At 45.2% G+C, this 72,089-nt stretch overlaps 3 protein-coding genes across 5 annotated transcripts; 1 reads left to right on the plus strand and 2 right to left on the minus strand.

Moving 5' to 3' along the window:
• Nucleotides 1-25,700: 25,700 nt before the first annotated feature.
• On the minus strand, nt 25,701-26,813 carry LOC125541167 (1-Cys peroxiredoxin PER1). The gene is made up of 3 exons (XM_048704631.1): nt 26,604-26,813; nt 26,353-26,501; nt 25,701-26,255 (listed from the first exon to the last, which is right to left on the minus strand). Exons 1-3 carry the CDS (start codon nt 26,719-26,721, stop codon nt 25,866-25,868), a joined length of 657 nt encoding a protein of 218 aa, XP_048560588.1. The 5' UTR covers nt 26,722-26,813; the 3' UTR covers nt 25,701-25,865.
• Nucleotides 26,814-30,581: 3,768 nt separating this feature from the next.
• Nucleotides 30,582-32,814, minus strand: LOC125536055. The gene has a single exon (XM_048699150.1). The coding sequence runs from the start codon at nt 32,684-32,686 to the stop codon at nt 30,731-30,733; it is 1,956 nt and encodes a 651-aa protein (XP_048555107.1). The 5' UTR covers nt 32,687-32,814; the 3' UTR covers nt 30,582-30,730.
• A 6,445-nt stretch (nt 32,815-39,259) lies between these two features.
• On the plus strand, nt 39,260-51,974 carry LOC125536056 (kinesin-like protein KIN-12E). 3 transcript variants are annotated; one of them, XM_048699151.1, is made up of 33 exons: nt 39,260-39,743; nt 40,289-40,444; nt 40,533-40,616; nt 40,692-40,811; nt 40,890-41,003; nt 41,129-41,221; nt 41,334-41,494; nt 41,569-41,643; nt 42,049-42,136; nt 42,217-42,275; nt 42,368-42,431; nt 42,510-42,575; nt 42,652-42,795; nt 42,897-43,001; nt 43,128-43,363; nt 43,468-43,537; nt 43,619-43,675; nt 43,906-43,985; nt 44,462-44,519; nt 44,614-44,670; nt 44,754-45,794; nt 46,789-48,681; nt 48,756-48,863; nt 49,168-49,319; nt 49,406-49,493; nt 49,606-49,680; nt 49,769-50,005; nt 50,530-50,628; nt 50,725-50,799; nt 50,897-50,955; nt 51,082-51,193; nt 51,278-51,361; nt 51,447-51,974. In XM_048699151.1, exons 1-33 carry the CDS (start codon nt 39,336-39,338, stop codon nt 51,600-51,602), a joined length of 6,474 nt encoding a protein of 2,157 aa, XP_048555108.1. In that variant the 5' UTR covers nt 39,260-39,335; the 3' UTR covers nt 51,603-51,974. The 3 variants fall into 3 exon arrangements, with proteins under 3 accessions (XP_048555108.1, XP_048555109.1, XP_048555110.1); XM_048699152.1 differs by having other exon boundaries at nt 46,918-48,681; XM_048699153.1 differs by lacking the exons at nt 39,260-39,743; nt 40,289-40,444; nt 40,533-40,616; ... (1 more) ...; nt 40,890-41,003; nt 41,129-41,221 and having other exon boundaries at nt 41,426-41,494; nt 41,573-41,643.
• The last annotated feature ends 20,115 nt before the right edge of the window (nt 51,975-72,089 follow it).

A 72,089-nucleotide genomic window follows, 5' to 3' on the forward strand; every position in this document is an offset into this window, starting at 1 on the left:
ATTTGATTTACCTCCCTTACTATTGTACTCATTCTAGTCTTTCCTTGGGTTTGAACTGTAACATTTTGTTTTGAGACATTTCTAATGAAAGTTGCTTGCACAAAAATTTGGAGATACTAATAGTTCTTCAAATATTTTTCCTTTCATTCTTTTATTTATGAATGCGACAGAAGGGCCCATTATTTAAAAAAGAACATCATAAGCCCCTTCCTTTTCTAGTGCATTACTCATTTGAAAACAGAAAAGAAAATGATTTTTTAATTAAATCAAAAGGAAACTATCTGGACAATCCAACACAAATACAAGACAAATGGGAAAAAATAGTTTTTTCCATGAGGTCCGGTAGTAATCGCAAGCCTAGAACACATAAAATCCCAAACTAGTAACGAGGAAAATTCTTCAACAATGCACTACCCTCCTCTATCACTTCCATTCAAGGCTTAACTTTCTTTGAAGCTCAGTTGTAAACATAAGTAGTACAGCAAAATTAGATACTAGTATTGATGTAGGGTGGAACCCTAGATGGCCGATCTTTCACGAAAGGAACGGATCCCTACGAGGAACACGAAGAACATGGGGGGGGGGGGGAAACGAGGGGAAATACAAAAGAAACACTCAACCAACAAGAAATAGATCACACATGTGCTAGATCCTCGAAACACAAAGAGATACACGATGATCCAAGGTCAACAACGGACGATACACGGTAACCGGTTCTTCTCCGTGAGGAGGTCTTGATGGGGCCACCCAAGAGGGGGTCTTGAATCCAAGGGGATCTTCTCCGTAGAGGGGCCGCGGTCTCTCTCGTGGAGTAGATCCGTAATGGATGAGCGTAGCTCTATCTCTCAAATGAGCTATCACAACGCTAAACCTAACTAGGAGGGGGTGGAGGAGTATATATAGTCTAGGCGAATGAAAGGGTAAGTGGCTTCGGCCCAACACACGGGCGGGCGCACAGGCGTCGGACGTCCGACAGGTACCGGACGTCCGGTGGCTCGCGAGGGTCCGGTCGTCCGGTGCATGTCGGACGTCCGGCGTTTTGGCTCTGGAAAGGTGGTGTCGGACATCCGGTCGGCGTCGGTCGTCCGGGCGCTGGAGAGTGTCGGACGTCCGGTGTCTGGCAGTCGTCCGGGCGCTGGGAGTCGTCGGACGTCCGGTGGCTCCGGTCGTCCGTAGATTCGGCTCGGGTCCTCAGGGGCCGGACGTCCGGGCTGGGCCGGTCGTCCGGTGGCTGTAGCTTCGCGCAGCTTCTTCTCTCGGTCCTTGTACTTGGCGTCCTCGCTAGCTGTTCCGTTGGATGTGGTGACTTCGTGGCTTTCCTCCAAGTACCTGATCATGCATAGAACACACGTTGGAGGTAGCAGCCATATCTCACATGTAGAAAGTGATGGTTCGGAGAGGAGCGAGTTCACCTTGTGTCCAATGGCGTATGTTCGAGGTCTCGTCATATGTCCACTTGGGGTTTGGAGAGTGGTCGGAGTGTACATGGGGATGAACGTGGGATGCTCCGCATCATCTCCCCTCCCTTGGGAAAGATCCGACCTTGGATCGTGATCCTCATCACCATGGAAATGGTTGTCGTAGACGGACTTGTAGTTGGAAGAAGTGGAAGACATGCCGCAATCCAAGTAGTCCAAGGTGTCGCCGGAGTGATAGACATGCAAAAAGAGCAAACACAAGCAACACTCGGAAATACAATGATTAGCGCACACAAAGTGTCCATCATGTAAGAATGAGTTCGTGCAACAAGATTGATCATGACAAGGTGCATGAAGCTTATCCAAAAGATATGGAAATGTATGCACAACATTCATGGTAGCAAAAGCAAGAATATGATGAATGCAACCACGGTGCAAAATGATGTCATAGTGAGACGGTTTATCAAAAGCATGAATATGGCAATGGATGTTCAATATGATGTGATCATGCAATTGATGGTAGGCAATAAGATCATGATGTAAGAATATGCCATCAAGGTATATCACAACAAATTTGCTAAGGAAATGCACAAGTTCATATATCATGGATGACATGGGAATACAAGATGCAACAAGGCAATCGTAATGGGAGTCAATCCATGAATGAGATGCAAATTTTCCATGTGTGTAAGATGTCCAATGAGCATGACAAGTGTGAGCACAATCAACAAATATGGAGGTGTTGGTGTACCAATGCTCGATGTCGTGGCATGAGTGGAGGTTCGAAGGTGCATCCAATAAGCGCTCCTCAACTTGAAGGTCCATGGGTTCCATCTCCAATGCCGGTCCTCCATCCAATAGATGTAACATGTAGACAAGAAGAAGGAAACAACAATGAAAGAGTGACCCATCCAATATGCGTATTTGAGGATGGCTCAAAGGGAAGGAGTTCACCTTTAGGAGATTATCGCAAACGTTGGTGTTGCACATCGTGTATGCCATCACATGACCAAATTGTGTCATGACAGTATCGCCTTGTGAATCCTTCAACATGAAAGAACATGAAAAACACTCGGAAAAACAAATGAGGTTAGCGGAAAACCTATCATTCGTGCGGTAAAATACCCAACAAGTGGATGCATCATGCTCATCATAATGAAGGACAAGGGAGCAGTTCATAGTACGGAGGCATATGATGTGAGAACAACCAAATAGAATAGGCGCAAGCAAGCAAGCATGCATCACAAGTAATGTGTTCAAGTCTCCAAGATCAATAAGCATAATTGGAGGCAAGCGACAATGAACAAGATGTATCATGTGAGAGGCATGAACATATATGTCATCAACCCAAGAAAGCAAGTAAGAATGGAACATGGGTGGTGCGACAAAGCAAGCAATCATGTGAATCAAGGCAAGCAAGCTAGTAGTGCGAAGATGCAACGTACTAGAAGGAATCATGTCAAGTATGTCATGTGTGCAAATAGTGGTCATGAATAGTGCACAAGACATATCACAAGCATGAAGGCAAGATATGAGGAAAATAGCATCAATAGCATGAGGCACATGATAAACATGGCAATAGCAACAAAGATCTTCACCAAGCATGCAAATACACATAGGAGTAGCATAATGATGAATCATGGGTAGATGCAAGCAAGGGTCACAATTGCATGGCAAAGGCATAGGAGTAAAAATAACATGCAAAGTGAACACGGGAAAATGAGCATAAGGTGACAAGTGGTAAATAGCCCATATCCGTGTGAGAGACAAGTAAAAGAGATGCGCGTAGTCCTTGCGCAAAAGGAATGGTGGGAATGAAAGTCCCGGGGATCCCAAGTCATCATTGCTCTCAAGAGCTCGTTTCGTCAACTCTTGGGATTGAGAGGTTGACGAGTATACGTGAGTACCTACACAAAACAAGGACAAAAGGAAAATTGTGTGTGCGTGGTAGATGTACACATCATCCATCATGATGCGCACGTGCTTGTGTTGGTTAGCACAAAATATCCAATGCTCAAATAAATGAGATGCGTGATATAGAAACATGTCATCCATCATGAGAGGTTTGTTATTATGTATAGCATAATGGAGACTCAAATTGTGTAATGCATCACAAGAAATATGTAGAGCATTGTTGTTCATGGAATGCATATGGTGCAAGCAATTATGGGAATCATGCAATGTATGGAATGCATCAAAATCTCCTAATACGCATGAGGAAACTATGGGGGTCTGCTCATGGGCATGAGTAGCAACATCGCATGGAGAATATTGACAACATCCAAAACAATGCATATTTGGAACAATGTGATCATGGCATGGTATAGTAGATGAATTGCGCAAATCATGTAAAGGAAGCATGGCAATATCATCACAAGAGAAGCAAAAGCCAATGTCCATCATCTCGTCATCTATGCCATAAGTGCAAATGGGATGTATTTGAATGGGGCATGCATAGTTACTATGTTGAGATTGGAATAATGCAATATGGGATATCTCACTCATAGCATATGACAAGGTTAATGGATTGTCAAACATGATGTGACCAATAGAATTTTCACATGATATCCTATGGAGCATAGCATCACAACTAGGCAAATCAACATGCTCATCATCATATTTATCATAAATAGGTGAGTCATGACATGAAGAAGTCGACTAGCATGAAGCATGGGAATAGGTGTGTCAACATCATGCAAACAATCATTCACAAAATAGTCCACTAGTGGGACAAGAGAAGTACCATCACCTATGTTACCTTTGGAGCGTCGCTCATGTGTTGTAGGTGAGGTGTTGAAAATCGTCTCGTTGTCATCTTCATCTTGATGGAACCATGTGGGGGGTGCATCATCATCCACCATGGCCATCATTATCTCCATTGGAGGTATGGACTCGTCGAGGGTAGGCATGTCGTCAAGTAGGAGACCTAGCACCAAAGAAGAAAACACACTAGGAGTAGAGGTTAAGTCGTTAGAAATCAAAGTGGCCTCACATGTCGTGTCAACTACCTCGCTCACTAAGTGTTGTGGCTCACTCACTCCCTCTCGGATGCTCTCACTCATATGGTTGGTGGAGTCACTCAAATGGTTCTCAACCTCACATAGGATGTGTGGCATGCTCTCAAGTGTGGGGCTAGTGGTGGTCACACTCATCCTCTCATAGGAAATGCTCTCAATGTCACGTGTGGTGGAGTCACTCATGTCACTCATGTGGTGGTGGCTCTCCTCACATGGCAATTGGGGCATCTCGTCACATGTCGTTGTCGGAGAGATGTTGGTGCAAATGTCTCCATGCTCAATCATGTCGTGGTCGTAGCCGTGGATGAAGGCCGAAGATGGCACATCATCACTCTCCTTTAAGACCAAAGAGAAGGTCTCATGAGCGGTCTCGTAGCTTGACTCGGAGTATGAGTCCAATATGGGCGCCGTCTTCATGTTGTTGAAGAGGTTCGTGCTCGTCGCTGTGGTCGAAGGGGATGGCCCTTGCTCGACCTTCTTGTCGCCGTCTTGTTGTTGGAGGTGAAGGAAATATGCCCTAGAGGCAATAATAAAGTTATTATTTATTTCCTTATATCATGATAAATGTTTATTATTCATGCTAGAATTGTATTAACCGGAAACATAATACATGTGTGAATACATAGACAAACAGAGTGTCACTAGTATGCCTCTACTTGACTAGCTCGTTAATCAAAGATGGTTATGTTTCCTAACCATGGACAAAGAGTTGTTATTTGATTAACGGGATCACATCATTAGTTGAATGATCTGATTGACATGACCCATTCCATTAGCTTAGCACCCGATCGTTTAGTATGTTGCTATTGCTTTCTTATGACTTATACATGTTCCTATGACTATGAGATTATGCAACTCCCGTTTGCTGGAGGAACACTTTGTGTGCTACCAAACATCACAACGTAACTGGGTGATTATAAAGGAGCTCTACAGGTGTCTCCAATGGTAGATGTTGGGTTGGCGTATTTCGAGAATAGGATTTGTCACTCCGATTGTCGGAGAGGTATCTTTGGGCCCTCTCGGTAATGCACATCACATAAGCCTTGCAAGCATTGCAACTAATGAGTTAGTTGCGGGATGATGTATTACGGAACGAGTAAAGAGACTTGCCGGTAATGAGATTGAACTAGGTATTGGATACCGACGATCGAATCTCGGGCAAGTAACATACCGATGACAAAGGGAACAACGTATGTTGTTATGCGGTCTGGCCGATAAAGATCTTCGTTGAATATGTAGGAGCCAATATGGGCATCCAGGTCCCGCTATTGGTTATTGACCGGAGATGTGTCTCAGTCATGTCTACATTATTCTTGAACCGTAGGGTCCGCACGCTTAACGTTACGATGACAGTTATTATGAGTTTATGCATTTTGATGTACCGAAGTTAGTTCGGAGTCCCGGATGTGATCACGGACATGACGAGGAGTCTCAAAATGGTTGAAACATAAAGATTGATATATTGGAAGCCTATATTTGGACATCGGAAGTGTTCCGGGTGAAATCGGGATTTTACCGGAGTACCGGGAGGTTACCGGAACCCCCCCGGAGCCATATGGGCCTTAATGGGCTTTAGTGGAAAGGAGAAAGGGGCAGTCCAAGGTGGCCGCGCGCCTCCCCCCTCCCCTAGTCCTATTAGGACTAGGAGAGGTGGCCGGCCCCCATCTCTCTCTTTCCCCCTCGGGGAATCCTAGTCCAACTAGGATTGGGGGGGAGTCCTACTCCCGGTAGGAGTAGGACTCCTCCTGCGCCCTCCTCCTGGCCGGCGGCTCCCTCCCCCTTGGCTCCTTTATATACGGAGGCAGGGGGTACCTCTATACACACAAGTTGATCCACGTGATCGTTCCTTAGCCGTGTGCGGTGCCCCCTGCCACCATATTCCACCTCGGTCATATCGTTGTAGTGCTTAGGCGAAGCCCTGCGTCGGTAGAACATCAAGATCGTCACCACGCCATCGTGCTGACGGAACTCCTCCCCGACGCTTTGCTGGATCGGAGCCCGGAGATCGTCATTGAGATGTACGTGTGCTAAGAACTCGGAGGTGCCGGAGTAACGGTGCTTGGATCGGTTGGATCGGGAAGACGTACGACTACTTACTCTACGTTGTGTTAATGCTTCCGCAGTCGGTCTGCGTGGGTACGTAGACAACACTCTCCCCTCTCGTTGCTGTGCATCACCATGATCTTGCGTGTGCGTAGGAAAAATTTTGAAATTATTACGAAACCCAACAGGAGGCCCAAATGATGTGGCACCTCGTAGCTCGTCTCCATGACCGAAGGGAATTTCCCATGCTCGGCCATCTTCCTTGGGGGGCTTCCGAAGATGGAAGTGTCGCCCTCGCTTGTAGGTGGTCGCCTTGGACTTGATGAAGTCAATGTAGGCGTACTCGTGGGAAGTAGGCGAAGATGCCGTACGTCCAAAGGCGAAGATGCCTTGATAGCACTTGGCGAAGATGCCGAAGTGGTTGTTGTAGCCGTAGCATGCTCTTGGTGGTGCTTGTCTCGCGGTCTTCTCTTGTGGTCATGAAGTTTGGACTTGGCGTGAAGTAGGGCTTGTTGGGACTTGTAGGTAGGCGCATCTCGAGCATCTTCATGTTGATGGTGGCGTTGTCGCACTTGAGCTCGTAGTAGATGTCGTTCGTCGTCGTCGTACACATGTTGCTTGGAGGTGACATGCCCTTCATGACGAGGTGGATCACGAGCGTGATGGTGGTCGCCATGGAGTTGTGGACGTGGACGACTGGCGCTTGTGCCGCTTGGGCGCTCCGAAGAGGATCGATGTGCTTGCCGCCGCCTTGAAGATGACGAAGGGGAAGTAGACTTGATCAAGGCTCTAATCTCCTCCATCCTTGCATCTTGCTCCTCTTTATGTGTGGAAAGCTTCTTGTCGATGTACTCCCTTTTCCTCGCTTCGGAGTGGCGAATGTCAATGGAGAGGTTCTCGATGCGCTCTCGCAATCTTGATTGCGTGCCTTGCATTTGTCGTTGTAGATCGAAAATTGACGCTTTGGTGATGTAGTTGTTCACACCGTTGTTGTTGTGGAAGACCGGAGATGAAATGCCTTGCCTATCCATCACAAGATTCGAGCCAATATGAGTGAAGAAAGAGAAGAACGAATACCAAATGTACCTTGACCGAAGTTGAAAGTGGATCAATGATCACTCCAATGTAGACAAGGAAATAGCACAATTGGTACCAATTCTTGTCGGTTTCTCACACCTACACAAGTAAGGCTTATGGTGGAGCTCGGTGAGGATAGTGGCACAAAAATTTGATGTAAAATGTTAGCAAGAGTCAATAATGTTGAAAGAGATTCACAAATTCGCAAGTGTAACAAGTAGACCAATAGCAATATGTGGCACACGGAAACACACACACGGATAGATAAATGGGGTCGTGCAACCAAGGATGAGCACAAAATGTGGAATCCACGGAAAACGCTCGTGTTGCACAACTCAAGAGAGACGCTAGCACGATTGCTCTATAGGCGGATACGACACTTGTGCACAACCTATAAGATGCAAAATGGATAAACTTTCTATCCCAAGTATGCTATGTATGTATGGTTCCCGGTGTTTGATCCAAGATGATCTTATATGACAATGTGGTATGATGCTATGGCACTTGCTTACAAGCTCTTTGTTCACTCTTTTTCTTTGCTTAAAAGCTTTATTCTCTTTTTTTGTATGGCCACTTTTGCACAATGCACAAACCAAGATAGCTATTGTGTACATGCGGGAACAAACTTGAGGCACACGAGATGATATGATGATACCAATATGATATGGTATGTATGCAATGTATGGTGTACATCACTAATGTGCACAAGTAACGTTGCCGGCAATACGCAAATGGCTAGTCTCGATAGGTAAGTGACGCAAAATGGGCTAGGGGTTATCAATGCAATGGCAAGGGAATATACAATGGAGGGATACCACGATACCAAGATGATATGGAGGTTACCGTCCGTGTCGATGATGAGTGGCGGTGATCTTGATGGAGATACCAAGATGATGGAGACTCGTCCCTAAGTAGCCGAAACACCTTAGGAAACGGAAAAACCACAACTAAAAATCTCAAGGACGAAAGTCAAATGGTGGTAGCGGGAAATGGTGGTGTTGCACTAGGCAACGCGGAAGTGGAGGTTATGGTGGTGGACTATATACGGTGTCGGAGTTGAAAGCACGGTCCCTAAGTAGCCGAAACACCTTAGGAGACACAACTCACAACACAACCAAAATTGGGTTAAGTTGGGGTGGCGGAAGTGTTGGGGAACGTAGTAATTTCAAAAAAATTCCTATGCACACGCAAGATCATGGTGATGCATAGCAACGAGATGGGAGAGTGTTGTCTACGTACCCTCGTAGACCGAAGCGGAAGCGTTGATGCAACGTAGAGGAAGTAGTCGTACGTCTTCCCGGTCTAACCGATCCAAGCACCGTTACTCCGGCACCTCCGAGTTCTTGGCACACGTTCAGCTCGACGATGCTCCCCGGGCTCCGATCCAGCAAAGCATCGGGGAGGAGTTCCGTCAGCACGACGGCGTGGTGACGATCTTGATGTTCAACTGTCGCAGGGCTTCGCCTAAGCACCGCTACAATATGACCGAGGTGGAATATGGTGGAGGGGGGCACCGCACACGGCTAAGGAACGATCGCGAAGATCAACTTGTGTGTCTATGGGGTGCCCCCTACCCCCGTATATAAAGGAGTGGAGGAGGGGAGGGCCAGCCCTCTCTATGGTGCGCCTAGGGGAGTCCTACTCCCACCGGGAGTAGGATTCCCCCTTTCCTAGTCCAACTAGGAGTCCTTCCAAGTATTAGGAGTAGGAGACAAGGAAAGGGAAGGGATAAGGGAAGGAAGGAGGGGGCGCAGCCCCTCCCCCTAGTCCAATTCGGACTAGGCCTTGGGAGGGCGCGCGGCCTGCCCTAGGCAGCCCCTCTCTCTTTCCCGTATGGCCCAATAAGGCCCAATACTTCTCCCGGCGAATTCCCGTAACTCTCCGGTACTCCGAAAAATACCCGAATCACTCGGAACCTTTCCGAAGTCCGAATATAGTCGTCCAATATATCGATCTTTACGTCTCGACCATTTCGAGACTCCTCGTCATGTCACCGATCTCATCCGGGACTCCGAACTCCTTCGGTACATCAAAACTCATAAACTCATAATATAACTGTCATCGAAACCTTAAGCGTGCGGACCCTACGGTTCGAGAACAATGTAGACATGACCGAGACACGTCTCCGGTCAATAACCAATAGCGGGACCTGGATGCCCATATTGGCTCCTACATATTCTACGAAGATCTTTATCGGACAGACCGCATAACAACATACGTTGTTCCCTTTGTCATCGGTATGTTACTTGCCTGAGATTCGATCGTCGGTATCCAATACCTAGTTCAATCTCGTTACCGGCAAGTATCTTTACTCGTTCCGTAATACATCATCCCGCAACTAACTCATTAGTTGCAATGCTTGCAAGGATTAAGTGATGTGCATTACCGAGAGGGCCCAGAGATACCTCTCCGACATTCGGAGTGACAAACCCTAATCTCGAAATACGCCAACCCAACATGTACCTTTGGAGACACCACCTGTAGAGCTCCTTTATAATCACCCAGTTACGTTGTGACGTTTGGTAGCACACAAAGTGTTCTTCCGGCAAACGGGAGTTGCATAATCTCATAGTCATAGGAACATGTATAAGTCATGAAGAAAGCAATAGCAACATACTAAACGATCGGGTGCTAAGCTAATGGAATGGGTCATGTCAATCAGATCATTCACCTAATGATGTGATCCCGTTAATCAAATAACAACTCTTTGTCATGGTTAGGAAACATAACCATCTTTGATTAACGAGCTAGTCAAGTAGAGGCATACTAGTGACACTCTGTTTGTCTATGTATTCACACATGTATTATGTTTCCGGTTAATACAATTCTAGCATGAATAATAAACATTTATCATATAAGGAAATAAATAAATAATAACTTTATTATTGCCTCTAGGGCATATTTCCTTCAGTCTCCCACTTGCACTAGAGTCAATAATCTAGATCACATCGCCATGTGATTTATTCACATCTTTATGTGATTGGTTCACATATCCATGTGACTAAGACCCAAAAGGTTTACTAGATTCAATAATCTAGTTCACATCGCTATGTGATTAAGACCCAAAAAGTGATCATGTTTTTCTTGTGAGAGAAGTTTAGTCAACGGGTCTGCCACATTCAGATCCGCATGTATTTTGCAAATTTCTATGTCAACAATGCTCTGCATGGAGCTACTCTAGCTAATTGCTCCCACTTTCAATATGTATCCAGATTGAGACTTAGAGTCATCTGGATAAGTGTCAAAACTTGCATCGACGTAACCCTTTACGACGAACCTTTTGTCACCTCCGTAATCGAGAAACATATCCTTATTCCAGTAAGGATAATTTTGACCGCTGTCCATTGATCTACTCCTAGATCACTATTGTACTCCCTCTCTTAACACAGTGTATGGTAGACAATAGATCTGGTACACAGCATGGCATACTTTATAGAACCTATGACTGAGGCATAGGGAATGACTTTCATTCTCTTTCTATCTTCTGCCATGGTCGGGCTTTGAGTCTTACTCAACTTCACACCTTGTAACACAGGCAAGAAACTTTTTCTTTGACTGTTCCATTTTGAACTACTTCAAAATCTTGTCAAGGTATGTACTCATTGAAAAAACTTATCAAGTGTCTTGATCTATCTCTATAGATCTTGATACTCAATATGTAAGCAGCTTCACCGAGGTCTTTCTTTGAAAAACTCCTTTCAAACACTCCTTTATGCTTTGCAGAATAATTCTACATTATTTCTGATCAACAATATGTCATTCACATATACTTATCAGAAATGTTGTAGTGCTCCCACTCACTTTCTTGTAAATACAGACTTCACCGCAAGTCTGTATAAAACTATATGCTTTGATCAACTTATCAAAGCGTATATTCCAACTCCGAAATGCTTGCACCAGTCCATAAATGGATCGCTGGAGCTTGCATATTTTGTTAGCACCTTTAGGATTGACAAAACCATCTTGTTGCATCACATACAACTCTTCTTTAATAAATCCATTAAGGAATGCAGTTTTGTTTATCCATTTGCCAGATTTCATAAAATGCGGCAATTGCTAACATGATTCGGACAGACTTAAGCATAGATACGAGTGAGAAACTCTCATTGTAGTCAACACCTTGAACTTGTCGAAAACCTTTTGCGACAATTCTAGCTTTGTAGATAGTAACACTACTATCCGTGTCCGTCTTCCTCTTGAAGATCCATTTATTATCAATGGCTTGTCGATCCTCGGGCAAGTCCACCAAAGTCCACACTTTGTTCTCATACATGGATCCTATCTCAGATTTCATGGCCTCAAGTCATTTATCGGAATCTGGGCTCATCATCGCTTCCTCATAGTTCATAGGTTCGTCATGGTCAAGTAACATGACCTCCAGAATAGGATTACCGTACCACTCTGGTGCGGATCTCACTCTGGTTTACCTACGAGATTCGGTAGTAACTTGATCTGAAGTTACATGATCATCATCATTAGCTTCCTCACTAATTGGTGTGGTAGTCACAGGAACAGATTTCTGTGATGAACTATTTTCCAATAAGGGAGAAGGTACAATTACCTTGTCAAGTTTTCTACTTTCCTCCCACTCACTTCTTTCGAAAGAAACTCCTTCTCTAGAAAGGATCCATTCTTAGCAACGAATGGCTTGCCTTCGGATCTGTGATAGAAGGTGTACCCAACTGTCTCCTTTGGGTATCCTATGAAGACATATTTCTCCGATTTGAGTTTGAGCTTATCGAGATGAAACTTTTTCACATAAGCATCGCAACTCCAAACTTTAAAAAACGACAGCTTAGGTTTCTTGCCAAACCATAGTTCACACGGTGTCGTCTCAACGGATTTAGATGGTGCCCTATTTAATGTGAATGCAGCTGTCTCTAATGCATAACCCCAAAACGATAGTGGTAGATCAGTAAGAGACATCATAGATCGCACTATATCTAATAAAGTACGGTTATGACGTTCGGACACACCATTACACTATGGTGTTCCAGGTGGCGTGAGTAGTGAAACTATTTCACATTGTTTTAATTGAAGGCCAAACTCGCAACTCAAATATTTTACCTCTGCGATCATATCGTAGAAACTTTTATTTTCTTGTCACGATGATTTTCCACTTCACTCTGAAATTCTTTGAACTGTTCAAATGTTTCAGACTTATGTTTCATCAAGTAGATATCCCCATATCTGCTCAAATCATCTGTGAAGGTCAGAAAATAATGATACCTACTGCAAGCCTTAATATTCATCGGACCACATACATCAGTATGTATGATTTCCAACAAATCTGTTGCTTGCTTCATTGTTCCGGAGAACGGCGTTTTAGTCATCTTGCCCATAAGGCATGGTTCGCAAGCATCAAGTGATTCATAATCAAGTGATTCCAAAAGCCCATCAGCATGGAGTTTCTTCATGCGCTTTACACCAATATGACTTAAACGGCAGTGCCACAAATAAGTTGCACTATCATTATTAACTTTGCATCTTTTGGTTTCAATATTATGAATATGTGTATCACTACGCTCGAGATCCAACGAACTTGTTTCATTGGGTGTATGACCATCGAAGGTTTTATTCATGTAAACAGAACAACAATTATTCTCTGACTTTAATGAATAATCGTATTGCAATAAACATGATCAAATCATATTCATGCTCAACGCAAAAACCAAATAATACTTATTTAGGTTCAACACTAATCCCGAAAGTATAGGGGAGTGTGCGATGATGATCATATCAATCTTGAAACTACTTCCAACACACATCATCACTTCACCCTTAACTAGTCTCTGTTTATTCTGCAACTCCTGTTTCGAGTTACTACTCTTAGCAACTGATCCAGTATCAAATACTGAGGGTTTGCTATAAACACTAGTAAAGTACACATCAATAACATGTATATCAAATATACTTTTGTTCACTTTGCCATCCTTCTTATCCGCCAAATACTTGGGGCAGTTCTGCTTCCCGTGACCAGTCCCTTTGCAGTAGAAGCACATAGTCTCAGGCTTAGGACCAGACTTGGGCTTCTTCACTTGAGCAGCAACTTGCTTGCTGTTCTTCTTGAAGTTTCCCCTTCTTCCCTTTGCCCTTTTCTTGAAACTAGTGGTCTTGTTAACCATCAACACTTGATGTTTTTCTTGATTTCTACCTTCGTCGATTTCAGCATCACGAAGAGCTTGGGAATTGTTTCCGTTATCCCTTGCATATTATAGTTCATCACGAAGTTCTACTAACTTGGTGATGGTGACTAGAGAATTCTGTCAATCACTATTTTATCTGGAAGATTAACTCCCACTTGATTCAAGTGATTGTAGTACCCAGACAATCTGAGCACATGCTCACTGCTTGAGCTATTCTCCTCCATCTTTTAGCTATAGAACTTGTTGGAGACTTCATATTTCTCAACTCGGGTATTTGCTTGAAATATTAACTTCAACTCCTGGAACATCTCATATGGTCCATGACGTTCAAAACGTCTTTGAAGTCCCGATTCTAAGCCGTTAAGCATGGTGCACTAAACTATCAAGTAGTCATCATATTGAGCTAGCCAAACGTTCATAATGTCTGCTTCTGCTCCTGCAATAGGTCTGTCACCTAGCGGTGCATCAAGGACATAATTCTTCTGTGCAGCAATGAGGATAAATCTCAGATCACGGATCCAATCCGCATCATTGCTACTAACATCTTTCAACACAATTTTTCTCTAGGAACATATCAAAATAAACATATGAAAGCAACAACGCGAGCTATTGATCTACAACATAGATATGCTAATACTACCAGGACTAAGTTCATGATAAATTAAAGTTCAATTAATCATATTACTTAAGAACTCCCACTTAGATAGACATCCCTCTAATCCTCTAAGTGATCACGTGATCCAAATCAACTAAACCATAACCGATCATCACATGAAATGGAGTAGCTTTCAATGGTGAACATCACTATGTTGATCATATCTACTATATGATTCATGCTCGACCTTTTGGTCTCAGTGTTCCGAGGCCATATCTGCATATGCTAGGCTCGTCAAGTTTAACCTGAGTATTCTGCGTGTGCAAAACTGGCTTGCACCCGTTGTAGATGGATGTAGAGCTTATCACACCCGATCATCACGTGGTGTCTGGGCACGACGAACTTTGGCAACGGTGCATACTCAGGGAGAACACTTTTATCTTGAAATTTAGTGAGGAATCATCTTATAATGCTACCGTCAATCAAAGCAAGATAAGATGCATAAAAGATAAACATCACATGCAATCAAAATATGTGACATGATATGGCTATCATCATCTTGTGCCTTTGATCTCCATCTCCAAAGCATCGTCATGATTTCCATCGTCACCGGCATGACACCATGATCTCCATCATCTTGATCTATATCAATATGTCGTCACATGGTCGTCTCGCCAACTATTGCTCTTGCAACTATTGCTAGCGCATAGCGATAAAGTAAAGCAATTATTTGGCGCTTGCATCTTATGCAATAAAGAGACAACCATAAGGCTTTTGCCAGTTGCCGATAACTTCAACAAAACATGATCATCTCATACAACAACTTATATCTCATCACATTTTGACCATATCACATCACAACATGCCCTGCAAAAACAAGTTAGACGTCCTCTACTTTGTTGTTGCAAGTTTTACGTGGCTGCTATGGGCTTAAGCAAGAACCAATCTTACCTACGCATCAAAACCACAACGATAGTTTGTCAAGTTGGTGTTGTTTTAACCTTCGCAAGGACCGGGCGTAGCCACACTCGGTTCAACTAAAGTTGGAGAAACTGACACCCGCCAGCCACCTGTGTGCAAAGCACGGCGGTAGAACCAGTCTCGCGTAAGCGTACGCGTAATGTCGGTCCGGGCCGCTTCATCCTACAATACCGCCGAACCAAAGTATGACATGCTGGTAAGCAGTATGACTTATATCGCCCACAACTCACTTGTGTTCTACTCGTGCATATAACATCAAACCATAAAAACCTAGGCTCGGATGCCACTGTTGGGGAACGTAGTAATTTCAAAAAAATTCCTACGCACACGCAAGAACATGATGATGCATAGCAACGAGATGGGAGAGTGTTGTCTACGTACCCTCGTAGACCGAAGCGGAAGCGTTGATGCAACGTAGAGGAAGTAGTCGTACGTCTTCCTGGTCTAACCGATCCAAGCACCGTTACTCCAGCACCTTCGAGTTCTTGGCACACGTTCAGCTCGATGACGCTCCCCGGACTCCGATCCAGCAAAGCATCGGGGAGGAGTTCCGTCAGCACGACGGCGTGGTGACGATCTTGATGTTTAACTGTCGCAGGGCTTCGCCTAAGCACCGCTACAATATGACCGAGGTGGAATATGGTGGAGGGGGGCACCGCACACGGCTAAGGAACGATCGCGAAGATCAACTTGTGTGTCTATGGGGTGCCCCCTACCCCCGTATATAAAGGAGTGGAGGAGGGGAGGGCCGGCCCTCTCTATGGCGCGCCCTAGGGGAGTCCTACTCCCACCGGGAGTAGGATTCCCCCTTTCCTAGTCCAACTAAGAGTCCTTCCAAGTATTAGGAGTAGGAGACAAGGAAAGGGAAGGGAGAAGGGAAGGAAGGAGGAGGCGCAGCCCCTCCCCCTAGTCCAATTCGGACTAGACCTTGGGGGGGCGCACGGCCTGCCCTAGGCAGCCCCTCTCTCTTTCCCGTATGGCCCAATAAGGCCCAATACTTCTCCCGGCGAATTCCCGTAACTCTCCGGTACTCCGAAAAATACCCGAATCACTCGGAACCTTTCTGAAGTCCGAATATAGTCGTCCAATATATCGATCTTTACGTCTCGACCATTTCGAGATTCCTTGTCATGTCCCCGATCTCATCCGGGACTCCGAACTCCTTCGGTACATCAAAACTCATAAACTCATAATATAACTGTCATCGAAACCTTAAGCGTGCGGACCCTACGGTTCGAGAACAATGTAGACATGACCGAGACACGTCTCCGGTCAATAACCAATAGCAGGACCTGGATGCCCATATTGGCTCCTACATATTCTACGAAGATCTTTATCGGACAGACCGCATAACAACATACGTTGTTCCCTTTGTCATCAGTATGTTACTTGCCTGAGATTCGATCGTCGGTATCCAATACCTAGTTCAATCTCGTTACCGGCAAGTCTCTTTACTCGTTCCGTAATACATCATCCCGCAACTAACTTATTAGTTGCAATGCTTGCAAGGCTTAAGTGATGTGCATTACCGAGAGGGCCCAGAGATACCTCTCCAACATTCGGAGTGACAAATCCTAATCTCGAAATACGCCAACCCAACATGTACCTTTGGAGACACCTGTAGAGCTCCTTTATAATCACCCAGTTACGTTGTGATGTTTGGTAGCACACAAAGTGTTCCTTCGGCAATCGGGAGTTGCATAATCTCATAGTCATAGGAACATGTATAAGTCATGAAGAAAGCAATAGCAACATACTAAATGATCGGGTGCTAAGCTAATGGAATGGGTCATGTCAATCAGATCATTCAACTAATGATGTGATCCCGTTAATCAAATAACAACTCTTTGTCCATGGTTAGGAAACATAACCATCTTTGATTAACGAGCTAGTCAAGTAGAGGCTGTGACGCCCGGATAATTAAGCTATAGTGATGCCCGCTAATGATGCCACGTCACCTCGGTTACTGTGGATAAACTCACGTTAGTTCGAAACCTAGTCTGAATTTCAAATGTAAAATAAAGGCAAACAATAAAAGTTTTCAAATATTAAAACTAAATGTTCGGGTGGATACAAATAAATCATCGATAATTATGATGGAGAAACCACATTTTTATAAAAGGTTTAAATGCACTTAAGTAGCTAAAACAGTAGGTAAAACAATTAAACAAATGCGTTTTGGATTTTATAAAATACTATACTATTTTGTTCAGGGATAAAACCTTTTGTGGTAGTAGTTATAATTGTAACTCTATTTTAGGTAGGGTTTCACTTTTTGTAAAACTATAAAATATAAAACAGTAAAAGAAAGATAAATAAAAAGTGAAGAAACAAACTAAATAAAAAAAGAAATGAAATGAAAAAAAAAGAAAGAAAGAAAAAGAGAGAGAACCCCAGGCCCAACTGGGCCATGTCCCAGCCAGGGCGGCCCAGCTCCCCTTGGCCCAACCGGCCTCCCTTATCCACCCATAGCAGGAAACCCTAACCCCCGAGTCTCCCCACTTCCCCCACGACCTCCCCCCTTCTGGATCGCGCCCCCGCGCGCCTCGACCCAGTCGGCTCGCCTTTGCGCCCCATCCCTGAACTCCCCGTCGCCGGAGCCCTTCCCCAGCCGGCTCCTCGCCATCCACGCCGCGTTCGTCGCTGCTCCCCGTGGCCCCGGCGAGCACGGTCGTGCCCGTGGACTGCGCCTTTGCCCCGCACCTTCTTCGCGCGCTCGGGCCGCGCCTGCAGCACCACCGGTCGTTGCCATCATCGACATGCCCCGCCGAAGCTCGCCACCACCCCTCGTGTCGCGGCGTCCTCCTCGTCACCCCGTGCTGAGGCCGTCGACCCCGCGCCACAACCCCTCAAGCCCTCTGCTCTGCCTCGCGCCAGCCAGCCCGTCCGGCCACTGGACCTCGACGGCAGGGTTCCTCCGGCCTTCCCAAGCTCTCTTCTGCAACGATGTGAGCATCCGGCTCCCCCTGGCCTCTTCCCTCTCTTCCACGTCCCCCGTAGACGCCTGGCCGACGAGGCCGTGCCTCTGCCGCTGCTCGCCGCCGACATGGTGGTCGATTTCGACCCTCCTCGCGCCTACGGTTTGTCCCAGTGAGTGCGCGGCGAGGCCCTCGACCGGTCTGTGCCAACCGCCGCTCCAACGGTCGCCGGAGGCGAGTGCACGATCGTTGCCATTGCGCTCCACCTCGTCGTCGTTTCCCTGCTGATGTGGAACATCATTAACCCCAAATCACCCCCTGGTGCCACTGACCTATGGGCCCACTAGCTAATTAGATTAGTTCATAGCTAAATAAGTCTGTTAAATAACGGTTCAATTAAAATATGACACCGACAGTGGGGTCCCACCTAGCTAATTAATTTAGCTAACTAATTTAGATGGTCCCCCACCGGTCAGACTTGACTAGTCAGCGTTGACCTAGTCAACTGCTGACTGGACCCTCTGGCCCACATGTCAGCCTCTGCTGATAGGCTGGTTGACCAAGTCAACTGGGCCCACTGTCAGCCTTTGTACTGAATAGCTGGGTACAATTCTGGGCACCCCTAGCATTTTATTCTTTTAATTTCGAATTAAATTAAATCCAGAGATTAAAAAAACATTTAAAACTTTGAAAATTAATATAAAATAATCCGTAACTTGGATGAAAATACTTTCTACATGAAAGTTGCTCAGAACGTTGAGACGAATCCAGATACGCAGCCCGTTCGTCCGCCACGCATCCCTAGCATAGCGAACACGCAACTTTCCCCCTCCGGTTCATCTGTCCGAAAACGCAAAACACCGGGGATATTTTCCCGGATGTTTCCCCCCCTTCACCGGTATCACCTCGTACCGCGTCAGGTCACCCATAGCACAGCGTAATGCCGCATTTTGCTTTTTGTTACATTGATTGCTCTGTTATTTATTGTGTTCCCCCTCCGTTACTTCTTTCCGGTAGACCCCGAGACTGCCGGAGACCCCCAGTACGACTACGGAGTTGACGACCCCTCTCTCTTGCCAGAGCAACCAGGCAAGCCCCCCCCTTGATCACCAGATATCGCCTACTCTTCTCTATACTACTTGCATTAGAGTAGTGTAGCATGTTACTGCTTTCCGTTAATCCTATTCTGATGCATAGCCTATCATTGTTGTTACAACTGTTGATACCTTAACTACAATCCTAAATGCTTAGTTTAGGATGCTAGTGTTCCATCAGTGGCCCTACACTCTTGTCCGTCTGCCATGCTATACTACTGGGCCGTGATCACTTCGGGAGGTGATCATGGGCATATACTATATACTTTACACTGTTACATTACCGGTGATACTGTTTGGAGATGGGGGGGCTGAAGGGGCAGGTGGCTCCATCCCGGTAGAGGTGGGCCTGGGTTCCCGACGGCCCCCGACTGTTACTTTGTGGCAGAGCGACAGGGCAGGTTGAGACCACCTAGGAGAGAGGTGGGCCTGGCCCTGGTCGGTGTTCGCGGATACTTAACACGTTTAACGAGATCTTGGTATTTGATCTGAGTCTGGCTATTGGCCTATACGCACTAACCATCTACGCGGGGACAGTTATGGGCACTCGACGCCGTGGTATCAGCCGAAGCCTTCGTGACGTCAGCGACTGAGTGGCGCGCGCCGGATTGGACCGTAAGCCTGCTCTTGTATTAAGGGGGCTAGTTCTGCTTCCGACCGTGTACGCAACGTGCAGGTGTGCAATGGGCGATGGGCCCAAACCCCTGCGCCATAGGATTTAGACCGGCGTGCTGACCTCTCTGTTGTGCCTAGGTAGGGCTGCGACGTGTTGATCTTCCGAGGCCGGGCATGACCCAGGAAAGTGTGTCCGTCCAAATGGGATCGAGCGTGTTGGGATATGTGGTGCACCCCTGCAGGGAAGTTAATCTATTCGAATAGCCATGATCTTCGGTAACAGGACGACTTGGAGTTGTACCTTGACCTTATGACAACTAGAACCGGATACTTAATAAAACACACCCTTCCAAGTGCCAGATACAACCGGTGATCGCTCTCTCACAGGGCGACGAGGGGAGGATTATCGGTTAGGATTATGCTATACGATGCTACTCGGAGGTCTTCAGTCTACTCTCTTCTACATGCTGCAAGACGAGGCTGCCAGAAGCGTAGTCTTCGAAAGGACTAGCTATCCCCCCTTATCCCGGCTTTCTGCAGTTCAGTCCACATATAATAGCCTTATTCCAGTTGATACCAATGCATACATATGCAGTGTAGCTCCTTGCTTGCGAGTACTTTGGATGAGTACTCACGGTTGCTTTCTCCCTCTTTTCCCCCTATCCCTTCTACCTGGTTGTCGCAACCAGATGTTGGAGCCCAGGAGCCAGACGCCACCTTCGACGACGACTCCTACTACACCGGAGGTGCCTACTACTACGTGCTGCCCGCTGACGACGACCAGGAGTAGTTTAGGAGGATCCCAGGCAGGAGGCCTGCGCCTCTTTCGATCTGTTTCCCCGTTTGTGCTAGCCTCCTTAAGGCAAACTTGTTTAACTTATGTCTGTACTCAGATATTGTTGCTTCCGCTGACTCTTGTGCCTTCGAGCATTTGTATTCGAGCCTTCGAGGCCCCTGACTTGTAATATAAAGCTTGTATTATTTTAATTTGTGTCTAGAGTTGTGTTGCGATATCTTCCCGTGAGTTCTTGATCTTGGTCGTACACATTTGCGTGCATGATTAGTGTACGGTCAAATCAGGGGCGTCACAGAGGCATACTAGTGACACTCTGTTTGTCTATGTATTCACACATGTATTATGTTTCCGGTTAATACAATTCTAGCATGAATAATAAACATTTATCATGATATAAGGAAATAAATAATAACTTTATTATTGCCTCTAGGGCATATTTCCTTCAGTCTCCCACTTGCACTAGAGTCAATAATCTAGATCACATCGCCATGTGATTTAACATCAATAGTTCACATCTTTATGTGATTGGTTCACATCTCCATGTGACTAACACCCAAAAGGTTTACTAGATTGAATAATCTAGTTCACAGGAAGTGTATAGTGGTCAAGCCTACGCGGAAGTGGTGGTGGTGGTTGAAGAAGAAGCAACCGTCCCTAAGTAGTCTAGACACCTTAGGAGACTCAAATCACTCCTTAAGCAACCACTAATGCGATGGGGAACAAAATTGGTTAGGTTGCGAAAGTCGGTGGTGGTGTAGCGGATGATGTGGTGGAAGGCCTAGGCAAACTTGCCAACTTTCAGAAAATTTGATGGAGTCAAAAGATGTTGGTGGTATTTTTGTGGGAAGGAGGATGTCAAGAGCTTCAAAACGAGCTAAAGAACGTCAAAATCAGAGTTCGGATGAATTAGTTATGGCCGAAACAAAAATCAGCCGAAGTCAGTTTTTACAGGTAGCGGACGTCCGGAAATGGACGGATGTCCGGTCGCCGGACGTCCGGTCGGGTTGGAAATCCGGTGATTCTGCTCGGGTTAGGGGTTTCGGTCGTCCGGTGGTTCCTGCGGCTCCGGACGTCCGGTAAAGTGACGGTCGTCCGGTGGTCGGGGTCAACGCGAGATTTCAGATCCGGGACGCGATTTTGGGCGGAATTTGGGGATTTTGGGGTCAAAATTGATGAGATTTCGTGGATGGAAAGTGGGGATAATTGGGGAAATGCTAGATCCACTCGAAACCAAGCAAATCCATGGATCAAAATCAACAAAACTTCATCATACCAACAAATCACAAAAAAAATTGGGGCTATTTTTGGTGGGGATTTTTGAATTTAGGACGAAATCAAGCAAAAGAAGGCTACAAAATGGTGAGGGAGGCTCCGAAATCGTGATCAACGTGGCTCATAATACCAAGATGATGTAGGGTGGAACCCTAGATGGCCGATCTTTCACGAAAGGAGCGGATCCCTACGAGGAACACGAAGAACACGGGGGGGGGGGGTGGACGAGGGGAAATACAAGAGAAACACTCAACCAGCAAGAAATAGATCACACATGTGCTAGATCCTCGAAACACAAAGAGATACACGATGATCCAAGGTTAACAACGGACGATACACGGTAACCGGTTCTTCTCCGTGAGGAGGTCTTGATGGGGCCACCCAAGAGGGGGTCTTGAATCCAAGGGGATCTTTTCCGTAGAGGGGCCGCGGTCTCTCTCGTGGAGTAGATCCGTAATGGATGAGCGTAGCTCTATCTCTCAAATGAGCTATCACAACGCTAAACCTAACTAGGAGGAGGTGGAGGAGTATATATAGTCTAGGCGAATGAAAGGGTAAGTGGCTTCGGCCCAACACACGGGCGGGCGCACAGGCGTCGGACGTCCGACAGGTACCGGACGTCCGGTGGCTCGCGAGGGTCCGGTCGTCCGGCGTTTTGGCTCTGGAAAGGTTGTGTCGGACGTCCGGTCGGCGTCGGTCGTCCGGGCGCTGGAGAGTGTCGGACGTCCGGTGTCTGGCGGTCGTCCGGGCGCTGGGAGTCGTCGGACGTCCGGTGGCTCTGGTCGTCCGTAGATTCGGCTCGGGTCCTTAGGGGACGGACGTCCGGGCTGGGCCGGTCGTCCGGTGGCTGTAGCTTCGCGCAGCTTCTTCTCTCGGTCCTTGTACTTGGCGTCCTCGCTAGCTGTTCCGTTGGATGTGGTGACTTCGTGGCTTTCCTCCAAGTACATGATCATGCATAGAACACACGTTGGAGGTAGCAGCCATATCTCACATGTAGAAAGTGATGGTTCGGAGAGGAGCGAGTTCACCTTGTGTCCAATGACGTATGTTCGAGGTCTCGTCATATGTCCACTTGGGGTTTGGAGAGTAGTCGGAGTGTACATGAGGATGAACGTGGGATGCTCCGCATCAAGTATCGAGAGCACAAGTGGCTGAAAATTTTAGATATTTTTGTCATGTTTACTCATCGTTAAAATAAACTTAACATGGATAAAAAGTTGTGAATATAAAAAGGCGGAAGTACAAATGCGCAAAGAAAGTGCAGTTGCACAAATATGGGAAATTATAAAAAATGCAAAAAATAAAAAATAAATAACAAATGCAATGAAAACAAATAGAAATATGAAAATACAGTACCAACTAGAAGGAAGTAAACTCCATCCAAGCAAGAATCGATGAAACTCTCTATAGGTAGAAACTTTTGTGGATGCAACGCTCAAGAATGGGTTGACTTGGGGAAGGAGATAAAAATACCAGCCTCATAGGAAGGCTTTGGGCCATGCAAAAAGGAACAAAACTCTGAGGCTTGGAAAGATCGGTGGCTCCCTCACATAAAACATTGGGGAAATGAAAAACACCAATATGTCCTTTACAGGGAAGCTCTTTGAGAAAGATAATTAGGTGGGCCTAGGGGAGGTGCTACAACTTATCCATTCAACCAGTACCAAGAATATGAACGAGGTTCTGTTGAAAAAAAATACACCGATGAGGAAATCGAAAATGCTCTTTTTTCAAATCGACCCTTTAAAACCTCCGGGGTCTAATTGTTTTCCAGTTCAATTCCTTCAGAGACATTAGGGGTGATCAAAGCAGTTAAGCAACGTTTCTAGTGATGGCTGCATTCCTGATGATATAAATGATACTATTGTTTCTTTTTCTGAAACGGAGGCAAAAACTTTGCCTCATGTATTCGTTAAAGAGAGAATAGAATTTTTTTTACAACACACACCCTTTACGCGACATGGCAATTACTCTCGCAAAATAAAAGATCCTAACTTCTTTGTCCCGGTGGTGACCCAAAGGCTTTGCCTCGACCACAATGAAGTTGAGCAGAATTGGCGGAGGAGCGCTCTTATGCCGAAATACTCTTGCGTTTCTCTCGTTCCTGATTACCCATGACACGAGCATGAGTGTATGCGCGTGTATATGAGCGCTTGCGTCTGTACTGTGTTAAAAAAAGATATTGAAGAAATGAAAAACACCAATATGTCCTTTATAGGGAAGCTCTTCAAGAAAGATAATTAGATGGACCCAGGGGAGATGCTACAACTTATCCATCCAACCAGTACCAAGAATATGAACGAGGTTTTGTTGAAAAAAAATAGCAATGAGGAAATCAGAAATGCTCTTTTTTAAATCGACCCTTTAAAACCTCCGCGATCTAATGGTTTTCCAGTTCAATTCCTTCAGAGACATTAGGGAATCATGAAGGATGAGATGACCAAAGCAGTTAACCAGTTTTTCTAATGATGGATGCATTCCTGATGATATAAATGATACTATTGTTTCTTTGACCCCCAAACCACCTGAAGCAGATGAGTTAAAAAAAACCTTTAGACATATTCCTTTATGGATGTCTTGTATGAAACTAGTTTTTTAACACCGCCTCATATATTAATTAATCAAAAGAGTTGTTACAATCATTCATTACAAAAACATCATTAACAAGTATGCCATTTCATTTACTATCTCCGTTTTAGTTTATAAGTCCTGCGCGTATATCTAAGTTGCCCATCATACTTGTCAAAACTAAATTTTGAAATTGAATGGGCCACCACATTGAACGATCCGTTAATCCTGAATATTATTATCTGTTTTGAACAGTTTACATTCTTCTTCGCTTTTCTTTATTTTGTTTTAGATTTTCAATTGTTTTCTTTGTTTTTCGCTCGGTTTCCAGTGTTTCCACTCTTTTGTATTTCTTTGATTTTTCTAATTTTTCGTTGTTTCACTTTGACTTTTTTTTGTTCCTTCCCTTGATCTCTTCATTTTTCTTTGGTTTTTCTTTGCTTTGCTTACATGTTAATATATTTTTTATGTGTACATTTAAGGTATATTTTACTCTGTCTGGCTGCGGTTTTCTTTATTTCCCCCCTCATTATCTTTGTTTCTTTACCTGTTTCTACGGCTTTTATGTCCTTTACTTTTTCAAGGTTTTCTTCTTTTTTTGGATTTTGTTTTAACCATTTTTTCTTTTTAATTGTTTTCTTCGGTTTTCTTTGTTTCTTGCTCGGTTTTCTTTGCTTTCACTTTTTTGCATTTGTTTTCTTCAGGGTTCTCTTTGTTTCACTTTGATTTTTCTTTATTCCTTTCTTTACTTTTTTCATTTTTCTTGATTTTTCTCCGCTTTCCTTTTGTTCTTTGTCGGTTTTCATCTTTTTTTTCTTCTTTTATAACATTCTTATATCTCTGCGAACTGTGATCCCAATTGTCAGCTCAACCAGTGACCGGCACGGGCGCTACATGGGAGCATATAACCACGTGCCTGTCTTTGTGCCTTAACTTTTTTTCCCCCCTGTTTTGATGCTACAGTCAAGTTTCCATGGAGGCACGTCAGATGAGCCGGTTTGCACATTTGCCTTAGCCCGCATTCAGGCCACGACACGAGCAGGCGGCACGGCAGCGTGGATTCGCAGCAGCCGTGCTGATACGTGCCGCCGTCCATCAAGAACACTGCAAAGCGGTTCTCCAAACATGATGACACCAAGCGACCAACACACACATGGATATACCGGCGATCGAACACATGAAAGTGGCAAAGTCACAGTACACATACATAGCCCAGCGACGCTGGTAGATTTACAGAAGAAACACGACACATACCACCACAAAAGCACGCACGCACCACGACGACACAGACCGCCACAAGTAACCGAGCTAGCACGGACGCACGCCTAGACCTTGGTGAAGCGGAGGTAGCCCTTCTTGGAGGGCAGGTCGGCGGTCTCAAACCCCTGGGGAAACATCTTCTTGGCCTCGTCGTCGGAGACGCCGGGCGCGATCACCACGCACTCCCCGGGCTTCCAGTTGGCCGGGGTGGCCACCTTGTGCTTGGCCGCCGTCAGCAGCGAGTCCACGGCGCGCACCACCTCGTCCATGTTCCGCCCCGTGCACGACGGGTACAGGAAGCTCAGCTTCACCACCTTGTCCGGCCCCACGATGTGCAGGGTGCGGGACGGCAGCTGCCCCTCGCCGTCCTTCTCGTCCGGGTCCACCATGTTGAGCTGCTTGATGGCCGACCGGTCCGGGTCCGCCATGATCGGGTACGTCACCTTGCTCCCAGGCTGCGCGCGCGAGAGCAGAGAAATTATCCCACCATGCATGGCTAGTCAGCAACCAAGAATTTTTCAGATCGGGATCGATCACAGATTATGGGCGAACCTTGTAGGCCTCGATGTCCTTGGTCCACTCCTTGTGGGACTGCACGTCGTCGCAGGAGATGCCGAGCAGCTTCACGCCCCGCTTCTCGAACTCCTTGGCGTAGTTGGCCATGGCCGCCAGCTCCGTCGTGCACACCGGGGTGAAATCGCCTGAACAGTAGCACACAAGCACAGACAATCAATCAGCACCAGAACACAACTTCACTGGGATTACGATCGAGCAGGCCGTGAAGGCAAGGCATGTACACGTACCGGGGTGCGAGAAGAGGATGACGTAGCCGTTGCCGACGTAGTCGTGGATGCGGATCTTGCCGTGGGTGGAGTCCAGCTCCAGGTTGGGGACGGTGTCGCCGATGGTGAGGCCCGGCATGATGGATGAGAGACACTGAAAGCTAGCTACTGCGTAGTTCTTTGCTGCTGCTGCGAACGGCGCTCGAGGGATGCCGGCGAGGACGCACCGGGGAGCTGCTTTTATAGGAGCGGTCGGCCGGCGAGGGTGTGTGTAGAAGTGGCAGCAAGGCGCGTTGCATGAGGGCCACGTAGTTGGCCTCGTGGCAGCCCGCCGGGCGGCCTTGTTCAATGCGCTTGACCTGCCCACAGACGCGCACCGTCTAGCGGGGCAGTGGATATGCCATGTGGCCAAGTCATTCCCAGAAGCTCACTGCCACCTGTGCGAGCGGCGGCGTCTTTCGTGAGCCTTTTTTTTCTCTTGAGAAGAACATCGTTCGTGAGCTGAATAATAGATTGCGGCCTACCATGGCTGTGGGCTCTGTGTTAAGGGGCTGTTCGTCCACCAGCTCCCTGGATTTTAGGAAGTACCGATTCACTCACTTCACAGATTTGAATTAAAACTTCGTCAGCTCCGGGAGCGGTAGCGTGCAGCAAAGGGACTCCAAACAGTCCTAAGTCTAACAGACAACCTCTCTGAACAAAAGTTATGCATCCTTTGCACATACGTGAAGCCTAACCAAACATGACAATCAACTATAATTATAAACCTATGCTTTTTTAGATTATAGCTAATGCAGTGAACTTTTATTCGTCCCTATAAACATTATGGTGATTCAATAAAGCTTCATGAGATTGTCTAAAAGAAAATGCAGAGATGGCAAACTATATCTTACTTATAACTAGCTAGGCCAGTCCAGTTTTTGTCTTTTTTTTTGTTTGCTGGGTTTCGATCGAGACACTTGTGGTTTTGTTCAGTTGTACTGGTTTAGGGTCGGTTTTCATGTTTTTTGCGCTTTTTATTTTTATATTTTATTTGTTTGCACTCATTTTTCTATGCTTTCCTGTTTCCTTTGTTTTTTATCAAGTTTTTTCATTTCTTCCTCGGTTTTTATTGGTTTTTTTCTTTTCTTTCTTTTTGAACCGGTTTACTTTGTTTCTTTCCTTGTTTTTACTGAATTTTTTTCTTTTTTTCTGTCAATTTTTGATTGGTTTTCCATCTCTAACACATGTCTACTTTTGCAGTATAGAATATACATTTTTAGCGGACACGAGAACTATTTCTAATACACATTGAACATCTTCTAAATACATGATGTGCATTTTTATTTTAATGTGTGATTTCAAACACTTATTAAACCTAGACAACAATTTTCAAATACACGTTGAACATATTTTTAGTGAAAATAAACATTTTTTAAAACTACCTGAAAATTTTTAACATTGCACAAATATTTTTTATTAAATTATGGAATTTTCCAAAAACATGTGACTACTTATTTTAAATGTCACATACATTTTTCATGACAATAAACATGTTCTTAAACTATGCAGAGTTATTTTTGCATTTTATAAATATTTTTATGTACACATTGAACATTTTTTCCAATACATGATTATTCTTTTCAAACATATTTTAATGCCAAATTGTTTTTCATACATATTATACATTTTATATATTTTATATATACACATTTAACATTTTTCAAATACATGGCCAATTTTTTTTTGAAAACTTATATTTTTATGTCTACTTTTTTCCATACACATTGTGCATTTTTTTATACAGCAGGATCATTCTTTATATACACATTTAACATTTTTAAATAAATGATTAAGTTTTTAAAACATATATTTTTTTGTCTACTTTTTCCATACACATTGTACATTTTTTGTATAAATGAAAAATATTCTTATATACATGTTTAGCATTTTTCAAATAAATGATTAACATTTTTTTCATATATATGTTTTGATGTCTAAATGTAAGCAAAAGTAAAAAAATGTGAAAAAATACCAAAAAAAAGGTGTGTTGAATGTATGTGGTTCGTGATGGGTCGGCACATTCTAGCGTGTGCTCAACTGTCCTGTGTCAAACGAGACATAGACGCGCCTATGCAGAGACACCAATCAGCCAGTAAGCACTTTTCAAGAAAAATTGACAACACACTATGCATTGTCCATATCGTCACATTTATGTTTCTCAAAGTAAAATATAAAGCACTTACGTAAATGGCAAAACATATTGGTTTTGCAACAAAACCGAACGATGCCAATGACATTGGTTCTCTATCATGCAAGTGGCATCGCTATTCCTGACGATAGCAGTTGCGTGTTGCGTGTGGTACTAGTACTATGCACGCTCTACTATCTCTATGACGTGTGGGCCCTAGGGAATGCACTGCATGGTTGGTGAATCATCGCACATCCGTTATTCCCATTTTCTCTCCTAGTCTCCTCACTCACCAATTCAATCCAGGGGGATGTTCGAGTTCGAATTATGCGCCCACTTGCCCCATTTCCTTTGCATGTCTCGCAGTCCTGCCCACAACAGTTGAAGTCGACTTGGTTTGAATCGCGGCGAGTTATCACTGAGCTTGCAACCCCCCCCCCCCCCGGCGCGCTTTCTGTTTTTCTCATCGACGGCGGTACCTTTTCCATATGCTCGTCAACTAGAGGCGACGGTTGTTTGCGTGGCGAGTCGATGAGGCTGCATTATTTTCCTCCCTGCTCTCTATTTCGTGCTCGTCATCGTTTTTGGGGGGGAAGGAGGTCGCGCGGTGCTCACAGTCGGGTGGATCTGTTTGTGGGAATCGTGTTTGTTAGTTGTATTGCGTTTTATAGTGTTTGATTCATCACGAGTCGCTAGTTGTATTCATGGTTTTTGCAATCTGCGGATTTGGATACCTTTGTGTTGCTACCGTGGATCATCGTTATCATAGTTGTCTTTTGTGTGTTTTATTGCTAGATTGTCATCACCATGATTAGAATGGTGCTGGACTGAATTTGGCTGATACATGCACTCTCTATTCATGCCCTTGAGTTGTTGCCATGGAATGGTTAGTTCATTTTGGACATTTTTTTGCTCACATCATGTGCAGTAATTTATCCACTGCCAGCTTTTTCCATAGCTCTTGATCTGTAAGTATCAACCTTATTGCATCTTAGTACTCAGGTCTGTAGCCTGCCAATTTGTAGACCATTTTTGTCAGTTGAATTTTCGCTCAAACAGTGCTAAATGTCCTAATATTTTTAGCATGATAGTTTTAAATTGCTTTTTTCATCATGTTTATTGTGTCTACCATAGCGAGGTCAGTAAGATATGGGGTTTATTTTTCATCATTGTTAGTTATTCAATAGTCTCTCAATAGTTTGTTCATGTCAAAAATTTAATTATTGATTTTATAGTGAGCGCGCCTCATAGCAGTTCTTTTTTTGTTTGGTTGCCCTGTGTTGAGGATGTGTTCCTAAAATTTTATTTTTCCATGGCCAATGGTCTGTACTTTGCATAGTTATCATCACTATTAAGTAGGAGTATAAATTATCTTCTCTATTGTATGTAAACTACCAGTGAATTATTACCAAATCGACTGACTGATTTGTGGTTGAATCACGCGGACGCGCGTTGACCTGTCCAAATTTGGGCCGGTCGACCAGCGCGTAGCGCTGCCCTGTGCCGTCATCATTCAGGTAGAAGGACATACGTGGCAAAAATCACAATTTTGACCTATGAACGAAAAAATTCACAAAGTGAATTGTCTTTGAAAAAATTTCATTTCACTAATCCTTTCGTGTAGCGCCCGACAACCGGACGTCACACTACACTGTGCAGCGCCTGACTAATAAGCGCTACACGCCTGACCAACGTCGGGCATTACATGAAAGGGTCAGCGGAGCGAAAAAAATTTCAAAGACAGTTCATTTTGTGAATATTAAATCTGCGGATTTTGCCGACATACGTCCAGCCTTGTCACAGACTCTACTTTATCTGACAACAGATAGTCACACAAGCATTTGATTTTATTACTTAGCAACAACACAAAACGTCTGACAACACCATCAACATTCCAATTAAGCACATGATCATTCGCCCCATTTATTATCGACCGAAGCCACTCGAAACCGCCGTGGCTGCACCCATCAATCGCCCCTCACACGTCGCAGGACAGCCACAGCGGCTCGTCGAACTCGCCCAGCGAGTCGTCCGCGGCGGGGGCGCCCAGCGACGGCGACTCCACGCCCAGCGCCGGGCCCCACGTCGGCGTGCCGTTCTCGTAGGCGTTGCAGGTGAGCCTGCGCACACCGGAGCCGTCCAGCCGGCACACGTACAGGTCGCCGTACGGCTGGAACTGGTTCGGCCCGGAGACGGGCTCGGCCACCACGCCGCCGAGGTTCGCCGTGAAGAGCAGCCACTCGCCGTCCGGGCTGAAGCACACGTGGTTGATCCGCTCCCTGTCCGCCTCCGCGCTCCCCGGCGGCCCGGCCACGTGCACCCGCCGCAGCCCCGTCCCGTCCGGCCGCACCAGGTAGATGCTGAACACGGCGGCGTTGCCCGGCTCGTGCCGGTTGGAGGAGAACGCGATCAGCTCCCCGTCCGGCGACCAGCTCGGCATCGTGTCGATCCACTCGCCGTCCGTGACCCGCCGTATCGTCTCCTCCCCGCGCGCCGCGTCCACGATGTAGAGGTTCTTGTGGCCCGACCGGCCCGACCGGAACACCACCCACCGCCCGCACGGCGACACCGCCGGGAACGCGTCGTTGCCGGCCTCCGGCCGGGTCAGCTCCTTCACGGCCACGTCGACGTCGCCGCGGTCGTCGGTGAGCTCGCTCGGGTCGAACTCGATGCGCGAAACCCGGACCGTCGCTTTCGGGGTCTCGAAGATGGGGCCAGCGGAGGTGAACACCACCCCGCTCTCGCTGGGGCTCCACGAGGTGTAGAACAGGTTGGGCTGCTTGGCGAGCACCCATCGCTTGGAGCCATCGGCGCGGAGGATCGTCACGCCGGGGGACTTGAAGAAGTCGCCGTTGAGGGCCAAGTACTTCGCGTCCGGCGAGAAGGACGGGAAGGAGCCGTGCACGCGGAGCATGCGGACGGAGCTCACCGGGCTGCGCACCGGCTGCCGGTAGGGGATCAGCGAGTCGCCCGGCGCGCCTGCGCCGCGGAAGCGGTGGTACCCGAGGCGCGCGCCGGACGGCGAGAAGAAGGGGTTGTAGTGGTGCAGCTCCGGGTTGAGCAGCGACGTTACAGAGGTGAATTGCTCCGTCTCGAGGTCGAACAGCTCGATGTGGCGCTGCGCCCGCCCCTTCCGCCGCGTCGCCACGGCGATCCAACGGCCCGCGGCGGCAGGGGTGAAGCAGTGCACGCCCGGCGGCGTCACGCGCGTCTCGGCGCCGCAGGGCTCGAGGGTCTCCGGCGAGATGTCCACCCGGAAGACGCTCCACCAGCCGTCATCGGCGACGCGGTGGAAGAACACCGTGCCCTCCCCATGCCAGGTCGGCCAGCCGCCCCGAGCAGAGAGGACCACGCGGCGCGCGGGGTCGGCGGCACGGAAGACGGCGACCTCCGTCTCGAGCTCGTGGAAGTCGAACGCCCACGGCCTCTCGCCGTACGAGGCGACGGCGAGGAGCTCGCCGGACGCGGACACGGCGGGGCTCATGTCCGCCACGCCCTGCGGCGTCACCCGCACCGTCTCCTCGCTGCCCAGGTCCGTCGCGTACACCGCCGCCCAGCTCCTGAACCACCCATCCGGCTTCTCGTGCGCGGAGACGAAGTACAGCCGGCCGGCCCTCACGGTGGGGCGGTCGTGGAACAGGCTCCCCTCGACGGCCGGCAGCGGCACGGCGCGGTCGGACCCGGGGCGGCACAGGAAGAGGCCCGCCGAGCCGGTGCGCTCGGACACGAACGCCACCTCCTCGCCGCCCTCATCCGCGAACTGGGCGTTGAAGTTGAGGGAGACGCCGTCCGTGTGGCGGCGCTCAGCCAGCCCCTCGGCGGACGCGCTCTCCGGAGTCTGCGGGGCGGCGACGGAGAAGACGTCGAAGCCGAAGCTGGTGACCCCGACGGAGGCGAAGACGATCGTGCCGGTGGGCTCGCGGCCGGGCTCCATGATCGTTGATCGGTGTGACGGCGTGTGACTGGTTGGGTCGAGCCTTGCTGCTGGTGCTTGTCGCTTGTGGCTTGTCGGTGTGTGTGTGTGTGATCGAGGTGTGTGACTGGGTGGAGCGTGGCGGTATTTGTAGGTTCGGAAGAGACTTATCTGCGGGAAGTTGGCTTGTCGGATCACTCTGCTGTCCACTCCGTGACTGCAGCGTGCACGTGGCGGGTGTGAACGGGCGCATCACAAACGGAATCTGTGGAGCACGTAGGCGGTACACAAGTCCATCACGCTCCAGTTCCTGCCGTACCCGCCCTGCACGGTACCACTATTTCCGATGCACACTATTTTTGTAAGTTGCTTGCAACGCAAAAAGGTTATTTTTTTTCTTGCCAAAACTCAGCTTCACTTTATTGATTAATTAGTGTTCATACGGATAAAATTTAAATCAAAGGTTCGAGAAGCCATACTTTACGTAAAAGGTTAGCTAAGAGCATCTACAGCCGGGCGGCCCAAACCGGTCTCAAACATCCAGCCGGGCGGACCAGTCACAAAAAATCAACCTAACCGGGCGTCTCGAACCTGCCTCAAACGCCCGGATTGTCCGGCGCCTCTCATATTCAACCCAAATGTAGGGCGGATATGGGGCGGCCCGGGCTCGCCCAGGCGCGTCAGCCTAACAAGCCCGGCCCACCACCAATCCCACCGATGTTCCAAAAAAAACCCAGTCCGACTTCATGCTCAGAACCCTATAGCTCACTCGCTCTCCTTTCTCACTCTGTCCTCTCCCTTCTCCGCTTTCGATACAATCCAGCGACCATGTCAAGCTCCGGCAGCCACTCTGACTCCGCCGTGGATGCCGACAAGGAGTTGGCCCGTCGCATTGCCTTGGGAACCAGCGATGGTCCTTCTCGGCCCGCGCGCTACTCCGCGAGGGCTGCGCAGTCCGCGCCTCCCCCCGCCCCCCCCCCCCCCCCCCCCCCCCCCCCCCCCCCCCCCCCCGGCTGCTTCTCCCCCACGTGGGCAACGATGGTTACTTGTGCCCACCCTGCCAGTCCGAACACGCACACCGAAATTGAAGGCACGCGCCACCACAAGAGGCAGCGGGAAAGGGAGAGGCAGTCAGCGGAGCTCGATGAGGACGAGCTGCTCCTCGTTTGGGTCTACCACCGGTCGCTTACGACCGCGGAGACGGACGCTCGACAGATTCGTCGGAAGAACGCCAAGGAACTCCAGATTTCCATTGAGCAGTCCGAGCGCGAGGCGAAGGAAGCGGCGGCGGAGGCGGCTCGGCTCGCGAAGCTCAAGCGGCAGCAGAACAGGGCCGTCCGACGGCTCAAAGGGCCCATCATCCTCTTCGACACCTCCGACGACCACCACCACCACGACTCCTCGTCCGACAACTTGGACGATCTGCCACGAGCCGCCGACGACTAGAAGGGGAAAGGGCCGGCGAGAAAGTGGTGAATGTTAGTAATCTCCCTAGTTAATTTCTAATTATTTATGTCTCTAGTTAGAACATGTCCGTCGTATGGGGATTATGTCAACTTTGAGTAGCTTTTGAAGATCCGTTTGTGATCTTTTGGTGATCGAAATGTGCATATCTAGCTCCGTTTCATAGTCCGTGCGATGTCTACGTCAATTCATCATCACGTTGCATGGGTAGTATGGAGTATGAACGTAGGGCATCGGATATGAGAAGCATAGATGTGAAGGACACATATTGAGTTGTGCCCGATCATTGCCCACGTGTTCACGGTTGTTTGAGGGGCTGAATTTGCCATGTCCGGTTATAGATGTTTTAAGTGTATATTTTGAAGGAGGGAGTCCCCGGCTATTAAAAAGGGAGTTTCATGGGATAGGAATCAATCTGACACCTAACAAAAAATGTAGTTTTATTTCTTTTGTGCTGGTACCCCGGAGTATTGTGCAGGACGAGTAAAGCCCAAGCAGAAAGAGCGTGACCAGCTGAGTGCACCTGACGTGGAAAGTGGGCAAGGTTCAGTGTTGGGCCCTTTGCTCAATAAAATAAAATAAAATAAAATCAGTGTTGGACCAGGTGTGGACGCAGATGGATGATTAACAGGGTAGTCAGATGCGAGTTTTGGTCAACAACAAACACACTGTCAAGAAACTTACTTGGCTGTTTTGGCTTTGCTAGCTAGGTAAAGAATGTGCAGATCTTAGCGTCAGTCCGAGTGGATCATTGGTGCTGTTATCCAGGCTTTGGTTAGGTGTGAACACGAATGTGTTGGTGGAATGGTTGGAAGATCCCAGTTGTGGTCAAAGAATGATTGTCCCACGTGGAATGCTCGGTTGTTTCATTGGATCGATATAAGTTTGCGGAAGGGAATTAGAGCATCTACAACGGCCGTGGAGTATCTAGTGTGCTCATATGCGCCCTAATGAGCAGTAATTTTTGTTAGAAAAAATCTACAAGTTCTGAGTTTTTTTGGTGCACGTTTTGACAAATGTTCTCAGTGCTTCATACCGAAATAATATCCTTGGAAGTCGTGGTAAAAAAACACTCCAAAAATGCTATTTTCAAAAGCATTTTGGAGTGTTGTTTTTATTTTTTGCCATGACTTGCACGACAAATGTTCTTGATGCCAGGCCTTTGGAATCCTCATATCCTTCCAAAGGCATGTATGTCCGGCCTTTCGACACTGCGCCCGGTCGAGTGGTTTGTTTTGGAATCTCTGTCGGGCCTTTCAATGTTGTGGATGCATGTTCTCTCTGATAGATAGGGCTCTCCCCTGGCTTGTGAATTGTCAGTTGGTGATTGAGAGGGTGAATTGACTATATATTTATTTTTCTCATGTTCCAAACGGGTTGATAGAAAACCCGACCGAGTCTCCCACAATAGATGGTCTGAACCTCCATCGGGATCAAATGAGCAGAAGGAAGCCATCACGCGCGTGGTTTGGGGGCCCGGGCCACTTGTCAGTATTGCTGGCCCGTGCCAGGCTGGTTAACTCGTGTCGGCTGGCTGTGTGCGAGGGCACGACTCGTTGTGGGGCCAAACCATGCATGTTTTCTGAACACTGCAATTGACCTTTGTTTGGCATTCTTATCTAGGTGGTTCAAGTATCTAACAAACCAATGACTCCCACCCATCTGATCACCGCATCATTCAACTTTTTTTTTATATTAGTGGCGTAAATAAAAAGCATCAGGTTCAGGTCAAAGACGATGGTCGTGTCAATTGCGCAACCTTTGCTTCCCTGATAGAAGTGCGATGTGAAGCAGACGACATTCAATCAACAGAGAATTCACAACTCACTCCGCCAGACCCCGCCTAATAGAACACAAGAAAGAAAAAAGGCTCAACGTTCACATTGCTTTTCTATCAATGATTGTCGAGGCAAATAGAAACGCAATATGAACACAATCATTTGCAAACAGTTGAGGAAATGATCCTTCAAATAGTTTGCTTAGCTTCCATGTTGTAGTTACAAGCAAAAGAAGTCCAACATTCACGTTGTGTTTTCTATCAATGATTGTCGAGGCAAATAGAAACGCAGTACGAACATAATCATTTGCAAATAGTTGACGAAATAATCTTTCAAATAGTTTGCTTAGCTCCCGCGCTGTAGTTGCTCTTAGCGTCACTTGGCGCAAGGGGTCATCTAGATTGATCACGTCATGATTTGCGAGCTGCAGTTGGTCAAGTTCATAATTGACCAACCTGGTAAATCCTTAGCCAGTCATTATGTCTATGTAAAGTGGTATGATAAGTGGCATATTTTTAGTGGCCAACTGATATGTATTATCATTTGTTGGTAATTCAAGTGGCAAAATATGTAGTCAAAATAAATATGTGAAAGTGTTATGATAATATGTAAAATGATATAAATTTTCGGGTAAAATGGTATCGTGGTTCATGGAGACCAACTGCAACACAGAGCACACCAATAACGACAGTCAGCCAAAACGTGGCGTACCTTTTGCAGTGTTTGGCCGGCCTCTCTTGCCAGATTCCGAGTCCAGGATGCCTGTCTTGCATGAGCCAAGTGCAGATGTTGTATTCGCGTGCGGTGGATTCAATCATGTTTTCAGACACCCCACGTGTGTTTAGTCGCCATTGCCGAATGGTACGCCTTGAAATGTGTCGGAAAACGTAGTAGAAAACAAAAAAATTCGCCCTACGAACACCCAGAAACAATATGAAGACGCATAATGGGTGTGATCAACGATCTTACCGACTCCGGGAGTGCAGCGGAAGTAGATGAGTCGGTGTAGATCGTACTTGAAGTCCCTCGAACGTCGATGACGATCCCGCGAATCGCCCACAAACGATCCCTCAAATGGAAGACCAAAAGCACGGCCTCTCCACTTGATTGCAAGCATACGGTCTTCACGATCCAGCAACGTTTTGTCGTCCAGAGCTAATCATCGCCGAAGAATTAGAGGGAGGAGATTAGAACCACACGAGCTTCTAATTTAAACTCTTAAACTATGAATAATGGAAATATAATAATGCAATATTATTGCCTCTACGGCATATTTCTAACATAATGTTATTCTACCTTTTAGAATGCACCAAGGGTACGACCAGAGAACACTTGTGTTGTATGGCGAAGGTTGCACAAGACATTCTTCAGGATCTCTACGACCCCAAACATTCTTCGGGAGTACCTTGCACAATAAAGCAAACCATGTGCTGAATGCGGTCGTGGAATTTACCCGACAAGCAAACAAATCGATTGTAATGACAGTAAATAATCGACCATAATGACCCGAACCATTGCGATCGTGCACCTCACCCAAAAGCACACGAACTAGAGGAGAGCCTGATTAGCAAGAACATCCAACCGCGACGTCCAAAGGCCTGAAAGAAATTCCAAACTACACTATCCAGGCATGCGCAATGTCCAAAGGTCGAGCAGACAGGCAAAAGCACCCTGTCTGGACATACTGCAACGTTTAAAGAAAGTGGTATGATAATATGTAAAATGATATAAATTTCTAGGCAAAGTCTAGGAAGTTCATGGAGGCGGGGCATATTTCATCTCTATCTCATTGGTATTGACGACTTTACTGAGTTAGTTTTGGAAATCCAGGAAGACATTCCAAAGCATCCCGTCCGGCTAGACTACCAGATCAGAATATCTAGCGCACCCAAACACAACGGCGGAAGAACAAATCAGTATCGTGTGCGCAAGGCACAGGCTACACACCGGGATACCAGCCGTCCTCTGAGAGGGATAGCCGAGTGAGATCCATGAATGTCTGACCCCACATTCATCACATGGATGTGCCCGACATAACCGGACACAACAACCGGCCAGCAAACCAAATGTGCGTACCAGGAATAGATGAAGTTTGAGTTTTATGGTCCCCAACCCCGTTGGAAGGCTTGCAGTCCATTCACGGTAAACATTCCTGAAATAGTTAAGAAGAACATTTGTTATATTAGTTGTTTCTCTTCTTGGCTACAACTGGTCTTTGCGCTTATGACTGTAGTTGGTCTCTTCACACGGTTCACTTAGCTTCCATTTTATGTTTCAAATAGTTCATTTAACTTCCAAGTCATAGTTGGTTAGCTGGTCTTCTCAAATAGTTCTCTTGACTTCCGTTTTATATTTCATATAGTTCGCTTAGCTTCTAGGCTGCAGTTGGTTCCTGCATCAATTGGTGCAACGGGTCATCTAGTATGAGTATATGAAGTGAACACATTCAAAAGCATTAGACTCGTGGTCCGGAAGCAATAGAGTAGAAACATGCAAATGTGAGGTAGTGGTGCTAAAGTACATGACAACATGATGGAAAAATTTGGTCATCCCAACAAAAATATACATTTGTGTAGAAGTTGTAGACGTAGACAAAACAACGCTAGAATGAGCCGCTCGAGAAAAGGCGAATCTTGAGGCTTTAAATCGCGGGGTTAGGAAGTTAGATGTACTAAAGTATTTCTCATCTAGATGTACATTAACAAATCCGAGGGCACATACAAAGATTTTTCTATAGGATACCATTCCTTTGAAATTCTTGTAAAATTCCTTTGTACCAAAGCAAATCGGAATGTAAGTGTTAGAACTTGAAAGCTGATTGAGTAATCTTTTGTCTTGGAATGTACTTAAAGTTTTAATCATAAATCTATACAGAAAAATATTGGATGCTACAGGAACACCTAAGCTCAGGTGCTCCGGCAACTATCCGGCTGTTGGATATGAGATCCAAAGGCCATACGAGGATACACTCAACCTGGATGGGAAAATATCTAGTGCTCGCAGGCTTGGGGTGCTCCCGGTCTCCTCAAGTTTATTTCATTGTCTGTGGTCTTTGGATCTCAGATCCAACGGCTGCGAAGCTCCTCGAGCACAGGAAGGTGCTCTCGTAGCCTACACAAGGAAAACTACTTTCCTAATTATTGATCAGTTCTTAATTTAATGACAGGAGCGGCCGAAAGGCTCAGCAGTCAAATGATGACTCACCAGTTGCTCAGTCAGACTCAGATCCATCCACCCCTGGCCTCCTCGCAACGCAACCCCAGTTCAAAATTTGAAATCGAGCGGAGAACCCCCAAACAGCACAGCAGCAAGACCCCGTTGGCCATTACTAGTCTCCGCTACCACCCCGCTCCCCCCTCACTCCCCTCCACCCGAGCTGAGCTCCACGCCACCTCCCTCCGCCTCCCGCTCCACCCCCACCCTCCGCCATGTCCGCCCCCGGCGGCGGCGGCGGCGGCCGGCGCCCCTCCGCGTCCCGCTCCTCCCGCCGCGCCGCGCCGGAGCCCAACGAGAACGACGACCTGGCGGCCGCGCCCTCCTCGTCCTCCCCCTCGGCGGCCGCCCCGCCCTTCTCGCTGCCCCCGCGGTCGCCCCTCGCGGCCATCGCCGACCCGGGCAGGAACCCGCGGTCCGCGCCGGGGACGCCCAAGTCGCTGGCGAGCACCCCCAGGGCCTGCGCGCCGGCGTCTGGGGCCAGGGATCGGAGCTCCTCGATTGGCGGGGCCGCGAAGAGGGTGTTTGACCTGAGGGATCTCGCGGCCACGGAAGTGCCCGTGGAGGTGCCGCATTTTGAGCTCGACGAGGACCCCGCCTTCTGGATGGATCGCAATGTGCAGGTTGGTGTTTCTGCACAGAGTGAAATGAAGCAGTGAGCCACTGATACACAAGTACATGACCGTCCCGTGTCCAATTAAATTAGCAAACATCGCAAATAAAATGGACTATATTAATACCTTAGTATTGTGCTTTGTAAGTTATCCCCCATGATGTGTACTATACCAATTATGAGTTACTCCCTCCGGTCCTTTTTACTCCGTGTATTAGATTTGTGTCAAGTCAAACTTGACAATGGTCGACCAAATTTATACTAAAAAACATCAGCATCTACCATATCAAATATATATACTATAAAACTACATTTCATAAGGAATCTAATACTATTGATTTGATATTGTGGATGCTGGTACTTTTTTCTGTAAGTTTGGTCAAAGTAGAGATACTTTGACTTCGAACAAAACTTATATATGCGGACTAAAACGGACCGGAGTGAGTAACTGTTAATACCATGGCTACTTTTATTTTTCCGAAGCTAACAGGGCTTAATGTTGGTGCCGTTTCTTTGCGAAATCTAAATGTTCCATAAATGTTGTGTGATTTACAGGTTTTGGTACGGTTAAGGCCAATCAGTGCTGCCGAGAGCACTGCGTATGGTCAAAAAAGATGTTTGATACAGGATAGCTCAAAGACATTGAGCTGGACAGGACACCCTGAAACAAAGTTCACGTTTGATCATGTCGCATGTGAAACAATATCACAGGCATGTCTGTGTGTACTGCAACTAACTTAGATTTCTTTCCAAGTAAGTCATCCTTTAGCCTAAGAAATATTCTCTACAACGATTTCAGGAAAAGCTGTTTAGGGTAGTTGGTCTACCAATGGTGGAGAACTGCATGTCTGGATACAACGGCTGTTTGTTTGCCTATGGCCAGGTAAAACTAATATGCACACTTTTGTTCCTGCAGAAGAATTCATCTGACATATAGTGCTACATATGGTTTTTACAGACAGGGAGTGGCAAAACTTACACAATGATGGGAGAGCTTAGTAAGGATGGCAATGAACTTAGCAATGATTCTGGTTTGACACCTCGTATTTTCGAGTATCTATTCGCTCGGATAAAGGAGGTGAGGTGTTTTTATCCCAGGCTAGTACTTTGGTGAATGCTTGCCAATAGAAAGACCTAAATCATATATTATGTGAAGGAAGAGGAAAGGCGAAGAGAGGACAAATTGAAGTACATCTGCAAATGCTCTTTTCTGGAGATATACAATGAGCAGATAACTGATCTACTTGAACCATCATCAACAAATCTTCAGGTAGCATGCTTAGTACTCCCATTGTAAAGTAGTGATCTAATATTATATTAGTTTACAGAGGTAGTACTTGAGAATTGATAATGCATGAATGGAATGTGATGTCTCACATTTGTTCTGTCTTGTAGATCCGTGAAGATATAAAGAAAGGTGTATATGTTGAGAACCTAATGGAGTGTTATGTGTCATCTGTTAAAGATGTTATGTTGTTATTATTACAGGTGAAAGAATACCGTCTCTTCGTTCCATGTTGCATTGGATCTGAGGTTCTAAAATGAGCATGTGCTAACTTACATTAATGATTTTATTTATTTTTTTGAAATTTTCTTTTAGGGGGTTGCAAATAGGAAAATGGCAGCTACAAATATGAATAGTGAGAGCAGCCGTTCACATAGCGTCTTCACTTGCGTCATTGAGAGTCACTGGGAAAGGGATTCAATGACGCACCTCCGCTTTGGGCGTTTGAATTTGGTTGATCTTGCTGGTTCTGAGAGGTGAGTTCCAGAATAAAGGTGACAAGTTGACAACCTTTTCTTGCCTTCACAAATACTAACTGAATTCAAACTAGGCAGAAAAGCTCGGGCGCTGAAGGAGACCGCTTGAAAGAAGCTGCGAACATTAACAGATCCTTGTCAACTCTTGGGTACCTATTGCTCTCAGACAAGATTCATGAATTTTGGCACAGTTCATATTCATATTTTGTCTTGCAACATGTGAAAATAACCACATTTGCGTTACACATTGTGTATTCAGTTGTGAAAATGTTATAGTTTGGTGGTGGTATCCCTTTTTTTAAATGAAACATTTGTGGAAGTTCAGAACGTCTTCTAGCATTCATTACAAGGTTCTTTGTTATATTAGCATAGAATGTACTCCCTCCGTTCCGAATTACTTGTCGCAGGTATGGATGTATCTAGATGTATTTTAGTTCTAGATACATCCATTTCTGCGACGAGTAATTTGGAACGGAGGGAGTATTTGGGTATTAAATTGACAATTTCTTTGAAGAAGTACTGTTCATAGTGATAATCCAGCTATACCATTTCAGGCTTGTTATCATGACTCTAGTGGATGTCGCAAATGGAAAAAGCCGCCATGTGCCTTATAGAGACTCAAGGCTTACATTTCTCCTCCAGGTTCAAATTCACAATGAGTTTGAGTCTTCTATCTGTTTATGTCTATTGTCTTCTCTGGCTCATTGTATCATCTTCTCTAGGATTCCCTTGGAGGAAACTCTAAAACAACAATTGTTGCCAACATCAGCCCGTCTATTTGGTACTGATATTGTGCACCTTTATTCTTGTATTCAGTTTGTTTTCTAGATCTTAACAGTATGCTTAACATATAAATGAATTACACTATTGCAGTTCCTCCAATGAGACACTGAGTACCTTGAAGTTTGCTCAGCGCGCGAAGTTGATTCAAAACAATGTAATTCTAAGCATGTTGAAATTTTTATATAGAAAGTTTATCATGTCGACTCATTTGGGGAGTCTTCTGTTGTGCTAGGCAAAAGTAAATGAAGATGCTTCAGGAGATGTTATGGCTTTACAAAGGCAGATAGAAGAACTAAAGGTAAGCTTTATCATGACAACTCTCTTCTTGATTATAGAAGTGCTTTGTAGTTAAGTTATTTAATTATGTTTACCAGGATCAGTTGACATGCTTGAGGAAGCAGCAAAATGCCCCTGGATCGCCTAGCTTTCTCCTGCTAAATTCAGGCTCTGATAGAGAATACAATACTTTAGCTGAAGATCATCAATCAAGCTGTGACCTGAGTCTTCTAAAGCAAAAGGTCATATAGCATGATTTACTTCATTGGAAAATAAATAATGGTGCACTATAAATTATTTGCAAGTTGCAGCCAATTATTTATACATATGTATCTAATATCAGGTTAGCCATCTGGAAGATGTTCTTGCTGGGAGCCTTAGGAGAGAGAAACTAGCTGAGGTGGATATCAGGAAGCTGGAGGCTGAAATAAAGCATTTGAATCGTCTGGTAATTCTATTGCAGATTGTTCTAGGATATTTTATATCCTTCAAAACACAGAACCTAATAATTTCTTATTATAGCAACTATTTGTGTTTTAAAATACTGAGCGGCACCAGCTTTCTGTTTTGGCAGGTTGACCTGAAGGAATCTGATTCCCAACGCTTGAGAATGATGCTGAAACTTCGTGACGAAAAATTAAAAAGATTGCATATGTTAGCTGATGATCTAGTGCCATCGGATGGCTATATGGTTGAAGAAAATGCTGCAATGTCCCAAGAGATTCAGCTACTGCAAAAACAATTTGACGAAAATCCTCAACTGACTCAGTTTGCTTTTGAAAACAAGAGATTAATCGAGCAAGTTAGAACGTAATGTTTCAATTTACTTTGAGCCCTGACAAATTTGCACACTTCGTATATTTTGCTTACATGAATAAATTGGTGATAGCTTATTCTGATGTACTCATATACAGGCTTGAGAACTTCCACAAGCAAGGGGAAAGAGAGATGTTATTAACGGAGATATCTCTTTTGCGTAATCATGTATGCTTGTTCTCCCTGAACTCCCTTTTGCTCGATCTCATTTTCTCCAGTGACGCACTCTTAACTTTGTTATATGTGTAGTTCCTTCATATTCTTGAGCAGAAGTATGCAGCACCTCCTAGGAATTTAGAAGCACAGGTGTGTTCTCACTTGGATATAATTTTACTTCCGAAAGTAACTTACCACATGGCTATGGTTATTTTTCTTCTGTTTCAGAAGACGGTCAAAACCTTAGACTAAATTAACAGTAAACAATATTGTCACAAATATAAGGGAAGTTAAACTTGATTAACCACATGTCCCAAATGTAATACTGAAGAATAACCTGAATTTTTGCAAGTGGTTGATGTGCGATGCAATGCATTTAGGGTGACGAGATTGTCAAGGATCTAGACAATTGCAGGAAGGAGCTGGATGCATGCTTAGAAAATAATGTTTTGCTTGCACGGTAAGTTTTCAACTAAATCTTATCATCTCAATGCATATTTACATTTACAATAACAATGATGTGCTAGGCAACACTTTCTTCGCAAAACATGCATTATATGGTACTCTTGACTGAGTAAGACATTTGAGTTCTAGAAGACGAAAATGATTTAACTCTTCCATGGTGAGAAAGTGAATGGAGCTGCATATTTTCACATTCTCACATTTCTGTGAAATATAGAAAGTGCACAGTAGTAAATTTCATTAAAGTAACTTTATGTGAAACTTGTCCTCGCCTCCATCTGTAATGAAATCCCGATGTACTCAATTGGCAGTGTCATTAATCACCCTGGGTCTGGGTCTGATTGTTTTTTCCTTCATCTATGTATACTTCATAATTATCAGGATTGGCTTTTGATACTTATTGTACTCACGTTATGTCTGCTTGCTTTGGGTATCTTGGTAATTGATGGTTATGATTATTCATGCTGTTTGCAGTGAAGTAAATAAGCTGCGCTGTGAACTGAAACAATACCAGATGTCTAGCACGCACCAAGTATGTATGCAATTTTTGTAGCCACCAGCAATTATTTATGCTATTTGTTGTGTCCAGAATTACATACAATGTTTGGATGCACATCACCATTCAGGTTGCTCCGACGGCAGAGAAGAATTGTGGGATTCCAGAGATCAGTCAGATACAACCCGTGAGATTTTTTGCACACTTTTGATTTATACCCAGTAACTAGATATTCACTTTAACTATTTTCTTGTTTGAACTTTATATCAGGATCCAGTGGGATGGAACTTTTCATGTTTAACGCCCAATGGTGCTGGAATGTCAACTAATATTACGGAATCAGTTCAACTCAATCTTCCTTCAGAAATTGCTAGTGGACACCAGGAATCCTGTTCTCATTTGTATCATTTCGATTCAGAAAGATGTGATTTGAATGATTCTACAAAAGTGCCAGAGTGTAGTGATGAAGTGTCTCAGTGCTACAGCTTGGCTCTTGGATCTTCACATAATGTACTTGACAAAGACACTGTTCTTAGTGGACACGTAGAAGATGAAGAAACATTGCAATTACAGCAGGATGAGATGGATCAAATACATGAAAACGTACCAAATATGGGTATATGTTTGCATGGTGAGACTTCATTGTGTCATCAAGAGACTGAAATAGTGGGCTCAAGCAAACAGACATTACAGGCCGAGTTGGCGCACATTAAAAGCATAAATCAAGAGCTCAAAGAGAAGCTAGTTATTATGGCTGAAGAAAGTGCCAGGCTTGCAGAGATCATTGTGGCCAAAGATGTAGAAATTGCCTCTTTATCTGAGGAATGGGAGGTTGCAATAGTTGATCTAACAAGCTTCTTGACAGATGGCTGCAGATCACTAGACGATGCATATCAGAATATTGATAATATGATTAGTTCATTTCCTTACAGCAATAATTCTGTCAGCGAACATGTGGAGAAGGCTATGAAAGTTAGCATTGAAAAGGAAAAAATAATCTTCAGGCTTCAAATTGAGCTACAAGATGCACAGCGAATGGGCAGGGAAGTGAAAGAAAAGTTGCACATCTTAAGAGGTGCAACACTTGCTATCACTGAAGCTCAGCAATTATATAATGATGAAAGTTCTCAGGAAGCAGAACGAGTAAACCAAAAGGATTGCAATGTGGAATGGAAAAATTGTGACTTGTCAGAAGCAGCAGAGCATTCTCGTGATGAACCTCTATTCCTCGACAGCTTGAATGACACGAGTGCACAGCGGACTCGTAGTGAAGATGGATCAGCAGTCAACAAAGCTAATCCAGACTACCAGGTATGCAGTCTTTACTGTAGTTACATACACTGTACGGATGAATGCACCTGATATGAAGTGAAGATAGTCCATGATACTGTTTGTGTAGACAGCTTCATATTGTAGCTAAAACAGGAGATAACTCACCAGGATTTTCCTCATTAGTGAAATCAAGTAGGCAAGACTGTACTTTTTCCGTCAAGATTATGAAGGACCAGTATATCATTTGATTCCAAATGAGCAAGACTGTACTTTAAAATTTCAATGTCAGTTGCTCATCATAAAACTTACTGAGTCCATTGTCGAACTTACCTGTTCTCATGACCGCCTTTACTGTAACTATTTGCGAAGTACACATTACCTCGACAGTCAATTACTCTATTTTGCATATTTTGACTTGCGAATAGCAAAGCTGATGTTTAGCAGGGAGCTTCTGCACCGCTACTGATGTTTTCCTTTATTTACCTACTAAGTCGCAAACTTTGTTTCTTAAATATATCCCTCTGTCCCATAATGTAAGACACATTTTTTGACACTACACTAGTGCCAAAAAACGCCTTACATTATGGGACGGAGGGAGTAGAATTCTAGATCTACACTGAAATATATTTGAATAAAAAAATTCAGGAAATTATCTTACGATCATGTACAGGGTAATGATTGTGCTTCATGGACATGTGTTGTATCATAGTTTAATTATTCTAACTAGATACACTCATCATATCTCACATTTGGTTTTGTGACCATCCCATGAGATCAAATGCCCCACACAGAAATCTGTGCAATTTGTTCAGACAATTCTAAATCAGTAGAAGTTGATTATCATCCTTATCAGCTATCAAGATACAAAATGAATATTACATGGAACATAACCTCTGGAATCAATCCAGATACAAGAAATTTTATATGCATACCATGGATATGTCATGGCATTCTCCATGCTTTTCTTAGCGAGTTTCTTCTGGGTTATAAACAATATGACGGATAATATGATTTTTTTTCCAATACCTTGTAGTCAAAGCTCGACGATGTGTTATGTCTCGTCGAGGATAAGTCAAATAAGGTTTTGGCCTTATTTTCAAATTTTGAGGATGCTCAAGAAACCATGAAAGAGGCTGACCTTATGCTCTCGGCTTTGTTGAAGGCCAATGAGGAGTTAAAGCTTGACAGAGATAATTGCCGCCAAGCAGTGGAATCTTTATTGGCGGAGAAAAGTTCTCTGGTCAATGAGTTGCAGGAGGTTGAAGCGTCAAGTTTTTGTACAGCACAGAGTTACAACAAATTAAATCAGCAGATGAATGAATGTACCAACGAGATGACAAACATTGCTACTCTAATGAAGGGATCTTTTCACCATTTGCAAAGGATTGCTACAATGGAACTCTTTGAACTTTGCTCTGAAATTATTAATATTGGGCAGGACTTAAAGAGGTGGATAAGTGATTCAAGATCTTATCTGGTAAACATTGAATCACTTTTAGAAGAAAGAGGCAGTTCTTTAGTTCAGCAGCTCCATCACCTTAATGTGAATGCTTATACATGCATGTGTCAACAAGTTGATTCATGTGACCTGGGTGGCAGCAATACTATGTTTCTTCATGAAACTCAAGCAATCCCTGACAACTCTAGGAAGCATATTATATCTATAACAGATATGGTGGATGAAGGAAAGGACACGTCATCCATGCATGTAGTTCCAATGGGCAGTGCTGCTGAACTGGAAGTTTTTGATGCAGACAGTGCAGACGATATGGCTGTTATTAAGGACATAATTTTCAGTATTGCTCAAAAGTGGGATATTTTCGTCAACAAAGTGTCCTGCATTAAGAATGCTGAGACATATCCAGGTGTTGCTTGTGATGAACAAAGTTATGCAAACCCTCTTGCTGCACTTGCAAAATTAGATAGCGAACAAATACACTCAGCTGTTCCACAGCAATGCAAGGAAAGCATAGAAGATCACTCAGGAGAGGAAGACAATACTGCTCTTTTGAATGATGTTCAGTGTCTCAAGCATCATTTGGCGCAGTTAATGATTCCACTGTCTAAATTTATCAATAAAGAAGACATTATGGGGGATGGAACAGAAAATGAGAAGCAGTTTGTTACTGTTCTGAATAAGGTGCAAGATAATTTGATTTTTGCTATAGATTTTTTTGGTTATCTGTTACTATCTGAGCAAGAAGGTTCTCAGAATGCACCTTTGCTTAGCAGACTCCTTAATGACATTAGTACTATTGAGAAGAAAGCTTTGACATGTCAGAAAATATGCTTACGGAATGGTGATTCTCAGGCTGGTCACAGTACAGAGTACGCATCACTAAGAAGAGACTTTGAGAGGAAAAGTGATATCGCTGAAGGATTGTCTTTTGACTTGAAATTATTGCAAGAGTCTACCTCATATGCGAAGGACATGAAAGATAAAGCTGATGAAGTGTCGAATGCCCTTAGAAAGGTTCAACGAGAACTTGAGATTAAAAATTCTGAGACAGAAGACATGTTGGCAAAACAGAAGACACTAGTGGAAGAACTGGCTGAAAATGGTGCTGCACTCATTGTTTTAAGATCAGAGTTAGAGCAATCTCAACTTTCATCATCTGCGCTATCAAAGGAGAACAATGATCTGAGAGTGATGCTGGAAGAGGAAACTGTGAAGACCAGTGAAATAGTAGCTCTGTTGGAAGACAAAGCTAAGGTCATAGAGGGATTGGAGAGTGAAATTATATTGCTTAATTCTTCTGAAGAGGGACGTCTTAGGTCAGATATTGAAGAACTAAGTAATAATATCAAAATGTTATGTAATGAAAATGGAAAGCTCAAAGCAGAGATACTCAAGTTAAATGACAAGCTTGAGATGTCAATGGCTTTAGCTGAGGAGAATGAAGCTGCTGCTATTGAAGCTCGGCAAGTAAGTGTTGTGTTACTAGCGCACTTTGCTTTCCATCCAATTTGTATGAAGTTTCACTTGCCCTGCTTTTGTAGGCTGCAGAGATAAGTAAAATCTACGCGGAAGAGAAAGATGAGGAGGTTACAATTCTTGAACATTCTGTTGGGGAACTTGAATCTACAATAACTGTTCTTGAGGAAGAGGTAAGCTGCACATTTCTCTGGTTTGTGGTGCTCACTGTTTTGATAGATTTTTCTTTGAGATTTTGCATAAGAAATGTAATATTTTACACATGATTGCTCCGAAGATTATGGAACGACAGTAATTTTCAGAAGATAGATGGCTAAGTAATATTATACAGCCCAAAATTTTCATTTGCAATGATAGACATACATTGAGCCATTAGGGTGTAATCTTGTAAGGGTTGGTGCAAAATTAAGCAAATTGGTGAATAATTTGGCTTTAATGCGAATGGTGAGTTTCATAACATATGGGATTTTACTGAAGGTACGCAACCTTAAAGAGGAAGTAAGGAGCTACCAAGCGCACAAACAATCCGAAGCTGAATTTCAAGCAATTGAAGAGATGCTTACTGTAGAAAATGCCTCAAAATGTGATGACAATGTGGAACTGTGTCCAGGGAGATGCCAACTAAAAAAGTGAGAATTTATTCATCTGATTTTTCTTAAAAGACCTAACCAGATGTAATTGTATAATCATTTAGTCAAATGTATTTTTATGATAGGAGATTGCGAGCTGAGATTATTGCACATCAAGATACTAGAAGGAAGATTGAAGGACTCGTAATGGAAGTAAAACGTAAAGATGAGGAGGTATATGCAGGAGCGATCATACACGATTCACGGAGTTTTGTGTTTCCAAATAATCTTAACTTAGTTTCATTTACTAGAATAATCTTATACTATGTCCTTTTCATGTACATAGATAAGGCAGTGCAAAGAGCATATAGCTGAGCTGGTCCTGCATTCAGAAGCACAATCATTGCTGTTTCAGGAGAAGGTAGAAAACCTTCAGCTGTTATATATTTGCCAACATGGTTATACAAGTATCCAACACTACACATATGCTAATAATTCTTGTCGTGCAGTATCAGGAAATGGAGCACATGGTTTCTAAACAGAACTTTGGTTCACATGAATCTAATTCTGAGGCTGTCCATACAAAAGTGGAAAAGCCTTCAGGGCGAACAAGAGGATCTGGTTCACCTTTTAGGTGCATATCTAGCATTGTTCAACAAATGAACTCTGAGAAGGATCAAGAAATCTCTTTGGGCCGCCAGCGAATTGAAGAACTTGAAGCGTTACTTAGCGACAAACAGAAACAGGTCATACTTTTTGCTCGTCTTTTTCATCGTAGTTTAGGCAAATTAATGGGCAATGGCCAACATGTATGTTGTTGCGGTTTTTGGACTTAACAAAATTACAGCTTCTGTTATTTATTTTAGAAAATGACAGCTTCTGCTAATTAGAGAATATTGTCTCCCAATACCACATATGTCCTTAGATTACAATATGGTCAAATACACTTACTGGTTAAGAGATCTCCTGGCTAGTTGTTGAGACCATGGTTATTGTCATAAACACAAGCAAATGCTCCGTATGTAGTCCATATTGGAATCTCTAAAAAGATTTATATTTAGGAACGGAGGGAGTACTTGAATGAAATATGTATAGAGCATTTTTAGATCAATTCTAGAATGTGTCCGACATTCACTGGGAGACAATGAAAACACAGCTGTGTTCTATCTGTTCATTTCTAATTTTCTAACTATAAAGAATATGAATCCAATATCCAGTGTAGAATGAAGTGCCTCAAAGGTGATGCTCATATTTTCTCCTCTGTTCATAGATATGCCTGCTTACGTCAAGACTAGCAGCAGTGGATAGCATGACACATGATGTTATAAGGGAGCTACTTGGCGTCAAATTAGACATGACAAACTATGCTGTAAGTTGTGGCAGCACCTCTACGGAGCTAATCAGCATTAGGGCTCATTGTCTACCAATCAGGTCACTTATATGAGATTTGCTGTTGCATGTTTAGAATTTGCTTGACCAAGAAGAAGTGCACAAGCTGTTAGTAGCATCCCAGGAACAAATCGAACAATCGAAGGCGAAGGTAGGTCACAACTCCACTATCAAATGTCTGTTTACATTGTCCCATCATATAGCAAGCTGACAATTCCTATCTATCTTCATCTGCATTGTCAATCAAGGACGAGGAACTTGACGTCCTCAAAGAACAATTCGGCCATCTCATTCAAGAAAGGGACAGGTGACTCTTAACCCCCTAAACCGTTTGCGCTTTTATCTTCAGTTGCAACCGTTTAATCTTGCAAGCACTGAAAGCACGCCAGAAATGACCTGATATATCGGATACATACTTTTTTTGTGCTTAAAGCTTGCTCGATGACATGGACCAAAGGAAGGCGGACCTGCTGGAGACCCAGCTGCTCGTGGAACAGCTCGAACAGCGGGAGCAGATGCTCGAGGCCCAGAACGAAATGCTACAGGTTCAGATAACTACTTCGATTGATCAAACTTCCGAAACATGCTACTGTTCTGTCCAACCCTGAACTCTGGTGTTCCTGCTGTAGATGGAGAAAGACAACCTCCAGCAGAGGATGATGGAGATGGACGAGACGATCGAGCTGCTAGAAGGCTCAAATCGAGTCAGAATAGTGAGCGCCGTTGCCTTCCAAGTTCTGGCCTGCCTCCAGCACTTTGCACTTGGTTTTCTGATCACCAAATCTTCTTGTCTTGCAGGGAGATAGCCATAGCCAGCGTTCGGCCGGCAGCGAGTTCAGCAGGAGGCTGGCGCAGTCGGACATGCTGGTGTCCCACGCGCGGCACGAGCGCTCCCGTAATAACCGCGCGGCGGCCGCAGGGAGCTCGCGGCCGCGGCACGGCAGGCACCATTGAGACGGCCTGGCTGGCCGCTGCGCAGTACATAAATTGGACCGGAACAGATCAGACACTGCTTGTGTTTGTTGATCGGCAGCGGCGGCGGCGCCACCTCTCTGGCTGTAGAGTAGGTCAAGTCAGAATGGCGATGGCTGCAAAGGAAAAAATTGTTGGTGTACGTGGTCCGAGTGTATGTAGAACCGTGACTGGTGCGATGTGTGCGTGGGTTTGTGTATATTTTTGCGCTGTATGTACGCCTGCCACATCTAACACACGGTGAGTTCCGGCTTTGGCTGGCCTCCATCAGAAGAACGAACCGCATTTCATACTGCCCAGCGCACAGCTTGAGGCAAAGATTTGTGGGAGCACGAGTTGAAGATAGATTTGTCATTTGCCTGGCTTTTGTCGTGACGGGACCTTGATGCTCCATCGTCTCCTCGTCATTCATCGGTAGAGAGATAAGAGCAACTGTGATTCATTTCGTCTGCCGTCGTCCGTTTGGGTCGGTGCCGACACAAAAGGCGGCCCAATGCGCCAACCCACGGACGCGTGTCTGTTTTTCGTCCATGGGCGATCCATTTTCGGCTCATTGTTGAGCCGGATTTGCGTCGGCGCGAACATGCGACGGACGCGTGCACGCTTGTCTTCTTTTCCCGGGCCCCCTGATCGGTGGCTCATTGGCCTCCCCCCTCACCCCCAGCCAACAGCAACCCTCGCTCGCCTCCTTCGTCGCTGATGCCGCCGTCCATTTTTGCCGGCGACTCTGCCAGCTGCCGCCGTCGCCCAGCAACACTGCCCACTCCCCTGTCGCCCGCTACTGCCGTCTTGCTGCCCGGGAGCAAACTGCTTCGCACCGCCGCCCCGCGGCCAAGAAGCCGCCTCGCCGCCCCGGCCAGATCCTCACCGGCGCGCTCGTCGGACGCCGGCCCACTCGTCAAACGCTAGCTGGGTCTGTGCGCGCCACGACTCCCCTCGCCGGATGCTACCTCTTGAGCATGCGTTGCTTTTTTCCATGAAGAGGAAAGGGTGATGCAGCAAATCAGCGTAAGTATTTTCCTCAATTTTTGAGAACCAAGGTATCAATCCAGTAGGAGACCACACGCGAGTCACCTCGTACCTACACAAACAAATACTCGCAACCAACGCGATAAAGGGGTTGTCAATCCCTTCACGGCCACTTGGAAGAGTGAGATCTGATAGAGATAATGATAATAAGATAAATATTTTTGGTATTTTTATAATATAGATTGAAAGTAAAGATTGCAAAATAAAATAGATCGGAAACTTGTATGATGTAAAATAGACCCGGGGGCCATAGGTTTCACTAGTGGCTTCTCTTAAGATAGCATAAGTATTACGGTGAGTGAACAAATTACTGTCGAGCAATTGATAAAAAACGAATAATTATGAGAATATCTAGGTATGATCATGTATATAGGCATCACGTCCGTGACAAAATAGACCGACTACTGCCTGCATCTACTACTATTACTCCACACATCGACCGCTATCCAGCATGCATCTAGAGTATTAAGTTCATAAGAACAGAGTAACGCTTTAAGCAAGATGACATGATGTAGAGGGATAAACTTATGCAATATGATATAAACCCCATCTTTTTATCATCGATGGCAACAATACAATACGTGTCGTTTTCCTTTCTGTCACTCGGATCAAGCACCGCAAGATTGAACCCAAAGCTAAACACTTCTCCCATTGCAAGAAAGATCAATCTAGTAGGCCAAACCAAACTGATAATTCAAAGAGACTTGCAAAGATAACCAATCATACATAAAAGAATTCAGAGAAGATTCAAATATTGTTCATAGATAATATTGATCATAAACCCACAATTCATCGGATCTCGACAAACACACCGCAAAAAAAGATTACATCGAATAGATCTCCAAGAGAATCAAGGAGAACTTTGTATTGAGATCCAAAGAGAGAGAGAAGAAGCCATCTAGCTAATAACTATGGACCCGAAGGTCTGAGGTAAACTACTCACACATCATCGGAGGGTCCATGGAGTTGATGTAGAGGCCCTCTGTGATCAATGCCCCCTCCGACGGAGCTCCGGAAAAGGCCTCAAAATGGGATCTCTTGGGTACAGAAGGTTGCGGCAGTGAAAATAGGGTTTCGTGGTGCTCCTGGATGTTTTCAGGGTACGTAGGTATATATAGGAGGAAGAAGTAGGTTGGTGGAGCCACAAAGGGCGCACGAGGGGGAGGGCGTGCCCCCTGCATCGTGGCCGCCTCGTTGATTGCTTGACGTCCACTCCAAGTCCTCTGGATCACGTTTGTTCCAAAAATCATGCTCCTGAAGGTTTCATTCCGTTTGGACTTCGTTTGATATTCTTTTTCTGCGAAACACTGAAATAGGCAAAAAACAACAATTTAGGCTGGGCCTCCGGTTAATAGGTTAATCCCAAAAATAATATAAAAGTATAAAATAAGCACATTAAACATCCAAAATAGAATATATAATAGCATGGAACAATAAAAAAAATTATAGATACGGTGGAGACGTATCAGCATAACCAAGCTTAATTCCTGCTCGTCCTCGAGTAGGTAAATGATAAAAACAGAATTTTTGATGTGGAATGCTTTATAGAATATTCTTCAATATATTTTTCTCTATTGTGGCATGAATGTTCAGATCCGAAAGATTCAAGATAAAAGTTTATTGTTGACATAAAAATAGTAATACTCCAAGTATGCTAATCAAACAATTATGTCTTATCAAAATACCATAGCCAAAGAAAACTTATCCCTACAAAGTCATATAGTTTGGCCATGCTTCATTTTCGTCACACAAAATGCTCTCATCATGCACAACCCCGATGACAAGCCAACCAATTATTTCATATTTTCCTTTTCAAACTCTTTCAACTTTTACGCAATATATGAGCGCGCGCCATGGACATAGCACTATGGGTGGAATAGAATATGATGATTGAGGTTGTGTGAGAAGACAAAAGGGAGAAATTCTCACATTGACGCGGCTAATCAATGGGCTATGGAGATGCCCATCGATTGATGTCAATGCAAGGAATAGGGATTGCCATGCAACGGATGCACTAGAGCTATAAAAATATGAAAGCTCATCAAAGAAACTAAGTGGGTGTGCATCCAACTCGCTTGCTCACGAAGACCTAGGGCATTTGAGGAAGCCCATCATTGAAATATGCAAGCCAAGTTCTATAATGAAAAATTCCCACTAGTATATGAAAGTGACAAAATAAGAGACTCTCTATCATGAAGATCATGGTGCTACTTTGAAGCACACGTGTGGAAAAAGGATAGTAACATTGTCCCTTCTCTCTTTTTCTCTCATTATTTTTTTATTTGGGCCTTTTTTTTCTTTTGGACTCTTTTTTATCGTCTGAAGTCTCATCCCGACTTGTGGGGGAATCATAGTCTCCATCATCCTTTCCTCACTGGGACAATGCTCTAATAATGATGATCATCACACTTTTATTTTCTTACAACTCAAGAATTACAACTCGATACTTAGAACAAAATATGACTCTATGTGAATGCCTCCAGCGGTGTACCGGAATTGCGATGAATCAAGAGTGACATGTATGAAAAATTATGAACGATGGCTTTGCCACAAATACGATGTCAACTATATGATCATGCATGGCAATATGACAATGATGAAGCGTGTCATAATAAATGGAATGGTGGAAAGTTGCATGGCAATATATCTCGGAATGGCTATAGAAATGCCATGATAGGTAGGTATGGCGGTTGTTTTGAGGAAGATATAAGGAGGCTTATGTGTGATAGAGCGTATCATATCACGGGGTTTGGATGCACCGGCGAAGTTTGCACCAATTCTCAAGGTGAGAAAGGGCAATGCACTGTACCGAAAAGGCTAGCAATGATGGAAGAGTGAGAGTGCGTATAATCCATGTACTCAACATTAGTCATAAAGAACTCACATACTTATTGCAAAAATCTACAAGTCATTAAAAGCAAGCACTACGCGCATGCTCCTAGGGGGATAGATTGGTAGGAAAAGACCATCGCTTGTCCCCGACCGCCACTCATAAGGAAAGCAATCAAAGAACACCCCATCCTTCAAATTTGTCACATAACATTTACCATACGTGCATGCTATGGTACTTGCTAACTTCAACACAAGTATTCATCAATTTCACAATTACTCAACTAGAACACCTCTAATATTACCACATTTATATCTCAAAACCATCTATCAAGCATCCAACTTCTCTTAGCATTTAAAATTTATAACCAAAGTGAATTAGCATATTGTTCTAAAGGACTCTCAAAATGATATAAAGTGAAGCATGAGAGATCAATTATTTCTATAAAATAGAACCACCGCCGTGCTCTAAAAGATATAAGTGAAGCACTAGAGCAAAAACTGTATAGCTCAAAAAATATAAGTGAAGCACATAGAGTATTCTAATAAATTCCAATTCATGTGTGTCTCTCCCAAAAGGTGTGTACAGTAAGGATGATTGTGGTAAAAAGCAAAGACTCAAATCATACAAGATGCTCCAAGAAAAACACATATCATGTGGCGAATAAAAATATAGCTCCAAGTAAAGTTACCAATGGACGAAGACGAAAGAGGGGATGCCTTCCGGGGCATCCCCAAGCTTAGGCTTTCGGTTGTCCTTGGATTTTACCTTGGGGTGCCTTGGGCATCCCCAAGCTTAGGCTCTTGCCACTCATTGTTCCATAATTCATCAAACCTTTACCCAAAACTTGAAAACTTCACAACACAAAACTTAAAAGAAAATCTTCGTGAGCTCCGTTAGTAAAAGAAAACGAACCACCACTTCAAGGTACTGTAATGAACTCATTATTTATTTATATTGGTGTTAAACCTACTGTATTTCAATTTTTCTATGGTTCATAAACTCTATTACTAGCCATAGATTCATCAAAATAAGCAAACAACATACGAAAAACAGAATCTATCAAAAACAGAACAGTTTGTAGTAATATGTAGGTTTCGAATACTTCTGGAACCCCAAAAATTCTAAAGTAAATTACTGAACGTGAGGAATTTATCTATTAATCATCTCCAAAAATAATTAACTAAATATCACTCTCCAGTAAAAAATGGCAGCAATTCTCGTGAGTGCTAAAGTTTCTGTTTTTTACAGCAAGATCAAAAGGACTTTCCCCAAGTCTTCCCAACGGTTCTACTTGGCACAAACACTAATTAAACACAAAAAACACAACAAAAATAGAGGATAGATAAATTATTTATTGAATAACAGCAAGGAAAAATATTGGGTTGACTCCCAAGAAGCGCTTTTCTTTAAAGCCTTTTAGCTAGGCAAAAGATTTCAATGATGCTCACATGAAAGACAAGAATTGAAGCACAACGAGAGCATCATAAAACACATGACAAACACATCTAAGTCTAACATACTTCCTATGCATAGGCATCTTATAGGCAAACAAATTATCAAGGCAGGCAAAAACTAGCATATGCAAGGAAGCGGAAAGAAACAATAGCAATCTCAACATAACGAGAGGTAATTTAGTAACATGAAAATTTCTACAACCATATTTTCCTCTCTCATAATAGTTACATGTAGGATCATAAGAAAATTCAACAATATAGCTATCACAAAACATATTCTTAACACGATCCACATGTATGCAAAGTTGACACTCTTCCAAAATAGTGGGATTAACATTAACTAAAGTCATGACCTCTCCAAACCGATTTTTATCAAAAACTTCATAAGATTGAACATTCTCCAAATATGTGGGATCCAAAGATGACACTCTTCCAAACCCACTTTCAATATTATTGCAAGCATTATAATCAATCTCATATTCATCATGGGGCTTAAGTAAATTTTCAAGATCATAAGAAGAATCACCCCAATCATGATCATTGCAACAAGTAGTAGACATAGCAAAACTAGCATCCCCAAGCTTAGGGTTTTGCATATTATAAGCACAATTGACATTAATAGAATTTATACTATCATCATTGCAATCATGCTTTCTATTCAAAACTTCATAAAGATAATCTAGTGCACAAAACTCACTAGCAATTGGTTCATCATAATTGGATCTCTTAAAAAGATTAGCAAGCGGATGAAGATCCATAGATCTTAGGTTCTCTGTTTAGCAATAAATAAACAACTATTCCAACCAAACGAGCAAACGAGCTAAGTAAGACATCAAAGCAAATGGGAAGACGAACAGAAGAAGGGCGAATAAAACGGCAAGGGTGAAGTGGGGAGAGAAAAATGAGAGGCAAATGGCAAATAATGTAATGCGAGGGATAAGAGTTTGCGATGGGTACTTGGTATGTCTTGACTTGTGCATAGACTCCCCGGCAACGGCGCCAGAAATCCTTCTTGCTACCTATTGAGCATGCGTTGGTTTTCCTTTGAAGAGGAAAGGGTGATGCAGCAAAGCAGCGTAAGTATTTTCCTTAGTTTTTGAGAACCAAGGTATCAACCCAGTAGGAGACCACGCGCGAGTCACCTCGTACCTACACAAACAAATAAGAACCTCGCAACCAACGCGATAAAGGGGTTGTCAATCCCTTCACGGCCACTTGCAAGAGTGAGATCTGATAGAGATAATGATAATAAGATAAATATTTTTGGTATTTTTATGATATAGATTGAAAGTAAAGATTGCAAAATAAAATAGATCGGAAACTTGTATGATGGAAAATAGACCCGGGGGCCATAGGTTTCACTAGTGGCTTCTCTCAAGATAGCATAAGTATTACGATGGGTGAACAAATTACTGTCGAGCAATTGATAGAAAAATGAATAATTATGAGAATATCTAGGTATGATCATGTATATAGGCATCACGTCCATGACAAGTAGACCGACTCCTGCCTGCATCTACTACTATTACTCCACACATCGACCGCTATCCAGCATGTATCTAGAGTATTAAGTTCATAAGGACAGAGTAACACTTTAAGAAAGATGAGATGATGTAGAGGGATAAACTCATGCAATATGATATAAACCCCATCTTTTTATCCTCGATGGCAACAATACAATACATGTCGTTTCCCTTTCTGTCACTGGGATCGAGCACAGCAAGATTGAACCCAAAGCTAAGCACTTCTCCCATTGCAATAAAGATCAATCTAGTAGGCCAAACCAAACTGATAATTCGAAGAGACTTGCAAAGATAACCAATCATACATAAAAAAATTCAGAGAAGATTCAAATATTGTTCATAGATAATATTGATCATAAACCCACAATTCATCAGATCTCGACAAACACACCGCAAAAGAAGATTACATCGAATAGATCTCCAAGAGAATCGAGGATAACTTTGTATTGAGATCCAAAGAGAGAGAAGAAGCCATCTAGCTAATAACTATGGACCCGAAGGTCTGAGGTAAACTACTCACACATCATCGGAGGGGCCATGGAGTTGATGTATAGGCCCTTTGTGATCAATGCCCCCTCCGATGGAGATCCGGAAAAGGCCTCAAGATGGGATCTCTTGGGTACAGAAGGTTGCGGCGGTGCAAATAGGGTTTTGTGGTGCTCCTAGATGTTTTCAGGGTACGTAGGTATATATAGGAGGAAGAAGTAGGTCGGTGGAGCCATGAGGGGCCCACGAGGGGGAGGGCGCGCCTAGGGGGGTAGGCGCACCTCCTACCTCGTGGCCGCATCGTTGATTGGTTGACGTCCACTTCAAGTCTTTTGGATCACGTTTGTTCCAAAAATCACGCTCCTGAAGGTTTCATTCCGTTTGGACTCTGTTTGATATTCTTTTTCTGCGAAACTGAAATAGGCAAAAAAACAGCAATTTGGACTGGGCCTCCGGTTAATAGGTTAGTCCCAAAAATAATATAAAAGTGTAAAATAAGCCCATTAAACATCCAAAACAGAATATATGATAGCATGGAACAATAAAAAATTATAGATACGTTGGAGACGTATCACCGGCCGTCTCCTTCTTCGACGCCCGCAAGTTGTTCGACAGTTTGCCAAGGTACGAAAATGGACTCCCCGACGAGTTCTTTTTCCACAATTTCCTTTGCGACTCCGACAATTCGTCGTCCGACGACGAGGAGATATTGGTTGCCGTGTTGGTCCATCACCACCTCAACAGCCAGCGGCCGTTGTTCTGTCGCTCCATTCCGGGCCACCTTCCGGCGTTGAATCGCAACCGAGAGAGCGGACATTTCCTTCTTTGGAAGGACTACTTTGATACAACAAACCCGTTGTTCAAGCATCAAGAATTCCGTCGCCGTTTCCGTATGAGTAGGCATCTTTTCAACCGTATTAGAGAGGGGGTGGTCGGCTATAATGACTATTTCGAGTGCAAAGAGGATGCTGTCGGCAAGATTGGTTTCTCCTCTTATCAGAAATGCACTGCCGCCTTCCGAATGCTTTGCATACGGAGTGTCCGGTGATCTCATTGACGAGTACGTCCGTATGAGTGAGTCTACATGCCTAGAGTCCCTGTATAAGTTCTGCAAGGTTGTTATTGCTGTTTTTGGCCCTGAGTACTTGAGATAGCCGACAGCTGAAGATACAGCCCGTTTGTTGGCGATGAATGCCAGAAGGGGCTTCCCAGGGATGCTTGGCAGCATAGACTTCATGCATTGGGAGTGGAAGAACTGTCCTTCTGCTTGGCAAGGGCAGTATAAGGGACATGTCAGGGCTTGCACTGTCATACTAGAGGCCATGGCGTCTCAAGATCTTTGGATCTGGCACTCTTTCTTTGGCATGGCTGGATCACACAATGATATCAACGTGCTTCAGCGCTTGCCGGTGTTTGCTAGACTTGCCGAAGGCAACTTCCCATCGGTGAACTTTACTGTCAACGGCCACGACAAAGTATACTACCTGGGTGACGGTATCTATCCTCAGTGGACCACTATTGTCAAGACAATACCCAACCCTGTCGGAGAGAAGAGAAACATATTTGCCCAAGAGCAAGAGAGTGCTAGGAAGGTGACGTGCCTTTGGTGTTGTGGAAGGTGATACTGCTTGTGTGATCATGCACAATATGATCGTAGAAGACGAGCGCCAGGAACGTTTGTACGATCAAGGGTTTCAGTTCCAGGGTGAGATGTTGTGCCTGAGCATGGAGTAGCGGCAACATTTGAACAGTTCACCCAATTTCATGAAGACATGCGTGATTGGGAAACTCACGTGCAGCTGCAAAATGATTTGGTTGAGCATATGTGGGCTCATGTTGGCAACCAATAGATGTATCTTCTTTTATTCGTTTGCAAAGCTATGTGAATTTTTTTATTTGTATCCAGCTTGTAAAACTATACTATTTTATTCGGTAAAACTATGTTATTTGACAATATATTTGAATGCAAATCAATGTAATATTGGGCGGCCAGTCGGCCACGTCGGCACATATGGGGCGGCGCGTTGGGCGCGCTGCCGACTCAAATCTACAAGAGGGTGGACGCCGGGCGGGCGGCCGACCCAAACGGACAAAATGCGGACAAAATTGTTGGGGAACGTTGCAGAAAACAAAGATTTTCCTACGGTTTCACCAAGATCCATCTAGGAGTTCGTCTAGCAACGAGTGATCGGATTGCATCTACATACCTTTGTAGATCACGCGCGGAAGCGTTCAAAGAACGGGGATGAGGAAGGTGTACTCGACGTGATCCAAATCACCGGAGATCCTAGCGCCGAACGGACGGCACCTCCGCGTTCAACACACGTACGGTCAGCGTAACGTCTCCTCCTTCTTGATCCAGCAAGGGGGAAGGAGAGCTTGAGGGAGATGGCTCTAGCAGCAGAACGATGGCGTGGTGGTGATGGAGCTGCAGTACTCCGGCAGGGCTTCGCCAAGCACTATGGAGGAGGAGGAGGTGTTGGAGAGGGAGAGGGAGGCACCAAAGGCGTGGGGTGAGAAGTCCTCCATCTCCCCACTATATATAGGAGGGCCAAGGGGGGGCGCCGGCCCTAGGAGATCCAATCTCCTAGGGGGGCGGCGGCCAAGGGAGGAGTCCCTCCCTCCCAAGGCACCTAGGGGTGCCTTCCCCCTTTGGGACTCTTCCCTCCTTGAAACCCTAGGCGCATGGGCCTCTTGGGGCTGGTGCCCTTGGCCCATGTAGGCCAAGGCGCACCCCCTACAGCCCTTGTGGCCCCCCGAGGCAGGTGGCCCCACCCGGTGGACCCCCGGGACCCTTCCGGTGGTCCCGGTACAATACCGCTGACCCCGAAACTTGTCCCGATGCCCGAAATAGCACTTCCTATATATAATTCTTTACCTCCGGACCATTCCGGAACTCCTCGTGACATCCGGGATCTCATCCGGGACTCCGAACAACATTCGGGTTACTGCATATACATATCTCTACAACCCTAGCGTCACCGAACCTTAAGTGTGTAGACCCTACGGGTTCGGGAGACATGTAGACATGACCGAGATGGCTCTCCGGTCAATAACCAACAACGGGATCTGGATACCCATGTTGGCTCCCACATGCTCCTCGATGATATCATCGGATGAACCACGATGTCGAGGATTCAAGCAACCCCGTATACAATTCCCTTTGTCAATCGGTACGTTACTTGCCCGAGATTCGATCGTCGGTATCCCAATACCTCGTTCAATCTCGTTACTGGCAAGTCACTTTATTCGTACCGTAATGCATGATCCCGTGACCAGACACTTGGTCACTTTGAGCTCATAATGATGATGCATTACCGAGTGGGCCCAGTGATACCTCTCCGTCATACGGAGTGACAAATCCCAGTCTTGATCCGTGTCAACCCAACAGACACTTTCGGAGATACCCGTAGTATACCTTTATAGTCACCCAGTTACGTTGTGACGTTTGGTACACCCAAAGCACTCCTACGGTATCCGGGAGTTACACGATCTCATGGTCTAAGGAAAAGATACTTGACATTGGAAAACTCTAGCAAACGAACTATACGATCTTGTGCTATGTTTAGGATTGGGTCTTGTCCACCACATCATTCTCCTAATGATGTGATCTCGTTATCAATGACATCCAATGTCCATAGTCAGGAAACCATGACTATCTGTTGATCAACGAGCTAGTCAACTAGAGGCTTACTAGGGACATGTTGGTGTCTATTATTCACACATGTATTACGATTTCCGGATAACACAATTATAGCATGAATAAAGACAATTATCATGAACAAGGAAATATAATAATAATGCTTTTATTATTGCCTCTAGGGCATATTTCCAACAGTCTCCCACTTGCACTAGAGTCAATAATCTAGTTACATTGTGATGAATCGAACACCCATGGAATTCCGGTGTTGATCATGTTTTGCTCTAGGGAGAGGTTTAGTCAACGGATCTGCTACATTCAGACCTGTATGGACTTTACAAATTTCTATGTCTCCATCTTGAACATTTTCACGAATGGAGTTGAAGCGACGCTTGATGTGCCTTGTCTTCTTGTGAAACCTGGGCTCCTTGGCAAGAGCAATAGCTCCAGTGTTGTCACAGAAAAGCTTGATCGGCCCCGACGCATTGGGTATGACTCCTAGGTCGGTGATGAACTCCTTCACCAAAATTGCTTCATGCGCTGCCTCCGAGGCTGCCATGTACTCCGCTTCACATGTAGATCCCGCCACGACGCTCTGGTTGCAACTGCACCAGCTTACTGCCCCACCATTCAAAATATACACGTATCCGGTTTGTGACTTTGAGTCATCCAGATCTGTGTTGAAGCTAGCGTCGACGTAACCCTTTACGACGAGCTCTTCGTCACCTCCATAAACGAGAAACATTTCCTTAGTCCTTTTCAGGTACTTCAGGATATTCTTGACCGCTGTCCAGTGTTCCTTGCCGGGATTACTTTGGTACCTTCCTACCAAACTTACGGCAAGGTGTACATCAGGTCTGGTACACAGCATGGCATACATAATAGAACCTATGGCTGAGGCATAGGCGATGACACTCATCTCTTCTATATCTTCTGCCGTGGTCGGACATTGAGCCAAGCTCAATTTCACACCTTGCAACACAGGCAAGAACCCCTTCTTAGACTGATCCATATTGAACTTCTTCAATATCTTATCAAGGTAGGTGCTTTGTGAAAGACCTATGAGGCGTCTTGATCTATCTCTATAGATCTTGATGCCTAATATATATGCAACTTCTCCAAGGTCCTTCATTGAAAAACTCTTATTCAAGTAGGCCTTAATGCTGTCCAAGAGTTCTATATCATTTCCCATCAAAAGTATGTCATCTACATATAATATGAGAAATGCTACAGCGCTCCCACTCACTTTCTTGTAAACACAGGCTTCTCCATAAGTCTGCGTAAACCCAAACGCTTTGATCATCTCATCAAAGCGAATGTTCCAACTCCGAGATGCTTGCACCAGCCCATAAATCGAGCATTGGAGCTTGCACACCTTGTCAGCATTCTTAGGATCGACAAAACCTTCCGGCTGCATCATATACAATTCTTCCTTAAGGAAACCATTAAGGAATGCTGTTTTGACGTCCATTTGCCATATCTCATAATCGTAGAATGCAGCAATAGCTAACATGATTCAGACGGACTTTAGCTTCGCTACCGGTGAGAAAGTCTCATCGTAGTCAACCCCTTGAACTTGTCGATAACCCTTAGCGACAAGCCGAGCTTTATAGATGGTCACATTACCATCCGCGTCTGTCTTCTTCTTAAAGATCCATTTATTTTCTATGGCTCGCCGCTCAACGGGCAAGTCAGTCAAAGTCCATACTTCGTTTTCATACATGGATCCTATCTTGGATTTCATGGCTTCTAGCCATTTGTCGGAATCCGGGCCCGCCATCACTTCTTCATAGTTCGAAGGTTCACTGTTGTCCAACAACATGATTTCCAAGACAGGGTTGCCGTACCACTCTGGTGCGGAACGTGTCCTTGTGGACCTTCGAATTTCAGTAGGAGCTTGATCAGAAGTATCTTGATCATTATCATTAACTTCCTCTCTAGTCGGTGCAGGCACCTCAGGAACATTTTCTTGAGTTGCGCCATTTTCCAGTTCAAGAGGTAATACTTCATCAAGGTCTACTTTCCTCCCACTTACTTCTTTCGAGAGAAACTCCTTCTCTAGAAAGGATCCATTCTTGGCAACAAAGATCTTGCCTTCGGATCTGAAGTAGAAGGTATACCCAATAGTTTCTTTAGGGTATCCTATGAAGACGCATTTTTCCGACTTGGGTTCGAGCTTTTCAGGTTGAAGTTTCTTGACATAAGCATCGCATCCCCAAACTTTTAGAAACGACAGCTTAGGTTTCTTCCCAAACCATAATTCATACGGTGTCGTCTCAACGGATTTCGACGGAGCCCTATTTAAAGTGAATGCGGCAGTCTCGAAAGCATAGCCCCAAAAAGAAAGCGGTAAATCGGCAAGAGACCTCATAGATCGCACCATATCTAATAGAGTGCGATTACGACGTTCGAACACACCATTACGCTGAGGTGTTCCAGGCGGCGTGAGTTGTGAAACTATTCCACATTTTCTTAAGTGTGTGCCAAACTCATGACTCAAGTATTCTCCTCCACGATCTGATTGCAGGAACTTGATTTTCCTGTCACGTTGATTCTCAACCTCACTCTGAAATTCCTTGAACTTTTCAAAGGTTTCAGACTTGTGTTTCATTAAGTAGACATACCCATATCTACTCAAGTCATCAGTGAGGGTGAGAACATAACGATAGCCACCGCGAGCCTCAACACTCATTGGACCGCACACATCAGTATGTATGATTTCCAATAAGTTGGTTGCTCGCTCCATTGTTCCCGAGAACGGAGTCTTGGTCATTTTACCCATGAGGCATGGTTCGCACGTGTCAAATGATTCGTAATAAAGAGACTCTAAAAGTCCATCAGCATGTAGCTTCTTCATGCGTTTGACACCTATGTGACCAAGGCGGCAGTGCCACAAATATGTGGGACTATCATTATCAATCTTACATCTTTTGGTAGTCACACTATGAACATGTGTAGTATTACGCTCGAGATTCATTAAGAATAAACCATTCACCATCGGAGCATGACCATAAAACATATCTCTCATATAAATAGAACAACCATTATTCTCGGATTTAAATGAGTAGCCATCTCGAATTAAACGAGATCCTGATATAATGTTCATGCTCAAAGCTGGCACTAAATAACAATTATTAAGGTTTAAAACTAATCCCGAAGGTAAATGTAGAGGTAGCGTGCCGACGGCCATCACATTGACCTTGGAACCATTCCCGACTCGCATCGTCACCTCGTCCTTCGCCAGTCTCCGCTTATTCCGCAGCTCCTGCTTTGAGTTACAAATGTGAGCAACCGCACTGGTATCAAATACCCAGGAGCTACTATGAATACTGGTAAGGTACACATCAATTACATGTATATCACATATACCTTTCGTTTTGCCGGCCTTCTTGTCCGCTAAGTACTTGGGGCAGTTCCGCTTCTAGTGACCACTTCCCTTGCAATAAAAGCACTCAGTCTCGGGCTTGGGTCCATTCTTTGGCTTCTTCCCGGCAGCTTGCTTACCGGCGCGGCAACTCCCTTGCCGTCCTTCTTGAAGTTCTTCTTACCCTTCCCTTTCTTGAACTTAGTGGTTTTATTCACCATCAACACTTGATGTTCCTTTTTGACTTCTACCTCTGCTGATTTCAGCATTGCAAATAATTCGGGAATGGTCTTTTCCATCCCCTGCATATTGAAGTTCATCACAAAGCTCGTGTAGCTCGGTGGAAGCGACTGGAGGATTCTGTCAATGACCGCGTCATCCGGGAGATTAACTCCCAGCTGAGTCAAGCGGTTATGTAACCCAGACATAGTGAGTATGTGCTCACTGACAGAACTGTTTTCCTCCATCTTACAACTGAAGAATTTGTCGGAGACTTCATATCTCTCGACCCGGGCATGAGCTTGAAAAACCATTTTCAGCTCTTCGAACATCTCATATGCTCCATGTCTCTCAAAACGCTTTTGGAGCCCCGGCTCTAAGATGTAAAGCATGCCGCACTGAACGAGGGAGTAGTCATCAACACGTGTCTGCCAAGCGTTCATAACGTCTTGGTTCTGTGGGACGGGTGCGTCACCTAGCGGTGCTTGTAGGACATAATCTTTCTTGGCAGCTATGAGGATGATCCTCAGGTTCCGGACCCAGTCCGTATAGTTGCTGCCATCGTCTTTCAGCTTGGTTTTCTCTAGGAACGCGTTGAAGTTGAGGACTATGTTGGCCATTTGATCTACAAGACATATTGTAAAATTTTAGACTAAGTTCATGATAATTAAGTTCATATAATCAAATTATTCAATGAACTCCCACTTAGATAGACATCCCTCCAATAATCTAAGTATAACATGATCCGAGTTAACTAGGCCGTGTCCGATCATCACGTGAGACGGACTAGTCAACATCGGTGAACATCTTCATGTTGATCGTATCTTCTATACGACTCATGCTCGACCTTTCGGTCTTCTGTGTTCCGAGGCCATGTCTGTACATGCTAGGCTCGTCAAGTCAACCTAAGTGTTTGCCTGTGTAAATCTGTCTTACACCCGTTGTATGTGATCGTTAGAATCTAACACCCGATCATCACGTGGTGCTTCGAAACAACATACTGTCGCAACGGTGCACAGTTAGGGGAAACACTTTCTTGAAATTATTATGAGGGATCATCTTATTTACTACCGTCGTTCTAAGTAAACAAGATGCAAAACATGATAAACATCACATGCAATCAAATAATAAAAGTGACATGATATGCCCAATATCACATAGCTCCTTTGATCTCCATCTTGGGGCTCCATGATCATCTTGTCACCGGCATGACACCACGATCTCCATCATCATGATCTCCATCATTGTGTCTCCATGAAGTTGCTCGCCAACTATTACTTCTACTACTATGGCTAACGCGTTTAGCAATAAAGTAAAGTAATTTACATGGCGTTTCTCAATGACACGCAGGTCATACAAAAAATAAAGACAACTCCTATGGCTCCTGCCGGTTGTCATACTCATCGACATGCACGTCGTGATTCCTATTACAATAGCATGAACATCTCATACATCACATATAGATCATTCATCATTCATCACAAATTTGGCCATATCATATCACAAAGCACTTGCTGCAAAAAGAAGTTAGACATCCTCTAATTGTTGTTGCAAGTTTTACGTGGCTGAAAAAGGGTTCTAGCAAGAACGTTTTCTTACCTACGTGAAAGCCACAACGTGATTTGTCAACTTCTATTTACCCTTCATAAGGACCCTTTTCATCGAATCCGCTCCAACTAAAGTGGGAGAGACAGACACCCGCCAGCCACCTTATGCAACTTGTGCATGTTAGTCGGTGGAACCGGTCTCACGTAAGTGTACGTGTAAGGTTGGTCCGGGCCGCTTCATCCCACAATACCGCTGAAGCAAGATAAGACTAGTAGCGGCAAGAAAGTTGACAACATCTACGCCCACAACAAATTTGTGTTCTACTCGTGCAAGAGAACTACGCATAGACCTAGCTCATGATGCCACTGTTGGGGAACGTTGCAGAAAACAAAGATTTTCCTACGGTTTCACCAAGATCCATCTAGGAGTTCGTCTAGAAACGAGTGATCGGATTGCATCTACATACCTTTGTAGATCATGCGCGGAAGCGTTCAAATAACGGGGATGAGGAAGGTGTACTCGACGTGATCCAAATCACCGGAGATCCTAGCGCCGAACGGACGGCACCTCCGCGTTCAACACACGTACGGTCAGCGTAACGTCTCCTCCTTCTTGATCCAGCAAGGGGGAAGGAGAGGTTGAGGGAGATGGCTCCAGCAGCAGCACGACGGCGTGGTGGTGATGGAGCTGCAGTACTCCGGCAGGGCTTCGCCAAGCACTATGGAGGAGGAGGAGGTGTTGGAGAGGGAGAGGGAGGCACCAAAGGCGTGGGGTGAGAAGTCCTCCATCTCCCCACTATATATAGGAGGGCCAAGGGGGGGGGGCGCCGGCCCTAGGAGATCCAATCTCCTAGGGGGGCGGCGGCCAAGGGAGGAGTCCCTCCCCCCCAAGGCACCTAGGGGTGCCTTCCCCCTTTGGGACTCTTCCCTCCTTGAAACCCTAGGCACATGGGCCTCTTGGGGCTGGTGCCCTTGGCCCATGTAGGCCAAGGCGCACCCCCTAAAGCCCATGTGGCCCCCCGGGGCAGGTGGCCCCACCCGGTGGACCCCCGGGACCCTTCCGGTGGTCCCGGTACAATACCGGTGACCCCGAAACTTGTCCCGATGCCCCCGAAATAGCACTTCCTATATATAATTCTTTACCTCCGGACCATTCCGGAACTCCTCGTGACGTCCGGGATCTCATCCGGGACTCCGAACATTCGGGTTACTGCATATACATATCCCTACAACCCTAGCGTCACCTAACCTTAAGTGTGTAGACCCTACGGGTTCGGGAGACATGTAGACATGACCGAGATCGCTCTCCGGTCAATAACCAACAGCGGGATCTGGATACCCATGATGTTGGCTCCCACATGCTCCTCGATGATCTCATCGGATGAACCATGATGTCGAGGATTCAATCAATCCCGTATACAATTCCCTTTGTCAATCGGTATGTTACTTGCCCGAGATTCGATCGTCGGTATCCCAATACCTCGTTCAATCTCGTTACCGGCAAGTCACTTTACTCGTACCGTAATGCATGATCCCGTGACCAGACACTTGGTCACTTTGAGCTCATAATGATGATGCATTACCGAGTGGGCCCAGTGATACCTCTCCGTCATACGGAGTGACAAATCCCAGTCTTGATCCGTGTCAACCCAACAGACACTTTCGGAGATACCCGTAGTATACCTTTATAGTCACCCAGTTATGTTGTGACATTTGGTACACCCAAAGCACTCTTACGGTATCCGGGAGTTACACGATCTCATGGTCTAAGGAAAAGATACTTGACATTGGAAAACTCTAGCAAACGAACTATACGATATTGTGCTATGTTTAGGATTGGGTCTTGTCCATCACATCATTCTCCTAATGATGTGATCTCGTTATCAATGACATCCAATGTCCATAGTCAGGAAACCATGACTATCTGTTGATCAACGAGCTAGTCAACTAGAGGCTTACTAGGGACATGTTGGTGTCTATTATTCACACATGTATTACGATTTCCGGATAACACAATTATAGCATGAATAAAGACAATTATCATGAACAAGGAAATATAATAATAATGCTTTTATTATTGCCTCTAGGGCATATTTCCAACAAAAATCGCCGTGCATTTGGGTCGGCCCGTTGGAGTTGCTCTAAGATGATGTAATAGGCAGTACTGCATAGAATCGAAGCAGTGTTTTCTTCCTTCCCGTGGAAAGGTGACCTAGCCGCCGCAAGGGCGACAAGCCTTCCAGCGCCATTCTGCGGTAGCTCCCCACAACTAGCAACGTCTTGGTCATCTTTGTGCGGACATATGTAGCTTAGGTTGAGGGCCCTATTAGTTCAGGTTTTGGTCGTTTCTACGTCTTAGCTTTTGCGACGGCGATAGCGACATAGAATAAAGTTCTAGATCTTGCTCCAATGAGGCGTCTTCCTTTATGTTCACCAATGAGGCGTCTTCCTTTATGTTCAGTGATGGATTTTGGTAACTAGTCTATTCAATAGGGGATGGCATGGGGGCGGGGACATCCTTGTGATGGTCATCTGTCCTAAGACTCCACCATTGCGAAGACGTTTTCTCCGGCATTGGTGCGGAGCAAAGAAGTCTTTCAGGCAGCTGGAAGATGATGGATTCGTTGCGAAGGTTGGCGGCTTAGGTTTTGTCCTCCTATGTCATCGTGTGGGGGGGTGTCAGATATGAAGTTCAATGGCGTGTCCAGGAGCTGCCTGACCAAATTCTTTTAATGGTAATAATGACTTCATCTTTGGCAAACTACTTTGGAGATCCGAAAAGCTATAAATCAGCGATGGAATCGCATCGAGCTTGAGAAAAGAAGTATTTTAGTCTATTACTAGGGTTCTATTGTCTCAGCTTTATTTGATCGGTGTCTACATGTCTTGTACCTTAGGGAAACTACAACGCGGGGACGCATTTCATCCGCTCACGTCTGTTTGGGTCCGCGTGGACAAAAAACATGACCCAACGCTGCCGGGATCTACTTCGGGACGACCTCCTTGACGACCCAGCTTTTGCTGAGGAGTCCCCCTACTGGGACACATGGTTTGGCGATGAGCACGACCAGCGCCGCCGCTCGTGCTTCGTGGGTGTGTGTGTGTGCTCCAGCGCCCGAGCCGTTGCGGGGTCTTGTGATGAAGGAGGAGGAACCGAGGATGACGAGCTCAAGCAGGCAATTGAGGCCTCCACGCTAGCGGAGCTTGCTCTCTAGCCCGACTTACCCATGGTGCTCCACGCATCGATGATGGAGGCCCCTGTGCCGGAGTTGAAGCCAGAGGCGCGACCACTGCATGGACTAGTGGGGCAGATGTGGACATGGTCTTCCTGTTGGGTTTCGTAGTAATTTCAAAAAATTTCCTACGCACACACAAGATCATGGTGATGCATAGCAACGAGAGGGGAGAGTGATGTCTACGTACCCACGCAGACCGACTGCGGAAGCATTGACACAACGTAGAGGAAGTAGTCGTACGTCTTCACGATCCAACCGATCAAGCATCGAAACTACGGCACCTCCGAGTTCGAGCACACGTTCAGCTCGATGACGATCCCCGGACTCCGATCCAGCAAAGTGTCGGGGAAGAGTTCCGTCAGCACGACGGCGTGGTGACGATCTTGATGCACTACAGCAGCAGGGCTTCGCCTAAACTCCGCTACAGTATTATCGAGGAATATGGTGGCTGGGGGCACCGCACACGGCTAAGGAATAGATCATGTGGATCAACTTGTGTATTTCTAGGGTGCCTCTGCCTCAGTATATAAAGGAGCCAAGGGGGAGGGGGCCGCCGGCCAGGAGGAGGGCGCAGGAGGAGTCCTACTCCTTCCGGGAGTAGGACTCCCCCCCAATCCTAGTTGGACTAGGATTCCCCGAGGGGGAAAGAGGGAGAGGGGGGCCGGCCACCTCTCCTAGTCCTAATAGGACTAGGGGAGGGGGGAGGCGCGCGGCCACCTTGGGCTGCTCCTTTCTCCTTTCCACTAAAGCCCATTAAGGCCCATATGGCTCCCGGGGGGTTCCGGTAACCTCCCGGTACTCCGGTAAAATCCCGATTTCACCCGGAACACTTCCGATGTCCAAACATAGGCTTCCAATATATCAATCTTTATGTATCGACCATTTCGAGACTCCTCGTCATGTCCGTGATCATACCCGGGACTCCGAACAACCTTCGGTACATCAAAATGCATAAACTCATAATATAACTGTCATCGTAACCTTAAGCGTGCGGACCCTACGGGTTCGAGAACAATGTAGACATGACCGAGACACGTCTCCAGTCAATAACCAATAGCTGGACCTGGATGCCCATATTGGCTCCTACATATTCTACGAAGATCTTTATCGGTCAGACCGCATAACAACATACGTTGTT

Source organism: Triticum urartu, chromosome 2, assembly GCF_003073215.2.
Source record: "Triticum urartu cultivar G1812 chromosome 2, Tu2.1, whole genome shotgun sequence".
Classification (NCBI taxonomy): Eukaryota; Viridiplantae; Streptophyta; class Magnoliopsida; order Poales; family Poaceae; genus Triticum; species Triticum urartu.

Excerpts from the sequence above, each read along its gene's own strand:
- LOC125541167 (XM_048704631.1), bottom strand. The coding sequence starts at position 26,721 with ATGCCGGGCCTCACCATCGGCGACACCGTCCCCAACCTGGAGCTGGAC. Across the intron at positions 26,502-26,603 it reads CATCCTCTTCTCGCACCCCG|GCGATTTCACCCCGGTGTGC; the intron begins GTACGTGTACAT and ends GCTACTGTTCAG. Across the intron at positions 26,256-26,352 it reads AGGACATCGAGGCCTACAAG|CCTGGGAGCAAGGTGACGTA; the intron begins GTTCGCCCATAA and ends TCGCGCGCGCAG.
- LOC125536055 (XM_048699150.1), bottom strand. The coding sequence starts at position 32,686 with ATGGAGCCCGGCCGCGAGCCCACCGGCACGATCGTCTTCGCCTCCGTC.
- LOC125536056 (XM_048699151.1), top strand. The coding sequence starts at position 39,336 with ATGTCCGCCCCCGGCGGCGGCGGCGGCGGCCGGCGCCCCTCCGCGTCC. Across the intron at positions 41,222-41,333 it reads TTATGTTGTTATTATTACAG|GGGGTTGCAAATAGGAAAAT; the intron begins GTGAAAGAATAC and ends ATTTTCTTTTAG. Across the intron at positions 50,629-50,724 it reads TAGACATGACAAACTATGCT|AATTTGCTTGACCAAGAAGA; the intron begins GTAAGTTGTGGC and ends TTGCATGTTTAG.